Genomic DNA, 72089 nt, shown 5'->3' on the forward strand with positions numbered 1-72089 from the left:
TCACTCACTTGTTGATTACTCACATCTTCGACAAGTCTGAAACCCTTAACCGGGTAGGCCTAGAAAAGCCTTTGTAAATCCTCTAACAAGGTGGTTCACAACTATGAATCTGAAATCCTCTCACAAGGTAGTCTTTAACAGGACTTATCTCCTAATAGAGATCTAGATTCCTAACAGGATCTGTTCTTGTGAAGAACATTGTATGACCTTAACTAGTCTGGTTTCTATTCTGCAGATAGTTACTTGTGAGTTTTTTCTCACCGTGGTTTTTCCCATTTGGGTTTCCGCATCAAAACTTCTTATGTTATGGTGATTGTGCTCTTGTGGGTGAATGCTTTGTTTGCTATTTGGTTTGCATTTATCTTAACCGGTTTATTTATAAATCTATCATACCAGTTATCTGCTAAATTGTTTAAGTGTTTGAGTTATGTGTTTTTTGGTATACTAATTCACCCCCCTCTTAGTATTCATCATTCCCAAGGTGGATAGAATCAATCTTATTCATGTAAGATCCTCAAAAAGATTCTTCACGTGCACAAGGCTGACATGGCAACGTGATCTCATCTTCATTTCAATGCTAACTCATCACAGGATGTCGTCGATCAAATCACATAGACTTAGAATGCATCAACTAGAAACCTCAATACAAACTTTTCATATACTTGTTCACATACCGGTTCACTTTCTGCATATACCGGTTCATTCCATCATACCGGTTCACCTTTTCACATAGACCGGTTCACATCATCATATCGGTTCACTTCATACCATCATACCGGTTCTCTTGCTAGTTTGCTTACTTCAATATACCAGTTCATACTTCAGCATATTGACATCAATGACAACATACATTATCATCATGTCATCAAACTCTGCACATATGCCAACAATCTCCCCCTTTGGCATTGATGGCAATATACAAAGATATCTTTCCGCTTCACATCTTCTCCCAATCTCTTCCATATTATGTGTAGCCAATACTGTAGATATCTTTTCCACTTCACATCTTCTCCCTGTTTGATAACAATGCCAAAGTGGAGGCATAAACATCCATGATCTACTATGCTACTCCCCCTAAGGTGTAGCATCCTTCAACATATCAATCCTAAAAAGATTTGTCAATGCAATACCTGACTGATGTGGAGCACATACCTTTAGTTCATCTGTTGAAGGGGCCACACCCCTAATTCACCTCTTAAATAGGTAAATGTAGCCTTCGGCAAAGGCTTGGTGAATATGTCTGCTAATCGCTCCTTACTGAAAACATGTTCCAATAAAACCTCTTTGTTTTGAACTTTCTCCCTCAAGAAATGATACTTGAGCTTGAAGTGCTTGGTTTTAGCATGCAATACCAGATTCTTGGAAATATTAATTGCACTGGTGTTGTCACAAAATATGCTCACCGATTCAGATACAGGGACTTTGAAACCACTTAATACATGCTTCATCCAAATTGTCTGAGTGTAGTTCATAAATGCTGCTACATATTCTGCTTCTGCTATAGACTGAGAGATACAACTTTGCTTCTTACTCATCCATGAGACTAGTCTACCACCAAGAAAGAATGAACCACCAGTTGTGCTCTTCTGGTCATCCACATTACCAACCCAATCAGCATCTGTAAACACTTTGAGATTGAACTCAATACTGTATGGATACCATAATCTATAATCTATAGTTTTAGGATTCCCAAAGATACTGAGAGGCAGGGGTGAATCAATATCTGACCACTATAAGAGTTTTCTTAACTTATAACATGAAAACCATATTAAAACTCTGTACCGGTAAACCATAAATAATGAAACAAATAAGAATGACAACCACAACATGAAAAGAACACCATAACACAATATTTTAATGAGGAAACCCGGTGTGGGAAAAACCTCAGTGGGATTTGTGACCCACAATATTCACTTACTGGCCAATAAGAGAATATTACTGCTTACAATAGGGGCCTGCACATGTAGGAAGGCCAAGTGCCTAGAGCTCGCTGCTCAGTTACAAAGGAAGTCACACTGACTTACAAAAATGGATTATACTAATCCAATGTCTTGTACTACTTCAGATTAGCATCTGCTATGCTAGATTCAGTATCGGTTTAAGCTCTGCTACATACATAAACCCTTAACCTAATAATTTGCATATTAGGTTTGCTACCTTCTATTCATATTTCGCAATGCATCCTATCCTAAATGATCTACAATGATCTCATACATATATGAGTCATATTACAATCTGCCATGTCGGCTTACAAAAGATTTTACAATTAATTACAAAATACATTTATACAAAATTGTTGTCAGCTAAGATGCCGGTAATCTTCCTTTTCGGTACCGGTGTTCTGTATGCTAGTGTAGAGTCTGCCGGTGCCGGTGCCTGCCAATATCACATGATTGTAAGGTTTCCATCAATGACAATACCTTCAATCACCTACAATTTCTCATTGGAGTGTGCATTTGCCAACTATCTCCCCCTTTGGCATTGATGGCAACACTCATGAGAAAAATCCAAAAAGAATATATCCAACAATGGTTTGCCAAAAGTGTCTTGCCAAAATTGTCTTACCAAAACTGTATGCTCCCCCTGAGCTGATGATGTCCTGTTCAGATCATTTTTCTCATCATGCTACTCCCCCTTTGACATCAATGACAAAGGTTGTCATTCGCTGTCAGTGGAGTGTGGTTCCTGCCTAGATTTTTGTAACCGGTGGGTTACAATCTGGAATATATCTGCCAAAACTAGATTTAAACTGTCACTGAATCTTTTGCTTTCCTGTAATGCCTCTTGTGTTCTCTGAACTGTATTGGTGAGTATGTGCATTTTCTCTTCCGGTGTCTTAAGTCTAGGAACCAGAGCCTCAAAATTTTCTTTTCTCAAAGAAGTGAGGTAGTCTAGTTTTGGACCAAGTTTAAATTTCAAGCTCTTTGCCTTATCCTTAATTTTCTCTTTGTCCTTCTCTAACTTCTCAATTTTCTCTTCTAGATCTGCGATTTTCTTCTCTATCTCCAAAAATGAATCGGATGAGCCTATCAGATTGTCAGCAATATTGTTAATCTCATCTTGTGCTTTGTTGATTTCCTTGTCTAGGTCTTCTGTCAGAATATTTATTTTACAAGTATCTCTATACAGTTTCTTAAAATCCAAAATTGTTTTTCCTAGATCCGGTAATAGGGTGTCCATTTTCTCCTTGCTTTTGTTCACAATTTCCTCAAAGAATTTCTCTTTTTCTTTAAGCATTTTCTCCTTAAATGTGTCCTCATTTATTTGATCAACTGTCAAAATGTTGCCGGTGATGAACTTAGACAATGTGTCTAGTTGACCTAAAGAATCCTTATTATCCACAATGCATTTAGGTGCTATCAATTTAAGAATAGGGATCGTATCATCTATAGCCTTATAGGCTTGTGCATTGCACTCTGTGATCTTCTTTATTGAATCCAATTAGACCTCTGTTACATTTCTAGGTCAGAATTCTACTATTGAAGTATCAGATGTCTGTCCAACTGTTTTCACAATATCCATGCTGCCGGTTGTAGTAATTACCTTGCTTGATTTGACCTCTGGTAGGTCAGTTTGTGTTTGCATTTCTACTAGCAAAGGTTTAGACTTTTCACTTTTAGCTGGTGGCAGTCTTTGTCTGAACTTGTGTCTCAACCCGTTTCTGTTCTGGTTTCTCCATCTGTGTCTCTGCATGCACTTCCGGTTTCTCAGTTTGTACCTCTGCACTGTTCATTGCTGGTTCTCCTGACTATTTTCCAGTTTTATCTACCGGTTCTTCTAATGGTTTACTAGTAGTATCCTCTGCCGATTGCTCTATCTGAGTGGGTTTTTCTGTGCTTATGTTTATAGTATCATTAACATTAACCTCAACATTTGCAGCTGGTGACTTAGTAGTCACTTCTTCCTTCTTATTCTCAGTGGTTTCTCTATCAACAACAACATTTACTTCCCGTGTTTCTATATTTACAGTGTATAAAATTTCAGAGTCAGGATTAGTATCCTCAAGTGGAGTCTCCATACTCTCAGTGGCTGGTTGACTATCTGTAGTATCTACTGGTGGAGTATCCGAAGGAGGTGGGAGCACATTATCAGTTATTTTAAGGCTTGGAGGTCCATCTACCTTACCTTTTCCCTTATCCCTGTCCTTTTGGTATACTCTCATAGTCTTGGGTCTTAGTAACTCTTCCTATTTCTCTTTTTCTACAAAGAATATGTCCCATGCATCTGTTGTTTCCTCAGAGACTTCATTCACTCTACTAGCCATAAGTGCTACATGCCGGTGAGCGGTTGAAAATACTGTCTCGTTAGCTTCACTAATTAATTTGTCAATTTAATCAGGTGAGTTAACTAGATATACTGCAATTAGTTTTTCAATTTTTATTTTCTTGTCCAGCTCAACAATGGCTACCCTTTTGGCTTCTAATCTTCTATACAAATCGTTTGGTATTTCATCAACAATTTCCATCAAGAATTTTTTGTAGATGTCTAAGTGTAAAATTACACTGTTCTCTATGCTTTCTTTGTCATCAACAAATAGTGTCTTGTATAGTTTGCTAATGTTTTTCAACTTTCCATCTTCGGTTATTTCACTTAAGAGTTTATCCAGTGGAGAAATATCTTGTTTGACCTTCTTCTTCTTCTTAGGAGTTAACTTCTTTATTGGAGGCCTTGCTGCCTGTTGCTTTTGCCTTGTTTTCTTAGGAGTGGGTGAGGGTACCGGTGAGGGTTTTCTTTTCCTTTCTACCCTTTTGAATACCGCCAGTATATCACTTTCAGAGGAGGTTCCAACCGGTGAAAGATGAGTTTTCGGTTGAAGTCCTTCCAACTCACTTTCCTTTATACCAATTTGTTTCAAAATATCTTCCTTAATTGCCTTTGCCTGTCGGGTTCCTTTCCTTACTATTTCTTCAACCTTCTTAACCATTTTTCTTGACTGAATTCCACTCTCAATTGTTTCCGCATTTCCAATGACTTTCTCAATGGGTTCCTTTGGTGCTTCAAGGCGGGCTTTTGCATAAGTTTCTATTATGTTATCATCTGTCTCATAGCCCATTTCAGTTAGATAGTTCTAGGGACAACTGCCTCCATCCAGATTTCATCCTTTTTAATTACAAAGCAAATTTCCTTTTGATATTTATCTACAATAGCTTGTGACATTCTTATTCTTGTTTTCATTCGAGCCTTTAATGCTTGAAAATGTTCATTTAAGTTTTTCTCCCTATTTTCTTCCATGTTGTTCAATAGATCCAATAGTTGCTTTCCTACCGATATATCAAAGCCAAAATCTCTTCTACCAATACTGGGTACTTGTTTAGTAATATACAACATTAAACAAACAAGAAAATTTCCAAATCTAAAGGTTCCTTTCTTATCTCCTTTAATATTCTTTAGATTGTCTATCAGTTCATCTTTGAGCCATTCGCACACATCTATTCTAGCATTATCATTTACCATGTCATATGCACTTTTAATACATAGGCTAGAAACTGAGTTCAACCTATTTGCATGTGTGGCTTTGTAACCTAAGATCATACTAATAAATTTGACATTGAGGTCCTTTACATCATTTACCCTTAGAGACCTTTTGTCAAAAGTTGCACCGGTTAGTTTCATCACTGTGTCATTCGAGACCTTCTTTGTTCTGTCAAGTCTGCTATCGGTGGAAGGTAACCCTGTTACTGCTTTTACTGCTTCTTTTGTGATTTTATGAATCGAATCCAACCAGAAGAATTCACCATTGACTCTACTTAGCACAATTCTTATAATATCCTCAGGAAAATCAGGAATACTAAGAATATCCAGAAAACCTAGGGTTTCTACTACCTTGTGTTCCGGGTTGACATTGCCATTTTCATCACAAATCACAGTGCTATACATTTTCTTGATTTCATCATCTCCTAATTCCTCTATATGATAGTGTATGTATATTCTAGGATCTTCATCATATACTACTCTCTTAGGAATTTGAGAAAATGCACCTATTCTATCATCTTTCTTCGCAATTTTGAGAACCAGTTTGAATACGGGTCTAGGGCATTTAATAATCACAATCACAGTAGGGTTTGCAATAAATTCAGGAGTGGAGGAGGATGCCATAGTTATAAATACCTCAATCTTCCTTAGGGATGAGTGCTTTGATGAACTGCTTCACTTCTTCGCTAAGGATGCCTTCGCTCGGGAATTTTTGCACTCTTCGAAGATTTGAATGCCCGGTGAATGAAAAAGGAGCCAAAACACTTGCTTTATAATGTTATTTTCTCCAACTACCATATTTAATGCTTTCCGATTAAGTCACAAATTAACTCATCTGCCGGTATAGAAGTAATTTCAACTTCTCACCATCAACCAAGGGAATAATAACATGTTTTTCATTTTGTTGCTAAACCCCCAAGGATTTTCCTTCAGTTAGATGAAGAGTCTCCTGCTAGTGGAGTGTTACTCTGTTCTGCCGGTGGAGGAGTATTCCCATCAACATTATGATCTGACTTCCTGATCCATTGCTTTGAGAATTCTTGCTTTACCTCTTCAACCTTTTCTTTACCTTTCAAGCTAGGACCTTTTTAATTTGCCGGTGGGGACTTACTTCTACAAAATTTTGCAATATGTCCAATTTTGTTAAAGCATAACAAGTCACATTGTTTTTCTGAATAGCTTTCCCATATCCTATGCCAGTATGTGTTCTGCATTGTTTAGATAGGTGTCCAAATCTTCCACAAACATAAAATCTTACATTCATTCTGCAATTTTTTGAAATATGACCAACTTTGTTGCATTTGGAACATTGACCGGTGGGTGTATTAGCGTTCTGATAATTTATATATCTACATTGATTTTCTCTATGACCATACTTGTTATAGTTAAAGCATTTCCCATTGAATTTGTAAGCATTAGGTTGTCTTACCGGTTTACTATGATCATGATTGTTTGCAGTACCAGAGCTTTCACCAGTTTCAAAGCCAATGGCATTTGTATCACCATTTGGTTTCTGATTTTTCAGCATGTCAACAAGTTCTTTTGAACTTTTCTTGAATTTCTCTTTGTGTTGATTTGTAGCAGTCAGTTCATTCTCCAAGATTCCTTTCTGTCTCTTGAGTTCAATTTTATCATTTTGTGTATGCATCAGACCTGTCTTCAACATATCATTTTCATAACTGAGTCTTGTGTTTTCATTTCCAGCATCATTTAGTCTTCTAGCCAAGTCATCTTCATTCTTCTTTCTATCTTCAATTTCTTTACAAAATCTCATAGTCATATCTTGCATCTCATTCTTCATTGTACAATTATCTTGTCTCAGTTGGTTCACCGGATCATTAAGAGTTTCCTTTTCATCATCCTCTTTCTGCATCTTTTCACAAAGTTCTCTTCTTTTATTTCTTGCTATGGTGAAATTTTCTTGAAGTCCTTGAATAATATCTTGAGCAGCCTTCAGATCATCCTCAAGTTTGATATTCTTCACTTTTTCTGCATCATAGTTTGAAAGAGCTATTTCCAATTGCTTTATCAAGTTTTCAATCTCTACCGGTGACAAGATCTTCCTCAAGCTGTTAGGCTTTTGAAAATAGAGGACTAAGCTCTGATACTAATTGTTAGGATTCCCCAAGATACTGAGAGGGGGGGGGGGTGAATCTGTATCTGACTGGTGTAAGAGCTTTCTTAACTTATAACATGAAAAACATATTAAAACTGTGTACTGGTAAACCAGAAATAATGCAACAAATAAGAATAACAACCACAACACAAAAATAACACCATAACACAATATTTTAACGAGAAAACCCGGTGTGGGAAAAACCTCAGTGGGATTTGTGACCCACAATATTCACTTACTGGCCAATAAGAGAATATTACTGCTTACAAAAGGGGCCTGCACATGCAAGAAGGCCAAGTGCCTAGAGTTCACTGCTCAGTTACAAAGGAAGTCACACTGACTTACAAAAATGGATTATATTAATCCAATATCTTGTACTGCTTCAGATTAGCATGTGGTATGCCAGATTCAATACCAGTTTAAGCTCTGCTACATACATAAACCCTTAACCTAATAATTCGCACATTAGGTCTACTACCTTCTATTCATATTTCGCAATGCATCCTATCCTAAATGATCTACAATGATCTCATACATATATGAGTCATATTACAATCCGCCATGTCAGCTTACAAAAGATTTTACAATTAATTACAAAATACATTTATACAAAATGCTATCGACCAAGATGCCGGTAATCTTCCTTTTTGGTTCCAGTGTTCTGTATGCCGGTGTAGAGTCTGCCGGTGCCGATGCCTGCTGGTATCATATGATTGTAAGGTTTCCATCAATGACAACACCTTCAATCACCTACAATTTCTCATTGGAGTGTGCATTTGCCAACATATAGTTCCCTTCATATATCTAAGAATCCGCTTGACTGCTACCAAGTGGGATTCTCTTGGACTTTTTTGAAAATGTGCAGCAATGCCCACTGCAAGTGCAATGTTGGGTCTGCTGTGTACTACATAGTGCAACTTACCAATCATTGACCGGTAATATTTCTCATTCACCAACACTAAGTCATCTTCTTTTGACAATTTACAACCAATCATCATCGGTGTACCAACCAATTTGCTTTCTTCCATGCCAAAGGTCTTCAATACCTCTTTGACATACTTGGATTGAGTGATAAAGATACCATCTTTCATTTGTTGAATTTGAATTCCAATGAAGAAATTAATCTCTTCGATTAGTGACATCTCAAATTCCTTCTTCATCTCATCTGCAAACGCATGGCTCATCTTGTCATTTCCACCAAAAATTATGTCATCAACAAACACTTCACAAATCAGAATCTGATCTCCTTCTGATTTCAGATAGATATTGCTGTCTTCACTTGTTCTTTCAAATCCAATCTTCACAAGATGGAAGTGTAAACATTCATACCATGCCCTAGGTGTAATCTTCTGATAGGGAAAACCCACCTGGTTTCTCTATATACACTTCCTCTTCAAGTATTTCATTCAAGGAATGCAGATTTCACATGCATTTGATACACTTTGAATCCCTTAAAGGCTGCATATGCAAGTAGCATTCAAACTCCTTCCAATCTAGCTAATGGAGCAAAGGTTTCTCTATAGTCTTCTCCTTCTTCTTGAGCATATCCCTTACATACTAGTCTTGCTTTGTTTCTTACCACTGTGCCATCTTCATTCAACTTGTTTCTAAAAACCCATTTGGTACCAATAACATTTTTGTCCTCAGGTCTGGGTACCAAAGACCATGTACCATTCTTTTTTATCTGGTCAAGTTCCTCTTCCATAGTCTTAATCCAGTCTTCATCTTTGTGTGCCTCTTTAAATGTTTTAGGCTCAAATTTAGAAATCATGCAAGAATTTTCTCTGATCTTTCTTCTTGTAAGAATTCCTGCATCATTATCCCCTATGATCTGCTTTGGATCATGATGCAACTTTACATACCTAGGAATGATCTTGGCTGATTCCTCTTGCTTTTCCTCTTCATCCTCATCTTCATCTACATCAGCATCTACCGGTGTAGGAATACTATTGCTTGTACTTGGTTGTTTTGCAACCAGTTCCCAGAAGGTTACAACTGGTTCATCTATCGATTGCTCACTGCCGGTTTCCTCAATTTTCTCAGAAGTTTCTGTAGCGTCGTAAATTGTACGCACTTGCTAGGGTGGTACAATTTCACACCTAGTTTAGCACCCGCCTTGGCGCATTTTGCATTTTGCATTGCATTTTCCCTTTAGCACTTAATTAATTAAATTAATTAGGTCTAAGGTTCTATTTTATCATCTCCCATATCATAAAGTTGGGCCCTTTTCATTAATTGTGCCCCTTTCATTTTATTCCTCTAATACATCATTTAATCAAAAACCCTAATTAGGTCCTATTTTGAACTTGGGGGCTTGATTTCGGGGGTCAAAACATCTCGAAATCAGCTGTAGCTTCGGGATTCTCTCTAAAATCATCATATTCGACGGCCCTGAAAATTTGGTGAAAAGTTGTCGGGACCATGGCGCTCGGCGTGCACACGGTCTCGGACATTTTTCCTGAAATTTTAGGAGTGCAATCCAATCATAAAATAAAGCTTAACCCCAAGAAATTGGTGAGAGATTCAATCTCTAGGTCGGCCAAAAGTTGAAATTAAGACCTAGGGTTTCATATATAAGAGCTCTCTTTCTTCATTTGAAAGGATCACGAATTTTGGTTTTCAAGGACCTTCTATGCAGCGAAAGAGCAGATCTTTGAAGACTTCAACAACATTCAACATCCATTCATCAAGCATTCATCAATTTCATTCATCCATTTAGGGTTTTGAAGGCATTGAAGAACAATAAGGGATCACCGACTGAAGATTGGCTTGTACCCCTCCCTTGGGGTTGGGTATGATTTCATGTTGTTTTCATGTCTTTGCATAAGCTTCATTATATCATTTGTATTCATGCTTTAGATCACTTTGCATCTTGATTTAGAGCATTTACATTATCATTTACAAGCAATTAGGGTTTACTTTCTAGGTTGCTCTAGTTTGCTTACTTGCATTTTAGGATCTTGCACACACACAAGGTCTGCACACACACTACTTTTACAATACAACTTGGCTATTCGTGGAGGTGGAAATCACCAAAGAGGGGGTTTGACTAAGGCAAAACCCTATATAGCCGCCCAAAACACCTTTTCAGATATAAGTGTAGGTTTCGGGATTCAGACGACGCCGCAAGTTGCAGATTCGACGGAAGCAGACAGAGACTGAACTTCACACCAAATTGCAGAGCGAAAGACCAGGACAGGGGCGTGGTGTGCCCTGGTCCTGCCAGGACAGGGGTGCTAGGTGCCCTGGTCCCTGGGACAGGGGCACTGGGCGCCCTGGTCCTTCTGTTAGACAACAACTTTTAGCAACTTTCTGACAGCTTTTCAGGTTGCAAAACAACAGTTTCAGGGGCAGAATCAGGATAGTGGCGCTCGCGCCCCCGTCTCAAACATTTTCACTCAGATTTTAACACCAGGTACACATTTACATTCTTGTCTTGTCCTTGTGTTTACAACTTTCCATTATTTAAGTTCAATTATGCAATCTTGTTATTAGTTCATACTTGCACTTTGGGGTTAGGAATTGAACTTGCATCATTTTATCTTCCAATTACAACAAAGGAATAGAAATCCTAATAGGTAGCCCATGGCTCTCTCTTCCACAAAAAGAAGTAGCCAATTGTGTGATACCTCTAGGCTCTTTCGTATTCCACAAGTGTGTGATTGAAAGTGAGATTAGGGCATGTTTGCCTAGTGTCACTTTTTCCCCCACACATTTTGGTGAACCCGACGTGATTTCCAATCTTCTCTAATTCTGATTTATGTTTTCAAATTTGAGTGTTTATGCTATTTCAAATTCAAATTTGCATTTACAAGTTTTAATTTCTTGCAAGATTCAAAAATTTAGAGGAAATTTTTTGCTAAAACCCTAATTTTTCAATTCAAAGTTGAACTTGTGGATAGCTTAATTGGGATCAATAATTTCAAATATGATTTAGGAACTCATTTGAATCATAAATCTGATTTTCTAAATCTACATTCTAAGTGCTTTCATTGGTTAAAATTAAACATTTCCTTCTATTTTGTATGTGTTATCATTTGAAAAAGGAAAATTGTTGTCATGATGCATTCATTTCATAGATGTTATAATGGGTTATCTTCCCTTGCTTCAATTTTTCCTTCTCCTAAAGAACCTCTCCCCATCTATAACAACATTTTAGTGCCTAAAAGAGTTGCTACCGATCCCTTTGAGACTCTCCCATGCTCTAAGGATGAAGACTTTAAGAGTGATCTTGACAATTCTCCTAAAATGTGCCCTTCCTATTTAGCTATCCTAGAGGAAGAGAATGATATCATAAACACATTTCTTAATGTTACTTCACCTTCCCTACATGATGCTTCTCTAAGTGAAAAGGTATTGATGGACATTGACTTATTTTCTCCTAAAGTTGGTCCTTCCAATGGGGGCATGTTAGTGCAACAAGAGGTTATGAACACTTCTTTCAAAGATCTCCTTCCTAAGCATGAATCTTTGGAGACATATGTTCATGTTCCTCCTAAAAAACACTCCCTTCATGAGGATCCTTTTGTGCAAGAAGATGACATGATCCCTACATTCCCTAGTGATGGCATTTCCTTTTCCAACAAAATTCCCACTAGAGATGATGAATTAATGATAAATTCTTACCCTTCTCCTAAAGTTTGTCTTACCTATAAGCATCCCTTAGAGAAAAAAGATGAAATAATAAGAAATTTCCTTAATTATCTCTCCCCTAAATATCACATTGAACATATTTTGAGGAAAGAGGATGAGTTTAACACATCTATTGATGCTCTCCCTCCTAAGGATGAGGAATTAATAAACAATGTTATCTCCTCTCCCGAAATTGACAATACTTCAAACATTCCTTTCAACAACTTTGCTATTTGGGATGAACCATTAGAAGAAGGTGTAGATTATTCTCTACCCCATGAGAGAACCCTAGCCAAAGGGGATGTTATCAAGATTGAAAACTCCCTTGATAGTTTCTCACTTTCCTTGAATCTCAATTATTCTCCCTCTCCTCAACTTGGTTCTACTCATAAGGATACCCTAGTTCAAAGCAAGATGGTTAACATCTCTTTCAAAGATCTCCTTCTCAAAAGTGAGACTTTAGAGAGAAATGTTGATCCTTCTCCTAGAGAGTTTATTCCCCATGTAGATCCTTTGATGATAGAGGATGATATGACCCTTCCTAGTAGAACATCAATGCCTACCCCTTGTCTCTCTCCTAAAATTGATTTAATCCATGATAAGATTTTAGTGCAAGAGAAGACTATCAATAATTTTTCCAACACTTTTGTTCATTACTCTAAACCATCCTCAATTAATTTGATACATGTGAATGAAACACCTAACAAACCTCTCTTCACTGTCCAAGGTGCTTGTCCTTCTCAAAATTCTCAACCTTTAAATAAGCCTATCTTAGTGGTTCAAGGTGGTTATGCTAATGATTATTTTTGCACTCCTAACAAACCTATTATTACTGTGCAAGGAGGTTATTCTACTAAGAGCCCTTATGAGTATGCTAAGCAACTGACTAGAGAGAGTTATCATGCGGTTGCCCATACTTATAATACTAGAAATAATAGGCAGCCTAATCCTCCTCCAGTTATCCCAACTTCACTTCCTCCTTCCCAACCAATTCTTCCTCAAGCTCCACGTATTTCACAAGTTCTTGGTAAGGAATATGATCTCATAGAACAACTTAAAGCTACCCCTGCTAAGATATCCCTTTGGGATTTGATCCAAACTTCTTCCGCTCATCAGGAATGTTACAAGATGCCTTGAAAGATTTGAATGTTCCTCCGCCTAATACATCTAGTAATATAGTGTCTTTGGTTAACTCTGTGATGAATCCTAAAGCTCAAATTGTGTTTACTCAAGATGAGTTGCCTACTAGTGAAATTCAACATCAATATGATCCCTTGATGATTGTGGTTATCATAAATGACACTGCTATAAGACAAACACTGGTAGATAATGGCTCTGGCCTTAATGTGTGTAGCATTAATCTATTGCATAAGATGAATGTGGATACATCCCTTATTGAGCCTGACTCTTGTCCCATTCGAGGCTTTGATAATGTGGCTAAGTCTTCATTAGGTATTATCACCTTACCCATCACAGTGGGACCTGTTACTTTGCCTACTCCTATCCATGTTATGTCGGGAAATCTAACATACAACTTGTTATTAGGGAGACCTTGGATTCACAGTATGCAAGCTGTCCCCTCTACATTGCATAGACAAGTTAAATTTATTTATAATAATAAGACATATACCTTGATAGGTGATACTAATTTTCAAGCTTGTTTGCAAACATCTACTTCCAAAGGGAGTTCTTCTAATCCTTCCTCTTCTAGTGATGACTCTTTAAACAAGATACCTATGGACGGATCACCACCCTCTGATAATCAAAATTCTTTGGATGAGCCTAAAGTTCCTGAAGAAAATTCTTCTCAACTCGAATCTACACATGAGAGGGCTTTTGATCCTGAGAAGGTTCTCACAGAAGACGATTGGGGATCTCTTGATTTTAATCCCACCTTTGTAGGTGAGTATAGGGTTCCTCCTAGAGAGCTTAAAGTTAAAAAGAAGGAAGAAAATAGAGATCAATCAGTCTTACTTGAACCTATGAGCAATAATTTTGTGGCTACTTCTCAAACTTCTTCTCCTCACACCTCTAATTCTAAAGAATTTGATTCTTTGTGTTATGAAAAACATCCTTCTCTTTCTAAAATGGCTAATCGTTATGGTCGTGGTTTCCATATTTTGGCTAAGAGTGGCTATAGTGGAAATGGTTGTGGCGCAAATGAACAAGGAATTAAAGTTCCTTTAGAACATAACATGCATGAATATTCATTTGGACTTGGATATAATCTTTCTAAGACCACCAAAGCATCTAAAAGACCATCTCTCAATGTGAATGCTATATTTAGTAGTGATGATGATCTCACTTCAACTAAATCATCTTCTACTTCTATCAACTCTCATTCCCCTCATAAGGAAATCTTGGCGATGAACAAATTTCTTTATGACTCCCCTCAAATTTCTAAATCCACTTATGAATCTTTATCTCCTACTCATCATAAAGTCCTTTCCTCCAGGGATAAGGCTCTAATAAATTACATTCATCCCTCTTCTAAGATTTCTCATAACTTTCCTTCTTCAATTTTTATCATTTTATACATGTTTTTGATCTCACTTATAGTTGAACATTTGGCATGTCATATTCAAATACCTCATCCAATCTATCATGTCTTTAAATAACACTAATGGCTATTATGTTGCTCATCATTATGTGACATTGGTAGCTCATTTACTGGGGGCTCATTGTCATTCATGATAGTACAATTTCAAGTGCAATCATATTTTTGAAGCAACATAATAGCCTAATTTTTCTATGTTATCTGTTGGGGTAATAGTGTGGAAATATAGATCATCTTTTCTTTAGAATTCTCTTTTCCTAGATATGGGAGAAGATGTGTATTCTCTTTCTTATCCTACCCACTTCTTATGAGGAGCATTTTACATACACTAATGTCTTTCTTGCATGAACTCATGTGAGTATGTAGTACATTTTGTTTATGTCTAAATCTCTCCTTGGAAGATTGTGTAAGTCCTTCTCATTGTCCTTATCCTTGGGAGGCAATGATCTTTCCTTATTTTTATTTAAGGATCCACTTTTTCCTATTTTGTGGATGGTGTGAACTTTATTACTTGATGTTATTCCTTGTATGCATTTGTTGTCGTTTGTTCAAGGATTCTCTCTTACAAGAGGTGTAAGTCCCTGACTACAACCTCTTTTGCACTTGGTAAAATACATCCATAATGAATTCACTCTCCCAATTGGGTTAAAAAGAGCGTCATCCTTCATTAAGAATCACTTACACCTCGCAAAAGAAGGAAGTATTGCATTCTTATTCTCTTCTTTGTCTTATTCTAGAAGATGTTATATTTGTCTAAGACAATTCCTCTCGAGGATAGGTGTCTTTTGTACAAAGATCTCTTCTCCTCTAAGGATCTCCTTTACACATACTACAAGATATCCCTTTTCAACTATCTTATCCTTGCTTAAAGAGTGCAAAACTCTCTTGCATGGATCTATGACATTGTTGCATTTTTGGGGTATCTTCTTTTGTGATGAAAGTAGGTATCCTTGTTCTACTTTGCTTATGACATAAACATTACATTTTTTGAGCAATGGGTCATTCTCGGAACCAGAGCACAGACTCTTAGAGCGAGATGTCTCCATTTTTCTTTTATGCAAGGTGATTATTCTCGGAACCAGAGCACAGACTCTTAGAGCAAGATGTCACGCTTTTGTACTATACATATACAGGTTGTAGCATACTCGGGCATAGACTCCTATGAGGTGCTTCTAACCTTCCTTACACACACATGCACAAGGTTGAGTGGAACTAGCGGCATAAGGCTAGACTTTCTCACTCTCCTCCCTTACATGGATCACCTAGACAGACTCTAGGGGATAGTTTTCCATGTCCTTTTTCCCATGGATCACCTAGACAAGATCTAGGGGCGAGAAGTCCATGTTTTCTCTCTCACTATTCTTCTCATGGATCACCAATGTGTGTATTCATGCTTTTTTTCCTTTCTTTTCTTCTCTTTGAATTCTATTTCCATTTACATCCTTCATCTTGTGTTAGAGAACTCTCAAATCCTCACACTCTTTGTTGTGTTGGAATTGAGATTTAGTCCTCTTTCTTACCAAGTGATTCTCCATTAGTTTTTGATCTCATATCAAATCTTCTTGTGAGCATTTGTCATCAATATTCTTTAACAATTTGAAGTGGTAAACATGATACCCTGTTTCAACTCACTAAAATTAGCAAGCCAAAACAGGGGGGGCATATAGCTACCCTCGAATTCTCATCACCTTCCTTAGTAAGCATTAGGTGATTTTGTGATCTAACGTGTGTTTTGTAGGGTGCGGTTCCTAACTGTGTACTGCAGATACCGCTGGGGGCTTCGTTCGACAGACTTATGGATATATCCTTTTTCAAATAATGTTTACTTTTCTGTACTTTAGCTTGCATATGCACGTAGTGTTCATATGACTGCTAAAGTGGGGGCTAAATGTAGCATCATAAATTGTACGCACTTGCTAGGGTGGTACAATTTCACACCTAGTTTAGCACCCGCCTTGGCGCATTTTGCATTTTGCATTGCATTTTCCCTTTAGCACTTAATTAATTAAATTAATTAGGTCTAAGGTTCTATTTTATCATCTCCCATATCATAAAGTTGGGCCCTTTTCATTAAAGTGTGCCCCTTTCATTTTATTCCTCTAATACATCATTTAATCAAAAACCCTAATTAGGTCCTATTTTGAACTTGGGGGCTTGATTTCAGGGGTCAAAACATCTCGAAATCAGCTGTAACTTCGGGATTCTCTCTAAAATCATCATATCTGATGGCCCTGAAAATTTGGTGAAAAGTTGTCAGGACCATGGCGCCCGGCGTGCACACGGTCCCGGACATTTTTCCCGAAATTTTAGGAGTGCAATCCAATCATAAAATAAAGCTTAACCCCAAGAAATTGGTGGGAGATTCAATCTCTAGGTCGGCCAAAAGTTGAAATTAAGACCTAGGGTTTCATATATAAGAGCTCTCTTTCTTCATTTGAAAGGATCACAAATTTTGGTTTTCAAGGACCTTCTATGCAGCGAAAGAGCAGATCTTTGAAGACTTCAACAACATTCAACATCCATTCATCAAGCATTCATCAATTTCATTCATCCATTTAGGGTTTTGAAGGCATTGAAGAACAATAAGGGATCACCGACTGAATATTGGCTTGTACCCCTCCCTTGGGGTTGGGTATGATTTCATGTTGTTTTCATGTCTTTGCATAAGCTTCATTATATCATTTGTATTCATGCTTTAGATCACTTTGCATCTTGATTTAGAGCATTTACATTATCATTTACAAGCAATTAGGGTTTACTTTCTAGGTTGCTCTAGTTTGCTTACTTGCATTTTAGGATCTTGCACACACACAAGGTCTGCACACACACTACTTTTACAATACAACTTGGCTATTCGTGGAGGTGGAAATCACCAAAGCGGGGGTTTGACTAAGGCAAAACCCTATATAGCCGCCCAAAACACCTTTTCAGATATAAGTGCAGGTTTTAGGATTCAGACGACGCCGCAAGTTGTAGATCCGACGGAAGCAGACAGAGACTGAACTTCACACCAAATTGCAGAGCGAAAGACCAAGACAGGGGCGTGGTGTGCCCTGGTCCTGCCAGGAAAGGGGCGCTGGCCGCCCTGGTCCCTGGGACAGGGGCACTGGGTGCCCTGGTCCTTCTGTCAGACAACAACTTTCAGCAACTTTCTGACAGCTTTTCAGGTTGCAAAACAACAGTTTCAGGGGCAGAATCAGGACAGTGGCGCCTGCACCCCCGTCTTGAACATTTTCACTCAGATTTTAACACCAGGTATGCATTTACATTCTTGTCTTGTCCTTGTGTTTATAGCTTTCCATTATTTAAGTTCAATTATGCAATCTTGTTATTAGTTCATACTTGCACTTTGGGGTTAGGAATAGAACTTGCATCATTTTATCTTCCAATTACAACAAAGGAATAGAAATCCTAATAGGTAGCTCGTGGCTCTCTCTTCCACAAAAAGAAGTAGCCAATTGTGTGATACCTCTAGGCTCTTTCGTATTCCAGAAGTGTGTGATTGAAAGTGAGATTAGGGCATGTTTGCCTAGTGTCACTTTTTCCCCCACACAGTTTCATCAACTATTACATTGATACTTTCAACAATTCTCTGAGTCCTATTGTTAAAACACTTGAGAGCTTTTCTCTTGGTGGAATACCCTAGGAATATTCCCTCATCACATTTTGCATCAAAATTGCTATGGTATTCACTTCTCTTGATATAACACTTGCTACCAAACACTCTAAAGTAGCTTACTACTAGAGTTTTACCAGTCCAATACTCATAAGGAGTTTTATCCTTACCTTTCTTAATGAGTACCCGGTTTGTAGTGTAAACTACAACGCTCACCGCTTCTCTCCAAAATGTGTGAGCATCCTTCCCTTGAATCAACATTGTTCTAGCTGCTTCAACTACAGTCCGGTTGTTCCTTTCTGCTAGGCCATTCTGCTGTGGAGTTCGAGGGGCAGACAGTTGCCTCTTGATGCGATTCTTTTTAGAGTACTTATTGAATTCTCTAGAGGTGAACTCACCTACTTGATCGGTTCTAAGGCATTTGATCCTTTTACCACTTTCCCTTTCAACTAGTGCTCTGAAGGCTTTGAACTTTCCAAAAGCTTCAGACTTGTCTTTCAGGAATGTGACCCACATCATTCTTGAGTAATCATCAGTAAGAATCATAAAGCACCTATCTTCTTGAACACTCCTAGTTTTCATAGGACCACACAAATTAGTATGCACAAGATCAAGTAAATTATCTGTTGTGAAAGATTTACCTTCGAAGGTTGAGGAAGACATTTTCCCCAGTTTACATTCTCTGCAAAAAGGATTCTCCAGTTTGTTCAACACAGGCAATCCTCTAACTGCCTTGATCTTACTGGCTTTCACAATATTATCAAAATTTACATGGCAGAGTCTCCTATGCCATATCCAACTATCATGAAACTTAGCCATTAGACATTGACTAATATTTGTATTCAACTGAAATAAGTTACCTTTGGTCTCCATACCAGTGGCCATCAGTTCACCACTCTTTCTTTTTATTTTGCAAACTCCATCTTTGAATTCCAGAGTGAGTCCTTTATCATTTAGCTGGGCAACACTCAAAAGGTTATGCCTGAGACCTTCTACCCAATACACATTATCAACACTGCTTTTTCTATTTAGAGAGATGGACCCTTTGCCTTTTACCATACAAGGTGCATCATTACCAAATTGGACTACACCTCCATCATACTCTTCCAGAGACAAAAACTTTCTCCGGTCACCAATCATGTGGTGAGAACAACCACTGTCAATAATCCACTCATTAGAATTATCAAAGTGAGAGACAAGAGCCTTCTTGTCTGACACATCTTCCTTAATGGCTACAAACACCATGTCTTCACTTTCTTCATCTTCTGATTCATCATCAGTGACACCTTCATCAACTTCAACAAGACAGTTTCTCCTATTTCCTCCTTTGAACTTTTTAAACCTCTCCAGTTTGTCCTTATTATCACTATTAGGACAATTTACAATAATATGTCCTATCCTATTGCAAGAAAAGTATTTCAAAGGGAGCTTACCTCGGTATTTTTCAGTTCCCTTAGGAAGTCTCTTGGCAGGAAGAGCTTCAAATTCCATCAGGATCTCCTCATCATCGATATCTATGCTTTGTCTTGGTTCACAATTGGTACCGGCTTCTTTTCCCTTTCTAGATAGTGCAACAGATGCTTTAAAGGCTAAATCAGTCTTTTGAACACTGCCATCATAACTTTTTAGCTCATATGTGGTCAATTTAGCAATGATAGAATCAAGGGACACTTTTGTCTTGTCAATAGATCTCAACTCCTGAATAGCGGCAACCCTTATTTCATAGACTGGTAATAACATTCTCAAAACTTTGCTAACAATGATGGAATCATCCATTGTACCTCCTACACTCTTGATGTCTCCAACAATAATTTTAATCCTTATCCCATATTGTTGAATGGTCTCTCCTTCAACCATCCGCATGTCTTCAAACTTTCCTCTAAGGCTTTCTTCCTTAGCTTGCTTCACATGCTCATCATCACCATAGATAGACTCCAGAGTATCCCATACATCTTTGGGATTGTCTTTTTCCTGAACATCTAAAACTCAACATCAGATAGACTGCTGATAAGAACTTCCATGACTTGCCCATTCTCCTGAATTTCTCTTCTTTGATCATCGATGAGAGTACTGGTAGGGACAACATAAGTATTCTCAACGTATCTCCAGTATTGAGCACCCATGCTTTTAATGTATATCTTCATTATGTCCTTCCATATCTTAAAATTATCTCTGTTGAACTTAGGACCTTCCCTCTTCATCATTAGAATAGGATCTTTTCCTCAAGCAGTTAAGATTATAACACAAAGGACCTGGAGAATGCTCTGATACCAATTGATGAATAATGATGAACAACAAATACTCAACATATATTGAAGGAGGGGGGTGAATCAATATAGACAAAAAATTCCTTAAACCACTTTGACTGCAAAGATTGCACTAACTGGTAAATAGTATCACCGATCTAAAACAGAGCACTACTGGTAAAACACAGTGGGTCTGTGAAAGACATAAACCGGTAACACTTAGATCTTCACAAAACCTAACAACTCATTTCCACTTCACCCATATGCATTGTTAGGTCCCGGAGACAACTGAGAGGGGGGGGGGGTGAATCAGTTATCTAATAAAGTCAAACAAAAAATAACTTATCCAAACTTGATGCTTAATACCGGTAAACAAAACTTCATGCCGGTAGATAGTTTATCAGTTAATTGCAGTACCGGTAAAGATTAATGCATGAAACAGAAAGACAATAACATCCACAACACATAACACCAATATTTGTACGTGGAAACCCTGTAAGGGGAAAAACCACAGTGGGAAACCTTACCCACAATCAGATGATACTACTACAGATAGTATGTGTATACAAATGGGGTCTGCACATGCAGAAAGGCCAAGCACCTAGAGCTCACTACTCAAACACAAATAGGAGTCACACTGACTACAATTGGATGGTTAAATCCAATAATGATGTACTACTCAAAATATCATCTTCATATGCTGGATTTAGTACCAGTGTAGTTCTGATATGCCTTCACAAAAACCTTACTCCACCTTCAAATGATGTCTGCGTGTATAGCTCTGCTTATTCTCGCATATACCTTCTTACAATTCCTTTTCCAATTGCATATCGATCTTACAAATAAGATCTTACATATATACCATAACCTAAGACCAATTTTAGTAGGTCGACTCTAAAAGATATTACAATAAAAACAATTTACAAGTAAATCTATAACCAATGCAGTATCCAATTCAACATGTCGGCTTAATGCATTTACAACATTGATAAATCATCTCCAAAGTGTGTTGTGCTGGTCTGGAATAGATAATCCTGCTGGTGCTTATTCTGGACCTATTTGCCGGTAACAACAAATATGCAAACACGAATATACCAATGAACAAATCTCCAAGACAAAGTGTCCAAATGATGTCTTCAACTTAACCAAGTGTTTTCCATGTCATTCCAAGTGCCGGTGAACAATATATCCTGCCGGTGTACCAGATACTGATGACTGTGCATAAGTCACTTGCTTGCCAGTGAACATTTCCAATTCACCAAAGTGCCAGAGTTGATAAGTGTTAATGGGTGTTGACATCAATGACAAAACCATATCAACATATCAAAAATACCAACAATCTCCCCCTTTGGCATTGATGGCAACACAAGATGGAAAAACCATCAAAGTGCCAAAACAGAATGCCAAATACCAAAAACCAACAATCTCCCAAAAGAGATCATAACCAGAAATCAAAATTTAGATACAAAGAGTAATCAATCTCTCCCAAAGTAACAATCTCTCCCCCTAGGAGTAACATGTGTTTTCCTTGGGTTCTTCCATATCGATCTCTCCCCCTTTGACATCAAATGCCAAAGCCAATACAAAAACCAGGTTCAAATACAAAATACCAACTTATTTAGTATACCAACTACTCCTTTAAGAATTTGAGAGATTGCACCTAGGGTATCATCTTTCTTCGTTATTTCGGGAACAAGTTTGAATATGGGTCTAGGGCACTTGATAACCTCAATCACAGTAGGATTTTCTATAAATTCAGGAGTGGATGAGGAAGCCATAGTTATAAATACCTCAATCTGCCTCAGGGATGAGTGCTTGGATGAACTGCTTCACTTTTTTGCTAAGGATGCCTTCACTCGGGAATTTTCATGCTCTCGAAGATTTGAATGCTCGGTGAATGAAAAAGGAGCCAAAACACTTACTTTATAATGTTATTTTCTCCAACTACCACATTTAATGCTTGCCGGTTAAGTGACAACTTAACTCATCTACCGATAAAGAAGTAATTCAACTTCTCACCATCAACCACGAGCATATTAACATGTTTTTCAGTTTGTTGCTAAACCCCCAAAGGATTTTCCTTCAATTAGATGAAGGGTCTCCGGCCGGTGGAGTGTTACTCTACTCTGCCGGTGGAGGAGTATTCCCATCAACATTTTGATCTGACTTTCTGATCCATTGTTTTGAGAATTCTTGCTTTACCTCTTCAACCTTTTCTTTACCTTTCAAGTTGGGTCCTTTGTTATTTGCCGGTGATGCCTTCTACAAAATTTAGCAATATGTCCAATCTCGTTACAAGCATAACAAGTCACATTGTTTTTCTGAATAGCTTTCCCATATCCTATGTCGGTATGTATTCTTTATTGATTAGATAAGTGTCCAAATCTTCCACAAACATAACATCTTACATTTATTATGCAATTTTCTAAATTATGACCAACTTTGTTGCATTTAGAACATTGACCAGTGGGTGTATTAGTGTTCTGATAATTTCTAGATCTATAATGATCAGAAGAAAGACATCATCAGCTCAGGGGGAGCACACAGTTTTGGTAAGACAATTTTGGCAAATTCTTTTTGGACACTTTTTTTGATTTTTCTCATGAGTGTTGCCATCAATGCCAAAGGGGGAGATTGTTGGCAAATGCACACTCCAATGAGAAATTGTAGGTGATTGAAGGTATTGTCATTGATGGCAACCTTGCAATCCTATGATACCGGTAGGCACTGACACCAACAGAATCAACATCGGCACATAGATCACTGGCATCGAAAAGATTGATCACCGACACCATGGCCGATAGGAATTTTTTTTAAATGTATTTTGTATTTAATTGTAAAATATTTTGTAAGACGACTTGGCAGATTGTAATATGACTCATATAAGTATGAGATCATTGTAGATAAATTAGATGTGATAGATGGAAGGATTAATGCAGATCTAATATGCGAATTGTTAGGCAGATATTGGATAAGGGTTTATGTATATTGCAGAGCTTAAACTGGTACTGAATCTAGCATAGTAGATGCTGATCTAAAGCAGTACAAGACATTGGATTTGTACTATCCATTTTTGTAAGTCAATGAGACTTCTTTTGTAACTGAGCAGTGAGCTCTAGGCACTTGGCCTTCCTGCATGTGTAGGCCCCTATTATAAACAGTAATATTCCCTTATTGGCCAGTAAGCGAATATTGTGGGTCACAAATCCCACCGATGTTTTTACCACACCAGGTTTCCTCATTAAAAATACTGTGTTATGGTGTGTCTCTTATGTTGTGGTTATTGCTCTTATTTATTGCATTATTTTTGGTTTACCGATACACAATTTTGATATGCTTTTCATGTTATAATTCAACTAAATTCTTATAACGGCGAGATACTGATTCACCCCCCCCTCTCAGTATCTTTGGGAATCCTAACATGCAAAAGCAAATAATACATCAGAAATATAAATACCACTAGATCAACATGCTTTTCCACTTAACATAAAACACTAAGACATCACATGAAAAAGCATCACACATAACACACTAATTTTTCACGTGGAAACCCAATTGGGAAAAACCACGGTGGGGATGAATACCCACAAGCTATTCTTTGAACTCTTCTGAAGTCTGCTATGTTAGGAGCCTCGTTTGGTTAAAGACTTTACAACAAGTTCTGGTAGGAACCAATCCTGCTAGGGATCACCCGGTTAAGGGATGACTAAGTACCTGGTTAAAGGGTAGAACCCCGTTAAAGGTTACCTCACAAGAGGATTTGAAGAACTCAATGATTTTGAGTCACCCTGTTAAAGGATTTACAAAGAGCCTGTTAAAGCTACCCAGTTAAGGGATTTTCCAATTGTTGAAATGATTAGAAGTCAATAGGTAATACACTGATCTGATAACAACACTCAATGCTAAGGCAGATCCACTTCAGTTCTTATACTTCTACAATCACACTCTGCAGATCTCTACTCACTGCACTGGTCTGGCAAGAATCAAGTATCTCTTCACTTGGATACACACACAACCATTTTCCAACAACTTCACAATGCAAATCATCATCGACCTTATAGACAATAATTAGGTCGGTAGCCAAAACCTAAAACCCTAAGCATCTAGGTTATCAATACAGTCGGTCCAATCCTGATCGTTTAATCACATTGCATAGAGTAAAACAATCTTGAGCAAATCTTAAAATGTTCTCCATTGTCCGTTCTTCACCGCTTCTGGAAGCTGATAACCCATCACGTACTCTCCACCATTTATTGAGATTTTGCACATTCCCGAGGTGGATAGAATCAATCTTCTTCATGCAAGATCCTTAAGAATATTCTTCATGTGCACAAGGCTGATGTGGAAATGCGATCTCATCTTCATTTCAATGCTAACTCATCACAGGATGTCATTGGTTGAATTATATAGACTTAGAATGCATCAACCAAAATTCTTGATACAAACTTTCCATATACTTGTTCACATATCGGTTCATTCCATCAAACCGGTTCACCTTTTCACATATACCGGTTCACATCATCATACCAGTTCACTTCATACCATCATATCAGTTCTCTTGCCAGTTTTCTTACTTCAATATATCGGTTCATACTTCAGCATATTGACATCAATGACAAAATACAATATCATCATGTCATCAAACTCTACACATATGCCAACACCTTCATTCCAATCTTCAAACTTGATGAACTTCTTTTTGTCTTCGGTCATGTGATTTGAACATCCACTGTCTACAACCCATAGATTTATTATTTCTGCATGTAGGGTGGTCTGTACAATCATACTTGATTATGCTTTATTCTTATCCTTCTCAACCCAAACCTGGTTGGCTTCCTTCTTCTTGTCAGCTGTAATTTTCTGCTCTGGTTTTGGTAATGGTCTATGATCCGACACTGAATTCTTTTGCTTAGATGTCCTGAGTTTGCAATGCTTTGTAATGTGGCCACTTTTTTGGCAATGATATAATTTCACATTGACATTGAATGATGAATTTGAGAATTTATTGTAGGACACCGACATACTTCTCCTACACTCATAACTCCCATGACCAAACCCCTTACATTGATAACAAATAACAGTCATCTCTCGAAGTGCAACAAACGGGTTTCTACTTGAGGGGGCTTACACATCAAACTACACTCAGAAAATCTATGTCCAAACTTATTACACTGGTAACAGTAACCATGGAATTTGGGTAAATACCAATCTTGTCTCTTTGGATTGGCTAGCCGTTTGTGTCACCGGGTGTCTTCTTTTCTTGTTATTGACATTAGTGAACCCTTCATTATCAACTTTGGGCTTGCCTTTATGATCAACATTCCAGTACAATGAATGAGCCTTCCGGTTCAAAGTTTGAGCATTCCAGTTGGTCTCAGTAGCTTTACTGACTGTAAAGGTTTGTTTTTCTTTACTTTCACTTGAAGAAGTAAACTGTATCTCCTTGTTGGATGTGTCTTTGTTGTTGGAACTTTGTCCTTCTTCAAATCCTATACCTCTGGTATCTTTTGAGTGCTTTTGATTACTCAACATCTTATTTAAGGCTTCAGTGCTACTCTCATATTTGCTCCTCATCTTTAATTCATTCCTTCTCTTTTCAAGCTCCTTTCTAAGCATTACAATCTCTTCTTCTAGATTCTGATGCTCCTTCTTGTTCTTTATCAAATCGGAGGATGTAATTTCACATATCCTTTTAGCTTCTTCCAACTAGAGTTTCAGGTCAGAAATTGTTTTCTTGGTCTCCTTCAGTGATTGCTTCAAATGATCTTGTTCTTCAACAACGACATACTTAACCCTTTTGAGTTCCCTTCTTGTTTTAGTCAACTCCTCAAGAGAACTTATGAGCTCACCTTCCAATTCCACTTCAACTTCAATTTCTTCATCAATTGGTTCATCTAGTGCCATAAAGAGATTAATTTCTCTTTCATCCTCACAACAATCATCTTCTGAGGCACTTTCTTCATTTGTAGCATCATCTTCAAAATTATACAGGTTGTTCTACTTCTGGTAGCTTCTTCTTTCTTGTCGGTAGGCTTTCTTATTTTTATCCTTACCCAAAGGTCTGCTGGTGCTTTGTTGCTCCTCTCCAGCATTATCATGATAAGGACATTTTGAAGCAAAGTGTCCTATTTTACCACAGTTAAATAATTTTAAGGGTAATTTTCCTTTGTACTTACTAGATCCTCTTTTAAGCTTCCTTACAAAGTCTCCTATCACTGTATCTGAGTCTTCATTAGATTCTCCATAAGTAATTTCTTCCTTACCCTTTTTGATGGAGTTGAAAGCAACCTCTTTCTTTGAAGTTCCTTCACCGGTTGTTCTCATCTCATAAGCAGTTAGGGATCCAAATAACTCATCCATTGAAATGGTTTTTCAGATCCTTGGCTTCTTCTATTGCAAAGACCTTTGTATCATACTTAGATGTTAGGGATCTAAGTACCTTTTTGATAGCAACTTCATCAGATATATCCTCTCCAAGTCCTCTAATAGTGTTCACCGTTTCATCAACTCTTTGAAGATAATCATTGATCTTTTCTTCATCTTTCATCTTCAAGCCTTCAAGATGACCTCTTAGTGTTTGTAGTTTAGCCTCCTTGGCCTTGACATCTCCTTCAAACAATCTCTTCAACTTATCCCAAGTTTACTTGGTGGATGAGCAATGCAGAACCTTAACAAACTCATTGTCAGACAATCCACTTAGAATAGCATGCTTGACCTTGGCATTGTTTTCATACTCCTTCTTAGCATCCAGATTTGTAGGAGGAGCATTAGGGACAATATACCCATTCTTCATAGACATCCAAACATCAAAACCTAGGGAGGACATATAAGTTTCCATTCTTTTGATCCAGAAGGAATAGTTGGTACCATCAAACATGGGAACTTTGCAGGAGGAGAATTCATTCCTTTCTATTGTGTTCTTAAACCAGAATCTACCCAAGCTAGAGAAATATTTGACCAATAGGGAACTTAATGCTTTGATACCAATTGTAGAACACAATATATCATGGAGAGGGGGGTGAATAATTGATTATAAATAATTTCAAACAGTGTGTGCAATCAGTATAATAATGAAAATACTAACAAGCAATCACACACAAGAGCACATCACATAACACTGGATATACAAGGAAAACCGAATGTGGGAAAAATCTTGGTGATAAATGCTACTGGAGATCTACTGCTCCAATCCAACCTCAAAATGAAAAAACAATTTTACACTATTTAGGGCACCAACCCAAGGAGTACCAACCCCTAACAGCTTATGGGCACCTACCCAAAAGAGCACCAACCCCTGATCTATTATGAGCACCAACTCAAGGAGCACCAACCCCTACACTGAGCACCCACCCAATGAAATAAAATGAGATATTAAATCAATACAATGATAAGCACCTTGTTACAAATAAGTTTTGTAACCTTTGCAAACTATTCACTTTGTTGGTTGAACTATTTTCTGTCACACTGCTTCTTCTTTACCGAATTTCAGTTCTCTCTGTCTGAATCCTCTTCAACTCAGCTTCTGCCTTGTCAGATCTCCTCTCACACTCTCTACTCTCCTTCACTCTCAGTGGCTACCTTGCCACTTCAATCTCTGCTGGTTTGATAGACTGTTATGCTTTGTAATAGTTTACTAGTTAACTTAAACCTTTCCGATTAAACCCTTCTTGCCGGTTCTTCTTCTATCACTCATTCACTTCAATATTTTTCTATCAACACTCAGACTGATCAAATCTCCTCTAGAATGATCACACTTTCTCATCACACATCCAACTTTCTTAAGTATTTGATCTACACATTTATACACATTCTTTTGTTGGCCATTTGGTGGAATTGATTATGTGTTGCATTGATGTTTTGTCATTGATGCCTACACTAGTTGTTTGGATGCTTTACCGACACCCTTCTGGTCCTGGTAGGTTGAGTGGTTTCTGGTTAACTTGGATTTGGCATGATCCAGTAGGCTTCAATATATTCTGGTGATGGAATTGACTTGTTCATGATGCTTATACTCATACTTGGTTAGTTGGTTTTGGTCTGGAGATCGGATGCTATCCTGCTTGCTTAGAAGATTGGTTTCTGGTTTCGGTGAGGGTTTCACCGATAGAGCTTCTGATAGAGATATTTGATGAATTACATAAGTGGTGTTGGTGCAGCTTCTGGTGGAGTTTCAGGATGCTGTGGTGATCATGTTTGAGACTTGGCGGTTGGAGATCATTGCTGAAGTGTACGGACCTACACTTGGTCCCGGTTGATCTAGGTTATGGACCGACTTTAATGTAACATGTGGATAGGACCTATGGATGTATTTCTAGGATGTCTTATGTGTTGATATTATTTGTTTGGTCTAAGGCTGACATGGTTTGTAATTATGTAATCGATTTATTATTTGGTGGCCAACCTGATTGTTTATGGTCGAGGGTTTGTATATATAGATGTAAGCTCTTATTGTAGATCATCATGGTTAATGTAAGAGGCCATGGTCAAGGAATGTAATGTGCAAATAATGTAATATCATTCAGGAAGAGGAATTGGTTGATAATTGGAGATCGAATTGGGTTTATTAAGAGAATTTAATCCTCCGGTATTGAGCTTTACCAGAACTGTACTCAGGCATAAGAGATGCTATCTTTTGTAGTTCAACACTTCTCCAAATTGTAGTCTAGATTTGTATGTAGTCAGTGAGGCTCCTTTTGTGATGAGCAGTGCACTCTAGGTTGTTGACCTTCCTGCAAGTGCTTCCCCCTTCATTGTAATTCATATACTTACTGCATAAGTATTATCTAACAGTGGGTAGGCTTCCCACTATGGTTTTTCCGTTTACTGGGTTTTCCACGTACAAATCTTGGTGTTATGTGCATGAATTTTGTTATGTGATTATTGTTTATTCTTAATTGGTTTATTTGCTATTTTGGTATTAATGTTTTGTGTTCCAATATTTAAGTTTAAATTGCTAATGGTTCTAGTAATATGTGAACTGATTCACCCCCCCTCTTAGTTGTCTTCTGATTATCTGAACTGTCTAACAACTTTACGCACCTAGGTTTTCTTCACCGACCATGATCCGTATCAAATTGGATCTCATCTTCTTGAATTGACAACCTGCAACAGTTCAACAACAATCCCTGTCCTTATTTATTCTTCCAATGAATGTTTACTATATTTAGCAAACTGGATCTTGTTCATTGACCTTGATTTTGTCGATTACAATAAATGATCTAGCTGTTTCCTTCTCCAGATCAACAAGACGATTACATATCCTGCTTCGATCATGATATCAAAAAGTAAAATCTTTGCCTTTTGATCTGCTTTGAGCCACAATTCTTGTTGGGATCCAAGAACACTGAGAGGGAGGGTGAATCAATGTTTTGCCAGTAAGATAAGATTTTATCCTTTTATACCATACACATATAAACCGGTAAACAAATAAACATATAAATTGAAGCAAATAAACCATCCACATGAATGAACACCATAAAACATAGAATTTATACGTGAAAAATCTCAAAGAGGAGAAACCACGGTGGGATTTGTGACCCATAATATCATTTCACTGGCCATATGAAATGATATTACATATAATGGGGGCTTGCACATGCAGGAAGGCACACTGCCTAGAGCACACTGCTCATCACTAAAGAGTCTCACTGACTACAAGCCTTTTCTAAAGTAAAACAATGAAAATGAACTCACAAAATGCATCTGCTATGCCAAATAGAGTTTTGGTTCTAGCTCTTCTCTGTATCGATTCATAAAATTTGCATACAAATGATCTACATACATATTCTTTGCATCAACAGTTTTTCTATTACTCTCCTATGTCACACTATCCAAAATGACCTAGTAGACTGACCTATATACCCATTATAAACTATATGCTTTATGTCAGCTTACAATACATTACAAAAGATATTCAATGTCGACCTTGACAATAATTACAAAATGATTTTGTAAATAAATCTTCCTTGATGTCGGCTTCCTTGAAGTACTTGATGTCGGTGCTGGTGTAAGTGTAACCCTAGATACTCCAATGCCAGTGTCTGTCGGTAAATGCCTCCTAATGCCAGTATATGAATTCCATCTAATCTTGTTTCCATCAATGACAACAAAATGAATCCAATGAGTGCCAATTGTCAATGATTCTCTACAATCGATCTGTGATTTCCATGGTCTTCATTTAATACCATCCTAGTTGACAACTACCTCACCGATGCACTATTCACCTACCACTACATGTTCGCCACCTATAGTCCATGTGGCATCTCTGTCAGCATCCAACTCACTTGATTGTGTTGGTTCAATCTTAGTCATCGACTGAACATGCTATCGATATACACTAACCAGTTAACCTTCATATAGTGCAATTCTCTGTTCGGCTGGTTAGGACAATTTAACATTCATCTGTGACAGTCCTCAACCATTTTGCCAAAGTGGCAAACACTTCACATCCTTTCATCTTCTTATCCAAGTCCTTCAATTTCAATTTGTCACTTAACTTGCTTACCGGTTGACATCAACATGCCAACAATCTACAATACTCCTACTTGCATACCGATAACATCAACTTGCATACCGGTTGACATCAATGACAATACAATGCTAACAGAAGGATCATTCAATGATGTCCTTTGTGTGCCCTCATTGTCAACAAATATACTTTCTATCTATTAGATCACACATAGTGGGGAGGGAAAAAGTGCCGAGTTAACTCCAGATTCTGTGATTATTTGGGATTTACATAGTAGAGATATTGTTGTAGCGGGGAAGGTAGATCATGAATCTTGAGTATAAACCTTCTCACATTATTCCTCTGTTGTTCCTTCTATGAACATACACACTTAGGCACCTAGTGTGGATACTTTTGAGGATATTTAATATGGTGAAGTGAATCTTGGTATTCTTTCAACTGACCTTCAAGAGACATGTGTTGATACTTCATCTCCTACATCAACTATTATTTCTGATGATATTGGTACTGCTACATCCATGGCTCCTATTGATTCAGTGCAAGACATTCATTATCTTCCAGACAATGCTACCAAGGATTATTACTTGATAGGCCTTGCAGGTTTGTTTTGTGAGTCCTATGTAGCAGATTTGAAGGACACTATTGAGTACATACATCTTCTCTTTGATGAAGTCACTTCATCTTCTTCATATGTTGAGGGGGAACCTTCTGCACCTCTTTTTATTTACCCACATGATCATTCATCATAGTTTGAGATGACTGTGGCCACTATTAAGTAGCCTTTGGAGGAGGAACCTTTGTCTTCGGAGGAGATACCTTTGTGATGCAGGAGAATCCCCGGTTCTTGGCAATCTTGCATCAACCAAAAATATTTCCTTTATGTTTTTCTTTCTGTTTTGCAGTTTCAGCATTTCATTCTACATTTTCTAGCATTGGCTCACCAAATATTGAGGAGTGGGATTTTTCTTGAGGACTTGATCATCTACCTTATTCCAAATGCAGAGCATTTGGATCATTTTCTGACAAGATATCGCTAATGATTTCTGAGACAGTTTTTTGGTACTGGTTGCTTGGACCTATTTGCATTTGTGATCTACTGGATCTCTTCCATATCTTGCAGAGCCCTAAGTGTTGATTCCGATGTTCCTTGGTGTGTGGCTGACCTTCCCTTTGATCTACACTTCATCCTTTGGATTTTTTGGAGGAATTTATTTGGCAGGGCTTGACCTTGTTGGTTTTACACATTAAGTCTTGTTATTTGGCATTTGATCCCTTTTTGGGCTGACCGGATCCTTGGATAGTATAATTCATTGTAATTAAGCATTAGAATGCAATCGAAGGTTGTAGACAGAACATAGAAGCTAGATCTTAATATTTGAGGTCCAGGTTGTGACTTGTTCTATAATTGAGCATGTTTTAGTAGGTCAGTGAGCCGGTTTCTATAACCCGGTTGTTTTCGTTTGATTGTAATAAGTTTTCATGATATAATTCATTCTTTTCTACATTGCCTCCATCATATCCTCATGTTTACATTGTGTTTACTCTTGGTGGTCAGTCCGGATTGATCTCTTTGAGGCCCCTCCTAACCGATGACTACACCACTTTGTCTAGATTTTGTTCCACATCCATCTCCACTAGGTTCTGGATTGTCATCTTCTATAGTGTGGCCTAGAACACCTGATTTGATGGTGACAACTTTTGACATCAATACGGGGACACCTGAGCAGAGTTTAGAGACATCATACATCATTCTTCCTACATATTCCTTTCAGGAATGAGAAGATGTCCTACATTCTTCCTTGGTTTTGTTTCTTCCTAAGGGGAGGAATATTGTTCAGAGATCTCAGACCATCTTTAGCATCTTGTGTCAAGCATTCACCAACAATGCATAAGATTTTACATTGGGGGACTGCATGGTCTCTCTTCTTCTATTCTCTTGGGGAGGAGTTTTGTCCTATAGGTTTTCTCTTTCTCATTTTTTGAGAGGTTTCATTATTGTACATGGGTACCTAACATGGCCTTGTAGTCGGGACCCATATTTGCATCTTTGCATCTTTTCACCTACCTAAGATATGCTTAAGGGGGAGTGTTAGTGTAGGTTTTTTATATTTATTTTTCCTACACATTATTAGGCATACTAAAGGTTATATTAGGATGGTTTATATGAGGACATGTGGCATAGTCTTACATTTACATGTGTCATTCACACCCACATTTGGGCAGTTGAATGTCACACCCTCTTTTGGACTCATTTGCCACCTCCCCATAACCATTTGTTTGTCCCTATTTGAGTTGGTTTGCCACATGTTTTTCATTTTCCAAGTAGGAACAACTTCCACCTAATTTGGTTATTTGGGAGTTATTATTCCTCTTGGAATTACGTGCCCACATTTTCCTATATAATCAGAACTCACCTCTCCCTTATGATCTAATTCAAAGTTAAATCAGATGAGTTAATATCAACTTAGTCAGTACAAAGGAGTGTTGATCCATATTGTATCTTTTGAAGTGTGATAATATCATTATTTTGTTATTGCGCCATATTCCAACATTTTATTCTCTTTGTTGCTCTCGTGTAGAAGGTTGATCTTGGTTTTACAGGTGATCCTAGGAGATTGAGTCCATCAGTGACTCTAACACAAATTCATCCAAGAAGAGAAAACAAAAAACAAAAGAAATTCTTAATCACTCACATTTGAAGGCCAAAAAGAAAAGAATAAACTGTAAACCAATATATAATAGCTAGAAGCTAGACACAATCCAAATAAAAACTGAATCCTACCACATCAAGTCTATAAATCAAACCCTATATCAATAATTATAATTATTATGTATAAGACAACATATAGAAAGAAAAATATTCAAGCAAAGAGAAACCCAAAAACTTTGAGCCCCAAAATTCTCAAAGAACCTCAAACCAAAATGTGAGAAATTTTTGACAAATCATATATTTTTTTGAAAAATAACACCTCAAAATGAAACTATATAATTTTTTGAATATCAATAGAAAACAACCCAAACATTCCCAAACCTGACCAACACAAAATTTTAAAAAATAGAAATATCAAGGACTAATCTTAAACTCTTAGCCCCATCATTTCCTACCTTCTAGTTGAGAAGATAGGAAGGCAATGTATGTTGGATTATTGGGGAGATTGTTGGATTTAGTTGATCATTGCTTCTACTAGGATATGTTGTTGTCATTGATGTCAACATATTCCTGTGATCTATTCCAGTGAGTTTGGGAAGATTTTCTGATTTGGTTTTATAGTTTGGTTTTGCTAATCACTATTTTGTAGAATCAGGTATTTCCTTCGGTATATTCCGGTGTGATTAGATCTTGTGTTGAGACTTTGGGATATTGTCTTGGATGATCTTGTGAATCTTCATTTCAGATGGTTTGTGATTAGGTGCTCCACAAGTTATCTTTCCTCATGATAGTTTCTGATTGGTTGTCTTCTTGAGCTTCTAGATGTTGATCGATGAGGATTTAAAAAAGTGGTGTTGGTGCAGTTGTTACAGATGATTCTAATGTGTTTGCTGGTGTTTCCTAGTCATTTCCTATTTGTTTTGGCAATCTGCATTGATTGTTGTGCGATTTTTGGTGATTTTTATGAACCGGTGATGATTTTCGTGATGCAATATTTCTAGTGGTGAAGCATGTTGCAGTTGGTCTTAGCAGGATTTCCGGTGGAAGTGATCATTTGGGAATTTGAATTAGGTCCATGCTATGTAATGTAAATCGTAATATTGGTCCGGTGGTTGATCATTGTATCATGCAATATAATTTTTGTAATTGTAAGTTGAGGTTTAAGGGTTTAGCCGACCTTGTTATCAAGGTTGATGATTTGTATATATAGGTGAGATGCTTATGTAATTTGTGTTTTGGTATTGTGTCTGCATTATCAGAGAGAGATGAATATGTGAACAAGGATATATCATTCAATGAGGTGTTGAGGTGAGTTTGGTGTTGTAGAGAAAATAATTATGCTTAACCAGAACTGCCATCAGGCATTTGTAGATGCTATCATTGAAGTTCATTCTTTCCGGATTGTAGTCCGAATCATATTATAAGTCAGTGAGACTTCCCTGAGGGTTGTAGTTTTTCAGGCAAATATATTTTGAGCAGTGAGATCTAGGCAGTGTGCTTGAATGCATGTGCAGCCCCCATTGCAATATTTTCACATACTATTGTAGAGTATCATCTTACTGTGGGTAGGTTCCCATCGTGGTTTTTCCCTTAACTAGGTTTTCCACATCATAAATCTTGGTGTTGTGTGTTGTGTTGTTAATTTTGTTATCTAAGTATTGCTGTAGTTTATCAGTTCTTGTTTTGAAGTTTAATTTTCTAGATTTGGTGGATTGATTCACCACCCCCTCTCAGTCTTCCTCCTTGATTGATGCTAACAATGTAAACCTTGACTACTTCGTACTAAATTATCAACATGAGAATGTCATATTTTGGACCTTACTGAGTTGCTCTTTATGATAAATGCCCCAGTTTTATAGAATATTGTTAAAATCCAGAAAAGTTGTCCCTGTAGATAAAATACAACTAGAGATATGTTTAAGTAATATAAGGTTTGAACCTTGTGAATCTGGGTAAAACATCAGGTAAATTTTTCACATTATTCTTTAATTTTTTTAAAATTAATCTTATTTATCAGGACTACCTTGTTACACGGTCAAAAATAAGATATACCAGTTCTAATGGTTTTCGAAAGAATACAAAACAATGGAAGAATATTTTTATATTTTCAATTTTATTTATCTGCCTTGATTATCAAAATTGAAGTGTAAGGATGTTTTAAAAATATTTCGAAAGGCATATATGGTAAATCAATTTAACCTCATTTTCTAAATTATAGACAAACATTCAAATTTGCTTCTGTTTCTATTTAGATTAATATTTGTTTGGCTAAAACTTACAGGATAGTCAAATAAAAATAACATATATGCATTTAGGAAATTTAGAATTTAATATTTCAGATTTGTATGATGGTTCTGAAATTTTTTATTCTTATCCCAAACCCTTATGGGTTGTTTTGTAAAGTTGGAAATACTGTAACTGTGTTTTATCTATTTGTAATTTTTTGTTATATTATTTCAATATTTAAAAAAAATGGTTTGCACATTTTAATGAAAACAAAGAGATTTAGTATATATTTATATTGTAATAAAAATATTGACAAATAAATAGAAAATATAAAATATTAAGGTGATAGATAGTATACTCATTGATTACATCACCTACAAAAATTTAACCATTGAATAATCATGATAGATTAGTTCTCCCTACTAATAAGAACTTAATAAAATTAACATGGATATTTATAAAATCTAATTATTGTGATCTATTAAAAATTAATTCATAAAAAAATTGAACAATCACTTATTAATAAAATTTATAACATTCTTGATCTTGTTTAATTAGTTTTTTCTCTTGATGGCTTTCGTGCGGGGGCGTGCAGGAGGCCGAGCTAGGGTTTCGCAACCCTAGCTCGTAGGTGGTTCTGGTGTGGTTTTGTGTGGGGGTGGGAAGTGTAGGGTGTCAGGGGAAGACGGTGGCGGAAGGGGCTGGTAAGGCTCGACTGTGGGTGTGGGGGTGGTCGTAGGGAGGTGGGGAGATTGCGCGGGGGTGCGGTTTTAGCCTGCTGCGGCCGAAGCTATCCCGGGTGACAGGGTATTTTGGCAGGCCTTTCTTCGACGGTGCTAGTGGGGGGAGGTGCCTTGGGTGCCGAGCCTCTGTGGGGTGCGTTTTGGGGTGTGGGCCCTTGGCCATTTTGTCTTTGTTATTTTTTAATTTTTTTGTGCCTCGATGGCGAGTTTGGGTGGGGAAGCCTCGTAGGTTGCTCCAGCCATGGATTTCCATGCTATGGTGGGCTCAAAACCCCCACTTCAAAATGTGAAAACGTTTAACAATAATCTCTTCTCTTCTGATTCGGGATCTGGGAGTGCTGGTAACTCTTGCATGGTGAAGATTAATGGTTGCCTGGAGAGATGCAGTGAGAGGTCGAAATTGATCATCCCTCCTGAGATAGTAGCTGAATACATTGAATTATTTTCAAATCACTCGCTATACTGCAAGTTTTTGGGAATGAGGGTTTCCCTGCAGTTTTTGGAAAACTGGGCGCAGTGGACTTGGGCACCGGAAGGGGAAATGGAGATTATGCTTCTGGCAAATAACTACTTCATGGTTACTTTCAATTGCATGGAGGATCGCAATAGGGTCTTTGAAGGAGGCCCGTATTTTTACAACCAGGTGGTATTATTCATCAAACCTTGGCATGCGAGGTTTAATCCTTCAGAGGAGCTCCCAAATAGGGTTCCAGTGTGGGTTCGGTTACCACGTCTTCCAATGGAATGCTGTCGGGAGGATATGCTACGGATGCTCGCCGCTCTGCTTGGGAGGCCAGTGGGATCCTCATCGCAAACTCTGGGGAGAAAGGTAATGACCTTTGCACATATCTATGTTGAAATAGATCTTAGTAAACCCTTGCCAGATGCTATAGATATGTGTGCAGGCTCTTATTCTTGGGTTCAACGGTTAGATTACGAAACTTTACCATTTCGCTGCCGTCTGTGTCATGAGTATGGTCATTTACAACGTAAGTGTCCTAGATACAAACCGGTGGTGTGACAACCTTAGTAGTCAGAACAAAGCCTTGATAGGGTTGAGAAAGGGAAAGCGGCCATGTCGGCTGTGGTAGAGGGTGCTGATGGTTTTGTCTCATTTAAGACAAAGAACAGGAATAGAGGACAAAAGAGGCCCTTACAAGAGAGACATGAGGAGGATAACTTTAATAGATTTGAGGCCTTGGATGACCTGAGCCATCAGGAAATAAATCCAGGGTTAACCCCTCTAGATCAGGGTGCATCGGGAGGGGTTCCAGAAAGTGTAATGGAGGAATCTACCCAGGCCCTGCTAGTGGCTGGAAGCCAGCAGATGGAGATGGACCAGACAATAAGGGTTCAATTGGGCCTGGCTCCTGGTATTGAGGTGAATTTGGCTGAGGGGGAGGGTTCTCCGATCGCTTTGAAATTGGAACCGGCTGGGGTTAAAAGTAATAAGTCCTTCGTTCACCCGGGTCTACATCAAAAAGATATTAAGAAAAGTGCTTAAGAGAAGAGCTCAAAGGTTGGCAAAAAAAAGGATCTGGATAAGATCAAATTGATGGGGGAGAATCTGGTTGAGTCAAGATCAGTGAAGACTTTGGATTTGCACTTTTCCAACCCTCCTAAATGATTGTGCTCTCATGGAATGTAAGGGGCTTGAACAACAGCCCTAGACAAAAAGCTGTTACGGATTTGATTAGGAATCATTCACCTGATGTCCTTTTCATGCAAGAAACTAAACTTTCAATGGAGAGTATGATGGGTTTCGTGCCAAAGCTATGGGGGCAGGGCGAGTGTCAGTGTGTTGGGGTAGCTGGTTCCTCGGGAGGGGTGGCCTATCTTTGGAACCCTTTAAGGTTCCGCCCTGTCTGGTGGGTTGCCTCCAGATTCTCGTTATCCGAGGTGCTATCTAGTCTTGGGACAGGGGAACTCATCTTATTTTTGAATATATATGCTCCCTTTGATCTTCAGGGTAAGCAAAAATTATGGTCTCATGTTTCTGGTATGCGAAGGTTGGCCCCTTTTCATCCTTGGATTATGGCAGGAGATTTCAATGCCATCCTGGAGTTGAGTGAAAAGAAGGGGGCTATAATGCGGTTGTAACCTTCTTCTTTCCTTTTCCAGGATAATATATCCTTGCTGCAGTTAGTTGATATCAAGCCTAGTAGTGAATTGTTCACTTGGAACAACAGGAGGGTGGGAGAGAATTGGATTGCTAAACGGTTGGATCATTTTCTGGTTTCTTGCTTTTGGATTGGTGGGGGGTGGTCCACAAGTTCTGATATTCTTGAATGGAGAGGGTCATATCACTGGCCCATCAAGCTGTTTTCATCTTCAGCTTGGGTAGCCCATTCGCCCTCCTTCAAATTCCAACTTATGTGGCTTCAGGACCCTTTCTTGCAGGTTTTGGTTGCGGACTGGTGGAGGAAAGGGAGGCTGGCCTTTGGCATTGCCATGTACTCTTTTGCCATTGCCATGTACTCTTTTGCCAAGAAGCTGCAATTTGTTAAGCTTCAGCTTAAACTGTGGAACCAACAAGGTTTTAGGAACATCTTTCATGAGAAGAAAGTTGCACAAATTGTGCTGAATGAGATCACCAGTGAAATTAGAGAGCATGGGTTTTCTGAGGAATTTCTTAGAGAGGAGGACAAGGCTGTCAAGGTGGTAGAGGAATGGGAGCTTAGGGAAGAAATATATTGGAAGCAAAGAGCTCATATTGATTGGCTAAAGGAGGGGGACAAGAACACTACTTTCTTCTTCAACTCTGTGAAGGCAAGGAGACACAGAAATTCCATTCCTGTTCTGGTTAATGATAGAGGTGAGCAGTGCTTATCCTTGCAGGAGATGTCTAGGGAGTCTCTTCAATTTTTCTAGTCCCTCTTTAGGGAGGACTCTCAGGGGGAAACATTGGAGGAGAATCTAGTTCTGGCTTGCATCCCTTCTATGGTCTCGAGGGAGATGAATGAACAACTTTTGTGTCCCATTTTGATGGAAGAACTTGAGAGGATTGTCTTCCACATGAGGAAAGGAAAGGCTCCTGGACCAGATGGGTTCTAGGTTGAATTCTTTCAAGAGTTCTAGGATATTATTAAGCTAGATTTATTGGAAGTGGTCCAGGAGTCCCAGAGGAATAAGAAGATGCTTAGGGCATTAAATGCGACCTTCATTTATCTAATCCCCAAGTGTGAAGGGGCTGATCGGTTAGGCCAGTTCTGCCCTATCTCTCTCTGCAATGTGATTTATAAGATCATCTCTAAGCTGATAGAGGATAGATTGAAGAAGTGCCCGGGGAATGTTATTTCTGAGGAGCAGAGTGGGTTTTTGGAAGGGCGCCAAATTCTGGATGGGGTGGTCATTGCTACAGAGACCATTCATTCTATGTCAACCTCTAAGGAAAAAGCTATGTTTATCAAGCTAGATATGGCTAAGGCGTACGATAGAGTTAGGTGGTCCTTTCTTCAAAAGATCCTTAGGGCTTTTGGCTTTACTGATGAGTGGATCCACTGGGTTATGAGTTGTGTTACGTCCACCTCTTTCTTTGTGCTTATCAATGGGGACCATACTGAGCTATTTGGTGCTTCTAGGGGTCTCCGGTAGGGGGATCCCCTCTCCCCTTATTTATTCATTCTTCTTGCTGAGGGTCTGGGGAGGCTGATTAAGCATAATGTGGGCCTGGGTACTATTCAAGGTTGGAGAAGGGGTAATGACTTGCAGTTTGTGGATGATACAACCCTTATGGGGCTAGCTTGGATCAACAAAGCTACTAATTTTCATAAGGTCCTGGATGTTTATCTTGTGACTTCTGACTAGTTGATCAATGAGGATAAATCTTATATCCTCTTTTTCAACACTCCTGATTCTATTCAAAGGAGGATTGCTCTTATCTTGAGATTCCAAGTTGGCTCCCTGCCCTTGACTTATTTGGGTATTCCTATTTCTCCTAGCAACCCTCCTAGGGAGTCGTGGCAGGGGATCTTGGATAAATTCTACTCGAAGGTTTATCACTAGACTCATAGATGGTTATCCTTTGTGGGGAGGGTTCAACTGATCCAACCGGTGGTTCAGGCTCTTCCGATCTATCGATGTATGCTTCAGGTGGCTCCTAAGTGGTTCTTGAAGGGTTTGGACATTCTGGCTAGGCAATTCTTATGGGCAGGTAATCTCTCCTCTTCCAAATGGAGTCTATTCAATTAGGACCTGGTGTGTAGCCCGAAGCAGTCAGGGGGGCTTGGGTTAAGGCAATCTATTCTTTTTGGGGAAGCACTTGTAGCTGAATTGTACTGGAGGTGGTGTGTTGAGCAGGATCGAGGTTGGGCCAGGATTTTGGCCAATAAATATATGCAGAGGATCTCAATGGAGGAAATCCCTAGATATCCACTTGAAGGAAAGGGCTCATCGATCTGGTACACTCTCAAGAGGGGGGCTTCTCTCATTATGGCAGAGATTTTTTGGATTTGCAGAAGGGGGGAAGAGGTCCTTTTTTGGAATGATTCTTGGGATGGATACCCTCCCATCCTTGATTAGTTTCCTAACCTTGGAAACCTAGGCCAGATGTTTTTGGAAGCGGGATGGTCAAGGGTTTGTGACTTCAAGGTTGTCTATAGGTGCGGTCGATTGGATTTAGAGTGGTGGAAAACTCCTAATGAATGACCGGTTTTTGGAATGGAGGAAGAGTGTGCTGAGTTGCAGGGAATTTTGGCGAATAGACATTGTAGCTCCCTTAAGGGTAGGGATGGGCTTGCTTGGTCTCCAAATCCTAAGGGCATTTTTTCTGTGGCTAGTGGTTACTGGGAATTGTTGAGCCGAAGACTTGAGGGAAGAGAAGTGAACTGGTGGAAAGAAGTGTGGAATAATTCTTCTTGGCCGAAGTGTAATTGCTTTGCTTGGACTTTGGCTTGGAATAGATGCCTAACTTGGGACAATATCTGCAAGCGGGGATTCTTGGGGCCTTCTATTTGTGTTTTGTGTGGTAATGAAGAGGAAGATTCCTCACACCTGTTCTTCAGATGCCCCTTCTCTATGCTTATCTAGCACTATTGGTGGGGGGTGTGGAAGCTGTTGTTCACCAAAAGTGATAACCCAAGTATACCTGCAATTAATCTATGAAGTAGCCAATTCAATTTGCGAAGAACCTCAGGGCTTGGACAACATGACAAGGATATGAATCCTTCTACTCTTCAGGCTCTGCAAAACCTAGGTGGGTATACCTTTGATGCATTTAATCAGATCTATTGCACACAAGACTGCATCAATCAAAAGCAGATGGATCATTTCACAAGCTCACCAAATCTAGAAACACACTACAAATTGGCTAGATATGTATAAATCATAAATGAAAATAGAGCTTGGAATGAGAAGAACACACCCCTAAACATAAAGGGAAATAGATTTGTCTTTTAAAATATATATCTGAAACCATCCCCAAATCTGTCAAAGACTAGTGCCTTGTTCATTGGGCAACAGAGTCACACACACAGAACTACAAAATGTCAATCACAGCTCCAAATTGGTTTTCCTTACAAAATATCCCTGCACTAATACCTTATACTAATGCATTACTCAATCCATTCATAAAATTATCAGATCTGGGACACATTCCATTGTTTATAACTGATTATAGAATTTAAATTCTTCATTGAAGAATGCCTACACACAATCATACAATCTCCTTGAGATGACAAATTATAAGCCTCCTTGAGGATTCAATTCATAACAATGAAATGCATACACAGAGACAATATCATGAGAAATTTACTCATGCCTCACACAAGTAAGACCTGCAAATGGAAAATAATCTGTCATTCTGCAATGTAGCCTCTATAGATTGAACAAATTCATAGAACTTTACAGGTTTGGGTCAAGAAATTCAGAAAATGGAAGCCATGAAAGTTGGAGCACTTCCTCCAAAATTTTGGAACACTTACAAAATGAGAAGAATTGGGAACAAGAAGGAGAGGGAACCAAATCAAATTTGCAACTGAATTTGCCAAGTATCTTTTGGCTAATTGAATTTCACTCCCGTGGAAATTGCTCTTGAAATATCCCACATTTGTCAAAATTAACTACTTGACCGGATTCCTCATTCTGAGAGCTTTCCGATGATATATAACACTTCATATTTTGGCCAAAAATGAGACCCTAGGCGAATTAATCCTCAACATGTGCACATCATTTAAATTTTTTGAATTTTAATATAGTTTAAACTATATCTTTTACTGATTTTAATTTTGATTTTTGCTCCCATTTGGTCCTGACACCTTGCCACGTGGCGGGATCTGATTGGTTGATGGGGTCTACTAGGTGCCACCTGGGATGACACCTCGTCACTCTGCCACGTGTCCGCTTGCTTGTCGTCCACGTCATCGCCACCTCATCGGGACCCACCTGCTGGACCTACCACTTGTGCGCCACCTGGCTTTCGCCATTTCGCAGGGATTTATTGAGCATGCATCTTCACTCCAAGAAACCGCGTAGGCCGTCGATCTCCATCAAACTTGCCCACTCTTTAACCTTCTGCATTTTTGCCATTTTCGCCATTTCGCGTTTCGTTGGGCTTAACTGGCGAGAAACTTTTCTTTGTGAAACTGCGCGGACCGTCCGATCTCCCAAAACATGCATGACCTTTACCTTTTTCACCATTTTGCAGGGTGTAACTTGCATGCATCTTCGGCCCGCGAAATCACACGCTTCGTCGGATCATCTCGGACCGGCTCACCGATTAAGCCGACCTTTCTCTGCAAAATTCACCTGTTTGCCTCGAGATCTGTACGTGTGTGGGGTCCACCTAGTCACCGCTCAGTCACCTCCTCTATCGCCTTGGGATTGGTGCCTGTGCATGGGCCCACCTTGGGCACCCAAAGACACCGTCCGTCAAAAGCCTAGAGGCTTTGACATATTAGATGAGTGTGTTCTTGCATATAAATATCAAAATGGTCCACTCCCCAGCCAATGTGGGATATATGCATTTTCCTTGGAATAGACATCTGAAGGTATTACCTGAGTGTTTTATGAGAGCTTTGTAATTGCTGGAGTTTATAATGCACCTTGCTTCATACCAAATGCAGAGAGATTGCCACCAGGGTCAAGTTTGTATTTTCCATATACATTAATTTGTTATCAGACTTCTTTCTAATCTGGCCAACAGAGGGGCTCAGAGCCACATGTGTTGTCTGTTCTCTTAAACCTTTCGAAGTCTAGTCCCACCCTGCCTGCAGCCTTTTCTAACATAGCTATAAGGCTAGAAAGAAAAACTAGAGTCTGTGTGTAAATAAAAGAACCTCCATATCCTTCCCAGGCATCATTTCGGCCTCGATAGTATACAAATATGTAATCATCTGGTTTATTTTCTATCTTGGATGAAAGTATGTACCAGTCATCCTGATAATGAAGGTACTCGTTATCATGATTATAGAGCACTCTAGGCTGAGACGGATCTTGCACAAATCTCTGAACAATAGAATGAGTGAAGAAACCACCATCAGGGGTCGATATTCGCCATGACAACTTTCCAGTGAGGTTATTCGATGCTGGATAAAATTCATGAACTTGGCAATCAAATGTATCAAATGTTGGATTCAAACCACTACTAATGTACCACTTGCCACTCAAATCTTTTCCGGGATAATGCACATTCATCGAATTGATCTACTACACTATTCTAAAATAGATTTCCACTGTGAATCTTGTATTCTGTCTCAATTGGATGATTGTTACATGTTTGGAGGCAAGCAACATTTGCTGCACGTGTAGGGTCTGCAACGCACCTGGCCAATTCCACCCTGCACTCTTTCAACAAACACGTACATGTCTTCAATGCATCAGTAACATAAGCAGGCGGATTAAACAAAAGAATCCATGAAAGCAAGATTGTTGCCACTGTGGTTTGTGGACTGGTATTACAATCCACATCATTCCATAGATCTAACAACCATTGCTTTTGCGTGAGAATTTCAACCCCCTTTTCACTTGCCACGTGGGGGAGGGAGTTACTTTCGAACGCATTATGCTTGAAATCTTCACTTTGAAATGCCCCTTTTCAATAGACCTGCCAAAACACAGGGTAGCACTCTAAAATGTAGAATTGAAGAATCCGCAATGATTACCACTGTAATATGGATAAAGTGAAAGTGACTCTTGTCAATGCTGTAGGCCCTAGACTTTTCAAACGTCTCTTTGCTCACCACTCCATGTATTTGGCTGCAATCGGTCATAACTATGTGGCAATGGAGTTGTAAAGGCCATCAAAGATGGAAGATGATGGAAGACACCAGCCATAAACTCTGTTCTTGCCATCCTTCCATCAACTTAAATGTACCTGGCAACCAGAACCAATATCCATCGGGAAATAGTTGGGAAAGAAAGTTGCACATAGAGACTTTTTGGTTGCCATTGCCCTTACAGATTCTCATAGGAAGACTAAAATGTCAGGAAAACATACACAGGAAGAATGCCCCAATTCTACTTCAAATTGACCATCTCCTGCCTCTGCGTGTAGCTTCTCTACAGAAATATGCATGCTTTGAAGAGCTTTAAGAACTTCTAACAAAACAAGTGATGCACCATCAAAGGCTGCAGCTGAGCAGTACAATGTGGAATCAATTGCAATCCAATTGTTATTATCTTCCCTTCTTAGGAGATAATATTCGCTCTCAAAATCAGTACTTACAACCAAACCAAATTCTTCTTCCAATTTAGTTGCAATTCTTCTCAAAGTTGTCCTTGGACAACAGTCCCAAGGTTGGTCGGGTGTTGAATGCATATCGACCAATACCATTTTCTTTTGGTCGGACCAGGGGATACAACACAGTGTTGATATACCAGGCGTTAGTCGGATCTCACCCATAGTAGTCAGATGGGAACCTTGAGCAGTGCTATCTGTAAATGAAGTCATATACTAAGAACAATTTTGCTATAAAAATAATGCATGGGCCTGAGCCAGGTCGGGTCCCAAAGTGGGCTCGACTAATTTTTTTTTCGTTTTCAGACAACTGACCACTAAAATGCTTCAGGAGCCTTACCCATACCTCTGGAAATGATCGACATCATTTTTGGATCATGAGAATGCATTTTACAACTTTCATGCACTTACGTCACATATTCACATTTAATTGCGAAGACGTATTTGTCAAGCCGGTTAAAACACCTTTCTGGAGCTCGCCATCTGACAGGCATGTACTCTGATATGCAAGCATGAAATCTACCAAACGATTTCTCAAGATGAGTCTCGAGCGAAGAGATATTAATCGGCAAAAATGACAAACTGGCTTTGTCGACACTGCGGACCTGATGAAGTCAATGTCCTGACAACACATGACGCCTTTCTCAAAAATATCAAACGACATCCGTAGGCCCTCAAATTTGAAACATAGGGACCTTGAAGTACATATTAAAACTTGGAAATCTCAGTTCAATCACAAGACTGATAGGATGCAAATGGTGCACTCACAAAAATGGCTACATTAACTGATACGGCACTGAAAGTACAGATAACTGAAAATGATAGCTAAATGAACCCTTTTGAAAACCAATCAAACGGATTGACAGAGGCGTGAAATTTGAAACGTAGCTCATCATTTATACTAACATTATCCTGGAACAAAAATTATGGCATGACGCTTACTGAGGCAACTTTTACACTTATGCGAAACAGGGCTCCGACTAGCTGTCAAAACAGGGACTTGCCAAAACACACAAACTACAAATGGATTTGGCTATGAAAATTGAGCAAATGGATTTGTTAGGACTTGAAATTTTGCAGACTGACTCACATTTATGCATAGAATTGAATCCACTTTTAATTTTTTCATGACGATCGACAGGGCAAAAGATGTAATCGCTCAAATTAGGCTACTCAATAAAATCTGCATTTGTGCCTAAAATGCACTTTCAGCTCACCCCTCAAAATGGGTACCTCATAAACTTATCCAAATTGAATTTTGAAAGTTGTACATCACTGAATAGGCCAAATGAAAGGTGTGGGACATGAATCCTGAGCCTTACCCTCTTAAAATCAACTGGCTCCATTTTACCCCCTTGCTAACTAGGCCATTCAAATTGACTTATTCGGAGATGTAAAGCAAAAATTTGAAGTGGGCCTCAAAACTTGACTCAATTTTAATGATTCCCAACAGTGGCTCTGACTGGGGATGGTTGATTGCAAGATCAACACAAGAACATAGAATCGATGGTTAAGCAAACCACCCAAAAATGGATCACTTTTCTCTTCTCATCTCATTTCAAAAAATAGGGCTTCCTTATTCTACGCAAACAGCAGGGCACTTTATTTGAAAACCACACAATTGAAGCAAAGCAACTATACAAAAGATACAAACAAACTTATAACTGATCATAAGCTGCTTAAACAATCTTAACATTTACCTCTGTAAAAAATCTGATTCTCATCACTTGATACCATAATCCAAACAAAGGCACCTTCCAATAACAACTGAGCATAATCATTATAATCAGACCTTACCGTCATACTACTGAAACAGCTAGTGTGCATACCTTTGGTCTGATTTTGAACTTTGTGATCACACACTACTTCAACAAAACTAAAACCATGAGACAACTCACCATAAAGGCTTTCCCACAAGCTGCCATACACTTCACGATCCCACTCAGCTCTATCATTTGCAAGGACATCATCATGCTGAACTTGAAAAATAAAACACTCATTTTCAACATTGCAATTCCTATCAACACATACCTTATTATCATTTAAATCAATAGAATGAGGGGCATTACTAATCAACTGATGCAAACAAGGAACATGAACATTACAATCTGGATGTGATACTTCACTATGCTGATCACACCTCATACTATCCTTGCTTATCAAACTCAAAACCTCCGGATTCTCAACATCCCAATCGTGGAAAAGAATGCATACCTCAAGCTGAAGCAAATCCTCAGCTAACTCTTTCTCTTTCAGGCTTACATCCACCTGAAACACATTCATTTGTGGTTTTAAATGATCATCACACAACCCATGCCTCTTACCTGCATCATGAAATAATTTTTCACAACCTATGCTATTGCTGTTCGGAATTTCATCAGTATTATGGACTGGTTTACCATTTACAACATTTGGCTGATCTGTTATTTCTTCATACAAAGGGTTAGAAACAAAATGAATAATCCCCTTATGAACATTATGACACTGAAGTGGCTGGTCTGTATCTACATCAACATTGAATAAAGCATTAGTAAAATTGCTAAAGACACCATCCATCTGATCATCATAATCATCTTCATCAAGCAAAAGAAGAAATTGACACTTGGCTGGAACAATCCTCAGTGTTCCATGTTTCACATTCATGAAATTTTATCCTATGACCATCATTCTGAAAATCAAGATAATCATACTTATATTGCCACAACTGATCTTCTTTACCAATAGAACACTTGTCATCAGCCAAAGAACAAAGATGAATATCGCTGCTATCTACTTCATCTGATAAGTTTTCAACATGTTCACTAAAATTTTCTGTCATAAAACCATCTGTTAGATCAACATGTTGTTCATCAAGTATACAAGCATTCAATTCACAGTCCTTTTCTGAAGAATCCTCTTTACCATATTACAGAAGGTCTTCATTAACAGCTCTAAGGCTCTCCAACATTTGAACCTTCTTTTCCACAACTTCAAGAGCTTTCCTAAGTTCAACAATCTTTTGAAATTGTATTACACTTTGCTGTTCCATGTGAGATTCCGTAGAAATTTGTCCATTCGTGTGTGCTATATTTTCATTGCAATCATGTGTACCATTGAGATTTTCTAAATTAACCTCATGCATAACTTTCAAGATAGAAAGATCATCAACATGATTACAATAAGTGAAATCTGAAAATACATTTACTTCATCCTCAACACAAGTGACATTATCAATGTTTGAATGAGGATTAACTATTGTTTGTACTAAACAATTCTGATTTTCATCATATTGCACACTTTCACTTGCACAAACAACAACACTTGGTAATCCCTCTGTATTTGGTATTTCAACATCAAATACATCAACAACATGTAAAGATTGATGGTCATCACCATCATTATTTTCATTAATGTTATCCTAGAGAAATGCATGATTCACTTGGTAATTGGTAGTCACATAGTCAGCATAACCGACATACAAATCAAATGGTACATACCCCTTGTATATATCTATCTCTGTGTCAACATTTTCACAACACTTCCCATTGATTATTCCATCATTACTGTGAGAGACAACCGACATTAACAACAGAGGTTCTTGACTCTCATTTAAATCTAAAACACATGCATCAATAAAACCATTTGGAACTGCAAAGCTTGATGCACCTAGACACATAATGATTTGCTGAGTCTCACATGGTATTTCACCATTGAAGGTGCTTTGATAAGAAACAACAACAGACATGAATCTCTTCGAGATTCCAAACTTCAAGTTATTTTCCATGTCCCTAGCTGTGTTAAAAGCTTCATACAAGGTTTTGGGTTCTTTGTTTCTCAATAGGAAACCCATCTTCTCATCAAATGCACTCATGTAAACATCCAGACATACTTTATCATCAAGTTTATACTTTCTGGAAATTTTGGACAAAGCTTGTGAAAATCTGATATTAAATGTTGGTACCAATTCATCTTCCCTGATTTGTATATAAGTGAACTCTTTCAGCAAGTCGGAATCACTCACCTTCTCATCGAATTGATCCATGAAATCTGAAACCAATTCTTCCCATGAAGTAATAGAATTCACTGGCAAGAAAGAGAACCAATCTCTTGCATCCTCTTTCAATGACTGAATAAACAATTTCATGCATACATCTTCTTGGCAAATTTTGAATTCTCCTACCAAATCTGAAAATCTTTTAACATGTTGACATGCTGATTCTAATTTCTTCCCACTGAAAATTGGCAAATACTTTCTAATTTCTGTGAGTATGGGATTTGGGTAACCCAGAATATCTCTAAAATTCAGAGCAGCATAATGGTTCATGATGAAACTTCTCCTATTATACGGTTGTGACACTTCACCAAGCATGGCTCTATGTGGAAATACACAAGGTTGAAAAACTTCACTATTCATTTCTTCCTACTTCCACAAATAATTATACAACCTTGTGTTGAATGATAAAACACTTCAAGCACATATCCTTATCTGAATCTATTCATAACATTTCTTGACACAGATCTTTTCCTAAATTTGCATACTATGGAAATCATAAACACTGGATATTTCAGCAGAATAGATATGCAAACTAGTTTATGATTCCTATCTTTCCCTCTTTACTAGTGCTATTCACTAAATGGGAAAATGACATTGCACATTCTAATTTTCAGAACAAATATCTTTGCATTTGAAACCTCTGAAAAATACCTGGAGATTTGCAGCTGTAAAACTTGTAGACTTGGAGATTTACTTCACACTTTAGCACTGTCTTTTACATCAGAGTCACCACCTCTTGCATAGAGGATATTTTGAACAATAGAACCATTCAATCACAAATTTAAATCTCTTTACTCCTTTGATCTCGCTGCAATCAACACTCTTCCAGGCTATTTAACACTGGTATGAACCACAGAGTCGCCACCCAATAAAGAATTTGGAAAAAATTCACACATAGCTGAAAGAACTTCTTACAAATTTTCAACAATGCATTCACTGTTACTCCTTCATAAAATATGATATGAAATACATATCATTCTACAAATCTAGAACAAGGAGCATTTTATTCACCATAAAACCACTTTCAAAACTCTGTGCATACCCAATGGATAGACTAACTGGATGAATTTTGGCAATTTCCATTCTCATTCTCCAACAGAGTTGCCATTTTTGTTGTTCACCAAAAGTGATAACCCAAGTACACCTGCAATTAATCTATGAAGTAGCCAATTCAATTTGTGAAGAACCTCAGGGCCTGGACAACATGACAAGGATATGAATCCTTCTACTCTTCAGGCTCTGCAAAACCTAGGTGGGTATACCTTTGATGCATTTAATCAGATCTATTACACACAAGACTGCATCAATCACAAGCAGATGGATCATTTCACAAGCTCACCAAATCTAGAAACACACTACGGATTGGTTAGATCTATATAAATCATAAATGAAAACAGAGCTTGGAATGAGAAGAACACACCCCTAAACATAAAGGGAAATAGATTTGTCTTTTAAAATATATATTTGAAACCATCCCCTAATCTGTCAAAGACTAGTGCCTTGTTCATTGGGCAACAAAGTCACACACATAGAACTACAAAATGTTAATCACAGCTGCAAATTGGTTTTCCTTACAAAATATCCCTGCACTAACACCTTATACTAATGCATTACTCAATCCATTCATAAAATTATTAGATCTGGGACACATTCCATTGTTTATAACTAATTATAGAATTTAAATTCTTCATTGAAGAATGCCTACAAACAATCATACAATCTCCTTGAGATGACAAATTACAAGCCTCCTTGAGGATTCAATTAATAACAATGAAATGCATACACAGAGACAATATCATGGGAAATTTACTCATGCCTCACACAAGTAAGACCTGCAAATGGAAAACAATCTGTCATCCTGCAATGTAGCCTCTATACCCTGAACAAATTCATAGAACTTTACAGGTTTGGGTCAAGAAATTCAAAAAATGGAAGCCATGAAAGTTGGAGCACTTCTTCCAAAATTTTGGAACACTTACAAAATGAGAAGAATTGGGAACAAGAAGGAGAGGGAACCAAATCAAATCTGCAACTGAATTTGCCAAGTATCTCCTCTCTAAATGAATTTCACTCCCATGGAAACTGCTCTTGAAATATCCTACATTTGTCAAAATTAACTGCCTGACCAGATTCCTCATTCCGAGAGCTTTCGAGCGATATATAACACTTCATATTTTGGCAAAAAATGAGACCTTGGGCAAATTAATCATCAACATGTGCACATCATTTAAATTTTTTGAATTTTAATATAGTTTAAACTATATCTTTTGCTGATTTTAATTTTGATTTTTGCTCCCATTTGGTCCTGACGCCTTGCCACGTGGCGGGATCTGATTGGTCGATGGGGTCTACTAGGCACCACCTGGGATGACACCTTGTCACTCTGCCACGTGTCCACTTGCTTGTCATCCACATCATCGCCACCTCATCGGAACCCACCTACCGGACCGCTGACTGGACTTGCCACTTGTGTGCCACCTGGCTTTCGCCATTTTGCAGGGCTTTATCCGGCATGCATATTCACTCCACGAAACCGTGCAGGCCATCGATCTCCATAAAACTTGTTCACTCTTTAACCTGCTGCATTTTTGCCATTTTCACCATTTCGCGTTTTTTGGGCTTAACTGGCGAGCAACTTTCCTTCGCGAAACCACATGGATCGTTTGATCTCCCAAAACATGCACGACCTTTACCTTTTTCGCCATTTTGCAGGGTGTAACTCGCATGCATCTTTGGCCCGCGAAATCACGCGCTTCGTCGGATCATCTCAGACCTGCTCACCGGTTAAGCCGACCTTTCTCTGCAAAATTCACTTGTTTGCCTCAGGATCCGTGCCTGCATGGGGTCCACCTGGTCACCGCTCAGTCACCTCCTCCATTGCTTTGGGATCTATGCCCACACGTGGGCCCACCTTGGGCACCCAATGGCACCGTCCGTCAAAAGCCCAAAGGCTTTGACATATTAGATGAGTGTGTTCTTGCATATAAATATCAAAATTGTCCACTCCCCAGCCAATGTGGGATATATGCATTTTCCTTGGAATAGACATCTGAAGGTTTTACCTGAGTGTTTTATGTGAGCTTTGCATTTGCTAGAGTTTATAATGCACCTTGCTTCATACCAAACACGGAGAGATTGCCACCAGGGTCAAGTTTGTATTTTCCATATACATTAATTTGTTATCAGACTTCTTTCTAATCTGGCCAACAGAGGGGCTCAGGGCCACATGTGTTGTCTGTTCTCTTAAACCTTTCGAAGTCCAGTCCCACCCTTCCTACAACCTTTTCTAACTTAGGTATAAGGCTGGAAAGAAAAACTGGAGTCCGCGTGTAAATAACAGAACCTCCATATCCTTCCCAGGCATCATTTCGGCCTCGATAGTATACAAATATGTAATCATCTGGTTTATTTTCTATCTTGGATGAAAGTATGTACCAGTCATCCTGATAATGAAGGTACTCATTATCATGATTATAGAGCACTCCAGGCTGAGACAGATCTTGCACAAATCTCTGAACAATAGAATGAGTGAAGAAACCACCATCAGGGGTCGATATTCGCCATGACAACTTTCTAGTGAGGTTATTAGATGCCGGATAAAATTCATGAACTTGGCAATCAAATGTATCAAATGTTGGATTCAAACCACTACCAATGTACCACTTGCCACTGAAATCTTTTCCGGGATAATGCACATTCATCGAATTGATCTACTACACTATTCTAAAATAGATTTCCACTGTGAATCTGGCATTCTGTCTCAATTGGATGATTGTTACACGTTTGGAGGCAAGCAACATTTGCTGCATGTGTAGGGTCTGCAACGCACCTGGCCAATTCCAGCTTGTACTCTTTCAACAAACATGTACATGTCTTCAATGCATCAGTAACATAAGCAGGTGGATTAAACAAAAGAATCCATTAAAGGAAGATCGTTGCCACTGTGGTTTGTGGACTGGTATTACAATCCACATCATTCCATAGATCTAACAGCCATTGCTTTTACGTGAGAATTTCAACCCCCTTTTCACTTGCCACGTGGGGGAGGGAGTTACTTTCGAACGCATTATGCTTGAAATCTTCACTTTGAAATGCCCCTTTTCAATAGACCTGCCAAAACACAGGGTAGCACTCTAAAACGTAGAATTGAAGAATCCGCAATGATTACCACTGTAATATGGATAAAGTGAAAGTGACTCTTGTCAATGCTGTAGGCCCTAGACTTTTCAAACGTCTCTTTGCTCACCACTCCATGTATTTGGCTGCAATCGGTCATAACTATGTGGCAATGGAGTTGTAAAGGCCATCAAAGATGGAAGATGATGGAAGACACCAGCCATAAACTCTGTTCTTGCCATCCTTTTATAAACTTAAATGTACCTGGCAATCAGGAAATACTTTGGAAATAAAGCTGCACATAGAGACCTTTTGGTTGCCATTGCCCTTACAGATTCTCGTAGGAAGACTAAAATGTCAGCAACACATACACAAGAAGAATACCCCAATACTACTTCAAATTGACCATCTCCTGCCTCTGTGTGTAGCTTCTCTACAAAAATATGCATGCTTTGAAGAGCTTTAAGAACTTCTAACAAAACAAGTGATGCACCATCAAAGGCTGCAGCTGAGCAGTACAATGTGGAATCAATTGCAATCCAATTGTTATTATCTTCCCTTCTTAGGAGATAATATTCTCTCTCAAAATCAGTACTTACAACCAAACCAAATTCTTCTTCCAATTTAGTTGCAATTCTTCTCAAAGTTGTCCTTGGATAATAGTCCCAAGGTTGGTCGGGTGTTGAATGCATATCAACCAATACCATTTTCTCTTGGTTAGACCAGGGGATACAACAGAGTGTTGATATACCAGGCATTAGTCAGATCTCACCCATAGTAGTCAGATGGGAACCTTGAGGAGGGCTATCTGTAAATGAAGTCATTTACTAAGAACAATTTTGCTGTAAAAATAATGCACAGGCCTGAGCCAGGTTGGGCCCCAAAGTGGGCTCGACTAAATTTTTTTTTGTTTTCATACAACTGACCACTAAAATGCTTCAGGAACCTTACCTTTACCTCTGGAAATGATCGGCATCATTTTTGGATCATCAGACTGCATTTTACAACTTTCATGCACTTACGTCACATATTCGCATTTAATCGCGAAGACGTATTTTTCAAGCCGGTTAAAACACCTTTTTGGAGCTCGCCATCTGACAGGCGTGTACTCTGATATGAAAGCATGAAATCTACCAAATGGTTTCTCAAGACGAGTCCTGAGCAAAGAGATATTAATTGGCGAAAATGACAAACTGGCTTTGTCGACACTGCGGACCTGATGAAGTCAATGTCCTGGCAACACATGACACCTTTCTCAAAAATATCAAACGACATCCATAGGCCCTCAAATTTGAAACATAGGTACCTTGAAGTACATATTAAAACTTGGAAATCTCAGTTTGATCACAAGACTGATAGGATGCAAATGGTGCACTCACAAAAATGGCTACATTAACTGATACGACACTGAAAGTACGGATAACTGGAAATGATAGCTAAATGAACCTGTTTGAAAACCAATCAAATGGATTGACAGAGGCTTGAAATTTGAAATGTAGCTCATAATTTATACTAACATTATCCTCGAACAAACATCATGGCACGTTGCTTATCGAGGCAACTTTTACACTTATGCGAAACGGGGCTCCGACTAGCTGTCTAAACAGGGACTTGCCAAAACACACAAACTGCAAACGGATTTGGCTATGAAAACTAAGAAAATGGATTTGTTAGGACTTGAAATTTTTCAAACTGACTCACATTTATGCATATTATTGAATCCACTTTGAATTTTTTCATGACAATCAATAGGGCAAAAGATGTAATCGCTCAAAATAGGCTACTTAGTGAAATCTTCATTTGTGCCTAAAATGCACTTTCAGCTCACCCATCAAAATGGGTACCTCATAAACTTATCCAAATTGAATTCTAAAAGTTGCACATCCTTGAATAGGCCAAATGAAAGGTGTGGGACATGAATCCCGAGCCTTAGCCTCTGAAAATCAACTGGCTCCATTTTACCCCCTTGCTAACTAGGCCATTCAAACTGACTTATTCGGAGATGCAAAGCAAAAATTTGAAGTGGGCCTCAAAACTTGACTCAATTTTAATGAGTCCCAACAGAAGCATCCTTGTGTCCATGCGGATTCTCTGGTGGAGTTTTGGAGCAGTTTGGGTAGACCTCCTATCCCGTCCTCCTTCCTCCAGATTGTTTGGTATATTGGACCCATATTCATTGTATGGTAGATCTGGCTCGAAAGGAACAGGAGGATCTTTCGTGAGACCAAACTATTTGTTCAACAAGTTTGGAATAGGATCACTGCTATGATTTAGGAGACAGTGGAAGCTAAATGTGAGGTGAATTTCCCGCTGGGTATAGATGAGGCATATATTGTGAGTAGGCTTGGCTTGCAGGAGCTGTCTCCTGCCTCTACTTGTGTCAGGAGAGGTAGGCAGGCTATGAAGAAGGTTCAAAGGGTGGGAAGGTGGATACCCCCTCAGGATGAGTTTATCAAGATTAACACTGATGGCTCATCTAGGGGTAACCCAAGCCCTGCTGGAGTAGGTGGTGTTGGTAGGAATAGCAGGGGGAGGTTGTTTTCTTCTTTTCAGTCCATAAAGGGTGGCAGTCTAATAATTTTATGGATGGGTTTGCGATTCTTTATGCACTTGAGTGGGCTTTGGTGTTAGGTTGTAGGAAGGTGATTTGTGAATTGGATTCACAAATTGTTGTTAACTTGTTGTCTGAGCAGAAGGTGAGTGGGATTCAGTGGTAGTTGGTAGGGATTGTTCAGCAGATCCTCCAACTTAGCTCTTTAATGGAGTAGGTATCCTTCATCCAAATTCCTCAAGAATGGAATGGAGTGGCTGACTGTTTGGCCAAGTGGGCCTTAGAACATGATAGTGATTGGAAAGTTGAAGGTTGGGAGCATCTCTTTGGGGAATACTGTCAGGAACTGCAGAAGTTTTTCGCTGAGGACATGGATGGTTTTGAGGCTGGTTGATCTGTGGCGGGGTTGGTAGTTCTTCTCTGGGGCCTCGGGGCTCTGGTTCTCTTTGTAATGCTTGTGTCTAATTTTCAATAAAGTTTTTACCCTTTTAGTCCAAAAAAAATAAAAATAAATTTATAACATTCTTTTGAATAATATTATTTTATCAAAAATACTATTTTTTGGAAGAGCTCTTTCCAGATCAGATTGTGTGGTAGTTTTTGCATCAACATTTTGTATTCAACTATTTAATCTCTGATATCATTCAATCATCCCAATGATAGATCACAGAGTGTGATCTGAAACATTGATGCCAAACTACCACAAAATCTGATCCAGAAACATCTCTTCCAAATCTCATAGATTGTAGAAACTTAATGTCTTTAATTGACACTATTTTTTTATTCAATTCATACTAACACTAAAGCTCATTAACATTTTACTTAAAAAAAACTTAAATAAGATTTGATACCACAATCAAATGTGGATAGAGAATGAAACCTCCATTTTAAAAATCAAATCAAAATTTAAACGAAAGAAAAAAGTAAAAACTAGCTGCAATTTTCCATTATCTCCAACTACTTCAAAAACTCCATTCCAATAACAAAATCTGATTTTATTTACTACATATAATAAAAACCAAAGCCTTCAGAAACTATACTTCAAGGATTTTCTATGAGGGAAAGCTGGGAGACAATAGAAATGACATTGGTCATAGATTTGATGAGGTTATGAGATCTATCCTTAACAAGGGTGACAATGTGGGATGGATCTGTCTTCAACCAGCTTTCTGGATCAACTAACACTGCAGTCACCAGTTCATCTAAACACATTTATGGATTGTTGTATGCCTCCTTCAATAATCTCCAAACATTAGATGCATTCTTCTCTAATGAAGAATTTGACATTGCCTTCAATTTTACCATTGCACTTTGAAGCTGAGATACTGTATCTTCCAAAAAATGGACACATTCCCTCAGAGTATGAGAAGTTGTTCTTTTGGGCTTTTCTTCTTCCTTGAGTTGCACAATATAGTCTGAAACACCATGGGATTCTCTAAGAAAAGAAATCACTCCACCCATTGCAAGATCTTTCAGGTTTTCCCTTGAAGGAATGGGGACTGGAGAGACTTCAACAAACCCAACACTAAGAAACATAAGTACAACAACTAATATAGCTTTGAAAGCCATTGTTAACTCAGAATAACTTTGCAGAATACAATAATACAATGGCCCACCACCATATTTATAGGAGAAGTTTTAAGATTTTTCTTTTCAGAATCAAGCAAGAGTGCCCTTGGGATTTTGAGAAAAGTTTTTTTATGTGGGTTTTAGTAGATAGATCCTAGGGGATGCTTCCCATATTTGAAGGGATGATCCTTCTCGGGCATCCATTGGGCTGATAACAAACAATTTTCTTTTATTGGGATTTGAACACAACACCTTAATGTTACACTGCATTCAATTAGTTGAAGTGGTGAGGCACTTGATAAGTAGCCTAGAAAAATGAAGAGTACGCAAATAATTTTTTAAATAAAGTGTGATTGTTTTTCAAGGTTTGTAATTTTGGCCATTTTATTATTTTTATAGTTTGTTGTAGTGAATTTGTAGGCTTTTTTGTTTTTATTCATTATGTTGTTTTGAGGATTAGAATGGTTAACTATCTCTTAGATAAATGACAAGAAATAAAATAATTTTTCAAATAAAGTGTGTGATTCATTTTAGCTGTTTTATTATTTTGATAGTTTGTTGTAGTGAATTTGTAGGATTTATTGTTTTTGGTCCTGTTGACGACTGTTTTGACACACCTGCCAACAGTTAGGTAGCCAATGTGAACACTCACCACCTCTCTTGAAAAGCAATAAGTTTAGAAAAACTCACTACTCCAAGGTCTCTATAGTCAGGTCATGACGGTGATGGGCATCCCAATGGTTGATGTGGTAGTACCTGTTAAGGGGCCTACTAGTTGAAACTAAATCTCGTTGATCGTTAATGGCTTAACTTCCTCCCTTTTTTTTTGTATTTTATGATTTAAGATTCTGTGGAAAGTAAACTCCGAAGAGTAAAGGAAACAAGAAAATAACAATGAAACCAATTCAATAACAACTTAACAAGCTACTCAATTAACTCCCTGCAATCTAAAAAATTATTAGATAATATCCAGATTAGCATTCAACAATAGACCTCCAGTAAACCTGCAAAATCGTCAACTTCATAGACTTATGGAAATAAAATCACCAATAATATCGTCTACCATAATAATTATCATACACCACTTACGTGCGCAATATGATTCATAAAGCAATAAATGGAAGATCAAACCACATTGCTAATTCCAAATAACATACATTACAAGATTACACAAAATAATTTCCTAGAACATAGACGTAGATAAGACAATCTACAAGCTGCTTCTTGTATTAATTTCAAAGAATGTGTAACAAAAATAACTCAAGTTCATAACAATCTATCATCTAAAATTTCTAAGTGGGCCACAAATAATCAATTTGGGGACCCTTAGAAATGAATCCAAAATCTTAATTTATAGAGTTTTCTGCCCTACTATCTAGGAAATAAATCTAACCTAAATTAAGAACTCAAAACTAGGAGTCGTAGTTAACTTGCAAGTTTTTGCCTTTATACTCTAGTTAACTACTACGAAATGGAGTTTGCATGAGCACTATGGAGACCATGTTGTATGAGCCAAGCTTTCGTAGTCATGGAAAATTTTGCTCAAAACTAGAATGTGAGTTGGAGCTGCAGCTGAAATACAAAATTGGGAGTCATGTAAGAAGTCCTGCTATCTTTAGCAGCTATGTGTTTATCTTTCACTTCTTAATATAATATTTATAATTGTTAATAATGCATGCAACTGCTTAAATAGGAGGGTCATCTACATGTTTAATTCTAAATTTGTATTTCTTCGAAACTTCCTCTGAAGGCTTCCTTCCCTTCTCTAACTCCCCTATTGTTTTTGCCACTTCTTGGCATTGGGTAATTAGGTATGTGTATCTGTCCATCAGTGTGACATCAAACTGAGATGGAGGTTCTAAATGCTGGGCCTCATATGTGTCCCACTGATTCAATACTTTCTCTTCCTCCATAACCATTTTACTGGTTAACCCCAACCCAAAAGCTTCGAGCAAATGCTTTACAAAATTCTCATATTTTAAAATTTCCCTAAGGAGAGGGACTCAGATCCCTGCCACATCCTTCACATACTTCTAAAACATTTCAATCTTTAGTTCCAAAATGTATGCGTAAGATTGCAAGTTCTTACAGCTATCTCCTCTTAAGAGGTCCTTCTCCATTATTACCTCTTCTCCTAAATGCAAAATTTTATTCAAAATTCAAAACTGTTTATTAAAAATGTTTAGTTTCCGTTCCCATTGCGTAGAACAAGAAGCTAATGTTTCGCCTGCCTATACTTCCTCTTGGTATACCCTCATGGTATCCTGCAAAAATAACCTAATCTTTGCAACATTTATTTGAGCCCATGATTCAGTTGCAACAACCACTTGTCTCACCTCCATTAATGCTTTTACTTCTCCCTCTGGCAGTGATGAGTTTGAAGGTAGGTTGTCAGTCCTACAAGATTCTAGAGGTTTACTCATCTCTACTAGAAACTTCTTATACTGCCCCAGTTGTGCTTTAAGCTCTATGTTGGCGGTATGCTCCTTTTCCACGCGCCCCCTGACAACACTGGTGGCTAGTTCTAAAGTGTCTAACTCTCCCCACTTTGTTTTCTTACCCAAGTTTACTTGGGATACTTGGTTTTTGGGAGAGGCTTGACCTTCAGTCTAGAGTGGAACTACCACATCTGAAACCGCTTCATTGGAACCCGTTCTTGACAAATGATGTACAATCTTTGGTTTCTTGACCTTTTGAGGCTCCTGTGTGATTACCTACTGCAATGTCACCTTAGGTAGCTCTACCTTTCTCTTCTTCTTCTCAAAAGTAAATTCAAGCCATTGTGGTATATATTTATCTTTGTCACCTTGATGTGATACTATGTCAGCAGTTACAATCCACCCGTTCCTCTGCTTCATCCCTCTCTTCCACATTTGTCTGTTTAGGACTTTGAGGTGAAGCAACTTGGTGAGCCAGATTAGTTTGGAGAGCAATATTAACATTCAGCTATTGTTGCTTGTGCAACTGTCCCAACTTATCACTAACCTCTTCGTTGCATGTCCTCTCTTCCTCATCTTCTTCTGTCCCACCTTGCGCGACAACTTTGTCCTTAAGGAGGTCTTCTTGATCCTGAGGGGTTAAGACTAATCTTTGATTTAGCAAATCTTCTGCCTCATCTCGTTCTTTCTCCCCTCCAAGTGACTACTGTTCCTTGGGCTATTCCTCTTCCTGGTCTGAGTCTGATTCAACAATTCTAATAATTACCTCCTCAGTGGTAGACCTAAATCCCTATATCCCAAGATGCCCTATGGTTGTATCAACTGATGGTGGTATGGGGGTGTTGGTAACTGGAACTTGTGCTGCAGCTGTTGGAGGAGGTTGAGTGGGCACATCTTCATCTATTTTTATTCCTTCTTTTTCCTCTTGAGCACATTCTCCTACAACTTTCCCTATAGCTATCCTTGGTGGAAGGACTTCAGCGAGTGGCACCACTCCTAATCCATCTGTTACCCCTAGGTTTGCAGCCTTCTTCAACAATTTAGACATCCTCATCTTTTCCTTAAGCTTTCTCATTATATCTTCGGTGCTATCTTGGGGCCCCACTTCTTCATTGGGGTCAGGAGACGTATTCTTTCTTGAGCTCGATCTTGTTTTCTGAGCATACTCCTTATAACCCCTTGACTGGGGTACCCCTAAGGTAGACTCTTTTTGCTTCCCCTTTGAGGTACTTGGCCTAACCCTTTGACTTAGCCACTGTTTAGTCCTTTGGATAACTACTTGGGAGAATTTTTGTATATTTACATCCTCATTTGTAGACCACCTTATTGGGGAGAGGGCCCTTTTATCAATTTCTTTCTCTTTGTATGCTGCATCCAGCAAGTCTCCATCATCCCTCAGGTCTTTAGGGAGATTGGTTTCAATTTCAAAATCCCTTATTTGGGGTACTGATAACGTGTTGTATTTTTTTTCTCTCACTTCAAAACTGTCTTGGAGGTTTGCCCAAAAATCCTCCAGTCTAGGCTTATTCCCCTCATATGCCTTAGGCATAATTTGCTTGAGTTTCCCGTAGGGATCATAGAATTCCCTAGCATAATCAAATTCTTTAAGATTCAAATCTTGGAGCTCTGTCTCTTCCAACTTTTCCACTTGTATCTTTGAGCAAGAGAGATACCCAATACATATTGAAAAAGTCAATCCCTATTTTGTGCTTGGATGACATGAGGGATTGGAGGCCTAGCAGCTGCTTGACATATTCTAGTAAGATGATCCGATCATTACAGTACCTTGCCAACAACATTGAGTTTCCTGTAAAGCCAATGACCCTTATGTAGGTGGAGCGTGGGTTTTGGATAAACAAACACACCCACTCTTGAATGATAGCCATGACCTCTGAGCTAATCTTGTATCTTGTAACCCCTGTCAGTTTAATAGTTATAGGAAAAAGGAAGGCATCATTGATCCTTTTAAAATGGGCCTTTGCATTGATGAGGGGGAGTTGGGAATAATATTCCCATACCTTCTTCTGACATTCTTCATCCCCTAGTTGACCTTCAACCTGTAGGCCTGGAAATTTGCCAACTCTTGCGGCCACCCATATGACATAAGAGATAAAGAAGAACTTCTTTGTCTGGTGGACCTCTTTCATCTGTCTCCATATGTTGTCTGAAAGGATTTGAGGCTAGTCAAAATAATGCTTTCCTACTAGGATGGTTTTCATGAATTGGAATATCCATGGGTGAAAGTGTTTGTAGTCGGGATTGCCAAAGGCCTTGCTTAACAGGATGATCAGGTCTCTCTGAGGCTCTTTAAAGTCTGCCCTCAGTATCTCTGTGGCCTTTAGACATGTTTTCCTCTCTTCTTCCAACCAATTTTCATTCATGTGCCTCTTGTTTGAGGTCACATTGTCATTCATACCTTCAAGGCTTCCTCTTCAATTGAGAGGAATACCTCATCTCTAGTTGGGATGCCGAACACAAATCCCAGCATATCAGGGGAAAAATCTATCACTGTTTTATCCTGTGCATCTGTTCATTTCCTAGTGCCAAGGTCATAGAATTAGGCAATTGTCATTATAAACTTCAGAGCCTGCACCAAATGTGGGAAGATGGTAGCCTCTACTAGGCCTAATCTCCTTATCCTCCTCTGTAGGGATTCCAACCTTGGTTTGTCCAACTGGGTTTTAATGTCTTCAATTTTGATGTGCCCAATCTCAGTATCAGTAACCCATTTAATTTGATCATCCAACTTTGAAGCATAAACCTGCCCTTGGTAATAGTACTTCATGGTTTTTGGAAGTCGATCAATGTCCTTGCCTCTCTTGCTGGAAGTTGGGTCCATCTAATTGCTTGAATCTGCAAGAAGGAAACAAGTGTCAATACCTGATAGAAAACATAAAAAACTTGATTTACCTTGGGACTCCAAGGTTCCAGGGTTCCGAGATGGGTAGTTCTCTTTTTAAAAACAAGGACCTCGAAACTCCGGGGTTTCGGGATAGGAAAGCTTAGAAAAAATCTGAAACTCCAGGGTTCCGAGGTTTTGGGGTTGGTAGGCATGAATGAAGTCCCGAACTCCAAGGTTGGGTTGCAAATGGGTTCAGAACCAGAATTCCAGGGTTCCGAGTTTGAGAGTTGAGGCTCAGCTCGGGACTCCGGGGTAGACACAAGACACCCAAAATATTTTAAGGAGGACGAGCTCAGAAGAACAGACCTCAAAACTCTGGGGTTTCGGGGGTGAGTAGTATTACTTCTTTAAATGGGTAATCTGAAACTCTGGGATTTCGGGGTTCCAGGTTCATTGAGTGTTATGCACAAAAATAACCTCGGAACTCTAGGGTTCCAGGGTTCCGGGCTTGGGAAAAGCAACTAACCTAGAACTCTGGGGTAGAACTAGGACATGCGAGAAGGAAAAAATAAAACACAGAAAACAAAAATAAGAAAAGAAAACAAGAAAAACCTGCAACAAGAAGAAGATCTAAACTACAAACGACAAGGAGGGCAAGAAAAATCACCAACTTGGTGAGAAAAAAATTGACCAAGAATGCAAAAGGAGCTTGGAAGGATGTAGGCACAAAGTCAGGAGGCAAGAAAGAAAGAGCTCTGGAAGGTTGAATGCACAAATGAGCTTTAAAAATTTCACTATTCATATTTATACCCCCCCGAACCTCGTCCATATGAATGCCTTAAACAGGACCTCGGGACTTCAGGGTTCCCGAGTTCCATGGTCGACAACAAAAACCAAAGAACAAACACCTCACCTCGGGACTTCGGGGTTTTAGGGTTCCGGGGTGAAGGAGAAAAAAAAAAGCAAACAAGGATCAACCTCAGGAGTTTGGGGTTGACAAACAAAATATAATGTACCTCGGGACTCTGGGGCTCAAGAGTTTCAGGGTAGACAACATCAAACACACCTCGGGACTCCGACACTCCAAAGTTCCAAGGTGTGTAACACAAAACACAAGAAAATGCACTACTTCGGGACTTCGGGGCTCCGAGGTTCCGAGGTAGGTGTACTAACAAGCACAAAGAGACCAACCTCGGGACTCTGGGGTTCCTGGGTGGACATAGCAAAAACCAAAAGAAAAGAGACCTCGGGACTCCGGAACTTCGAGGTTCCGAGGTGAAAGAAGCAAAAACCAAAAGAAACAAAGCAACATAAAGCAAAAAGGGGACCCATATTTTCAACACAAGGAAACTAATGGGGGTTAGGTATGTAGGGCATAACAGGTTCATTATGTTGTTTTGATAGACTAACTATTTAAAAAAGTAATATATTATATTGTATTTTTTATTTAATTATTTAATAGTAAAAAAATATAAATATTTATCATTTTATATTATATTTTCAATAAATTTATTTTTATAAAATAAATTGGGATTGATTGTCAAGTTGTTAAAATCCTATAATTCATATTCCTAATTGAATTATAATCCAAATTCAACTCTAATTCTTATTGAACCCTAACTCAAATTCAACATTTTAAGGAAAAATAATTTTTGTTTTTCATTATTGCACTTAATAAAATAATATTTATAATAGAAATTCATTTAATGTGTTATATGTTGTTGCTACTAGCTTATATATCTTTAATAATTTATCTGTATTAAAATATATAGAGACATTTTATAGAATATACAGTTACCTTATGTAGACTATTAAAAATATATATGTTTTTAATTAAAAAAGTAGTGTTAACTAGGGCGCTGACCCTTTGCATAGCCAAAAGGCTATCAAAAATTAAATAATAGCCCAAAAATGGAAAACAGACCAAGAAGGGGTACAAACCCCAAACAAACAAAGTCAGACATGCCAAAGGAACTTGTCAAACATGCAACAACCCAACCCAACTCAAGAGTGGGGAGAAATACCCAAATCTTGACAAAGGGGGGGGTTGGGAAAGGGAGGCAGATTTTCCCTTCTACCTGTGACAAACAACCATCCAGGCATCACTATCATTAGGAACACTCAAAGAAAAATCAGGCAGGGAGGACCCCATAGAGTCATTGCTAGATTGTTGCTGTAGAACAACATTAGACTGTTGCTGAAGAACAACAACAAGAGAAGAATCGCCAAGAGAAGAGTGAAGATGTGGAGCAGGAGTGAGAGAAGTAGGATCCAAAGGGGTGGAAGAGTCCATGACAATAGTAAAATCAGCAAAGGCTTCATCAACAGTAAGGGGCACCTCATCTCGGGAGGAGACATCAGCCTCCAGAGAGGAGTCGACAGAAGTAGACTCAGAAGCATTAACCATCAAGTGATCTTCAGTAGCATCCTTCCACCAAGTTGCAACACCTCTATGGCGAGAGAGAGAACAAACTAAAGCTAAGTGACCCATTGAGAAGCATCTGCGACAGCAAAAGGAGAGACCCTCATAATCCACCGATTGAGTCCATGGCCTGTCCCCGATCATCAAAACCACATCCCCAGGGAGGGGCAGAGATATGTCAATATCAATTAACGAACAAGCAAAGGTTGAATGACCCATGGAGGTTATGGCATCATCAACCTTCAAGAAGTTGCTAATGGAGTTACCGATGGCCTCAAAACAAGAAGACTCCTAGAAATTGAGGGGAATATTAGGGAGGTGGACCCAAACCAAATGAACAGTAAGAGGTTCAGTAAAGGGGTTGAAGGAAGTTGTCCAGGGGTTGAAAATATATATGTTAGTTTTACAGAATAAATTGTTATTGACTATCTAGTTGTTAAAACCCTGTAAACTTGAGTAATAAGGTATATAGAATATACAATTCAACTAATAAATATAAGAGGAACAATAATCCATTATTAAGGTAGGTATTAGGCTTATAGTGAAGCACCATAAGTTAATGAGGTGTTAAATCCAATCAAGTTTACTAAAGATTTGATAATATTTTGAAAACACAATTTACAATTTAGAAATTTTTATTTGAAAGTATTATGCTAACAGAATAGAAATTTGTTTTTATTTCTTATTTTATTGTAAAAAATGAAATGTTTTTGATATTAATTAGAAGCATAACAAGGGTTTTGTCCTTATAAAAAACAACCCAAAGGGTGTAAAGTTAATAGTGATACCAATAGTAACACATTGACAACACATTAACAACCAACAAACATAAAAAACTAACCATCAAAATCATCACCAAAAAGAAAGTTTTACCTCTAGAACCATTGTCCAATTAGCTATCTAAACCACTTAAAGTCTTAGCAAAAGGACATCTAGGGCCATAAACATCATTAACAATATATAAACTATTAAGACTATCTAAACCATAAATAGTATCTAAATTGATAATTGTCTTAGCATAGGGCCACCTAGGGCCATACAACATTAACATAAAAAAATAAAGGGAGTTTATCCCTAGCGAGCATTTTTGAATTTGTAGCCAGCTTGGTGGAGGACACTAGACCAATCTTTAGTGAGAAACTTAAATAGTTCCTTGTAATTTCTTTCATCTTTCTCATAAGCTCCCAGGATCTTTTTCCGCATCAAGCATAGGGAGGTGGTGGAACTGTGCATTACCCTCAAGCCAAACCAAGAGACACTCCCAAATTTTCTTTCAAGTTCAGTGACCTTGGTTTTGACCTTTTGTAGCTCATTAGCATTAGTATTGCATTCAGAATAGGTCCCATCCTTTTGGGCTTTACAAGTCCCTTCCTCCTTGGTTTATTCATATCCTCTTCTTCTGGCATCATATCATTTGTGAGATCAATTGGTTGCATTTTTATACTCTCTGAAATATGAGTGGAGCTGTCTTCACTCTCAGAGCTTTCCCTCTCCTCCAACTTCTCCCCCCCTTTGTTAGCTTCCTCACTTTTTCTTTCATCCTCATCCTCACTACCCACTCCTCTTCCTTATTATCATAGTCCACCAGGTTCTTCAATTTTTCTTTCTTAGTAGAGCGAGTAGCTAGTCTATGTGACCTCCTAGCGGTATTTTCATTTTTACTATTATCTTCCTCTGCTTCCTCTCCCTCCTCCTCGCTAACAACATCCTGGATGGTCAATTTGGCCTTTTTAGCTGAGGCAGTAGGATTTTTTCCTTTTTTTCTTGCTACTGCTAGAAAGCAATTCTTTGCATTTAAGGTCCATAAGTTGATTTTCTATCACCGAGGCAGTGGGGGTTTCAGGAGTCCCAGGTCAAGAGGCAATTTTGGTAGCACCCAAATATCGTATGCTTTTTTTTTCTTACTAGGGCCATGGGTATCAATAATCATGAGAATTTGACTATAGCAACCAAGATCTAGAGGCCAATGAATAGCACAAAATAAAGAGAGAACAAAATAGACAAGAACAAATTGTATTCTTATCAAGATGCAAAATGCCCAATTGGACAAGATTGATTGGATTACATACAATGTAAATAAGACTACTTATAAAGGAAAGACCATAGGGAAATGAGAGAATACAAGGATGATGTGGCTCAATGAGATACAAAGGTAGGTAGGGGTAGGTAGGAGAAATAATAAAATATTCTACTAAAGTTGGATCATCCACCATAGGTGGACTATGATAACAAGATAACACCACAAAAGGTGAAATTTTTCCTACAACCATATTCCCTAGATATGTAATTCCCTATGTGTCTCATATGCAAACTAAAATGATATGCATTATCCTAAGTCAACTTAAGTAATGTGAAATTAAATGAGACATAAATTACACCAACAATAATGTTGGCTGAGGGAGGAGTAGAAAAATGTTGGGCTTCTTGCACAATGATTTGCCTGCAGGGCACAAAGCAAGGTAGAAATGGTAATGGCCAATGATTGTTGGCATTTTTGATAATTATGTTGTGATTGTTATTGATGGACACAAACTTTCTTTGAGATCACTTTTTGTATGTATAAGTTATGCTCAACCGGTATGTGTTCCAAACCAGTATTATGTATTATAGTCTTTAGACTATCGGTGTTTTGCAGAAAGTGTTTACCGATCCCAAGTGGTATGAAGACCTCAAGTGGTTTGAGGATCTCAAGCAGTACGAAGGAACTAAAGTGGCAGTTATCATTTTCCCAGTCTTCATTTTGGACAACCGGTAATTGGTTTAATATTTGAACTGGTATTACTCTGTGATGAATTACCAACCGGTAATCGATAAAGTTGTATGAGACCGTAATAATCGGTGATGAGTTACCAACCTGTATTTTTGTGATGAGTTACCATCCACTGACACTTTGATGGTGATTTTGTGCCATGTTACCAAATGTGTCTAGATGCAATGAACCTAGGAACTTGCAATGTAATCCTATTGGACTGACATGAAATCAGATTCCTTTTTTAAGGACACCATGTCTACGGTTTTAGATGAGGTAGCTATTAGAGTTTTTGGTGGTTGATGAGTTTTTGTATGTGCAATCTTAGAAGAGGAGATCAAGTCTGTGTGCTGTAACAGAGTGTGGATTTTACTGAAGACTGAAGTAATGCTAAAATTCATTAGCAATGAGCTATCATGGATCTAACCAAGCAGACTGTGCTATTTGCTAGATCATTCACTTGTTGATTACTCACATCTTCAACAAGTCTGAAACCCTTAATCGGGTAGGCCTAGAAAAGCCTTTGTAAATCCTCTAACAAGGTGGTTCACATATGTGGATCGGAAATCCTCTCACAAGGTAGTCTTTAATCAGACTTATCTCCTAATAGAGATTGAGATTCCTAACAGGATCTGTTCTGGTGAAGAACATTGTATTACCTTAACCAGTTTGGTTACTATTCTGCAGATAGTTACTTGTGAGTTTCATCTCACCGTGGTTTTCCCCATTTGGGTTTCCATGTCAAAATCTCTTGTGTTATGGTGATTGTGCTTCTCTGGGTGAATGCCTTATTTTCTGTTTGGTTTGCATTTGTGTTAACCGGTTTGTTAGTAAAACTGTTATACCGGTTTACTGCTAAACTGTTTAAGTATTTGAGTTTAGTATTTTTTGGTATACTAAATCACCCCCCCCTCTTAGTATTCATCAATTGGTATCAGAGCCAACCTTTCTATAAGTTTAACCACTTGGAAAGAGATATGGGGGAATAAACTGTGAGGGAACTTACTCATCAGCTCACTCAGACTGAGAAAGCCTATGATGAACTCAAAGTCAAATATAAGGCCTCTCTGGAAAAAAGAAAAGAGCATGCTGAAAAACTGATGGAACTAACTGAAAATAGTTCCTCTGATGAAGCGGACATGGAAGCCCTAGTTGAAGAAGTTGAAAAACTAAATGAGTCTAATGCCAACCTAAGAAGGGAATTGGAAGGAATGACTATAAGGATGTGTCAAGAGCTTGAGAACCGGAGAAAAGCTGAAGATCTGGTAAAAGACAAAGATCATGAGATCTCCAAGTTGAAGCAAGAAATCAGTGAACTTACCGCTCATCTCCAAGAGAGAAAAGTGGAAAAAGAAGATATGCAAGGTGAACTAAACTTGGCTATTTTTGAGAATGCAACCTTGAAGGAGTCCAATGCTGCTATCACCAAAGAACTCATTGAGTAAAAGGAAATACTTGCCAAATTCAATAAGAGCACTGTTAAGCTAGAACAAAAACTTGAATCAACAAAACCGGTGAAGAATACCACTAGACTTGGTTTTTCTAGTTATGAGGAAGGTGAGACCTCTGGAACAAAAGATGGAGCATCAAAGAAGCAACTGACACCAAAGGATAAAGGTAACAAAAAGTTCAAACCTGTTTGCTTTAATTGTCTCAAGGAAGGACATACTGCTAATGTATGTAGAAACAAGGCTTACAATAACTTTCCTTACTTTCAAAACAATAAGCCTAGATCTAATAGATTCAATGGAAATTGTTATGCATGCAACAAGTTTGGGCATAGAGAATTTGAATGCAGGTCTGTCATGCACAACACCGAAAGGTATCCTCAAAGGAGTCAAGGAGTCTTTCCTGAACCCTCTGGGAACCAGAATCCAAACCAATTTAATACCCATAATCATCAGTCAGGTAGCGGTGGCTATCAAGCAGCAACCAAACACAGAGAAACCTATTTGATCTGTCATGGAAATGGTCACACTACTACAACATGCAGAAGGAATAATGAAAACATGAATAATGGACCTTGGAGAGCACCTGGAATGGTTTGCTATCGTTACAACAAACCGAGTCATACAACAAGGTTCTGCAGGATGAGAAAGAATATATCGGATAATATACCGGTCACTCTGGAAGGAAAGATTGATGTTGAAACTGTTCAAGCGGATATGAAGAAAACCTGGAAAAAGAAGCCAGAAGAAGTGTCTCTAGAAGAACCGGTTTCTGCACCTAGTGTGGAAATCTCTGAGCTGACAAACTAAGCTTCTGGAGAGCTTAGGGGGAAACAAATCGGTAAAATATTTTGAACCCCCAGTTTACACTGGTAAAAGACCTTAACCGGTATGTGATACTTGTCAATTGGCGGAAGACCGAAAAATGGTAAAAGGTAAATTAGGATTTATGCCCTAATGGTGGAGCATTTATTATGGTAGGTGGAGAATTCATTTAAAAGGGATTTTCAAGTCATTTTCACTCATCAATTTTCGAGCGAAGAAGTTTTCAAGTGTAGAGCGACAAAAGGCGATTTGTCTTGCAAATCGAAGAGATTTCAAAATCTTGAAGAAGAATATGAAGATAACATCAATCAGTCAAGTGTAGAACTCAAAGCGGGAATCCAACAATTGAAGTAGTGAGTGGCGAAGTGGAATTTGAAAACCCTAAATCTCAACTTTCAAAGGTATTTTTCGAGTTTCTCTGTTTATAATGGCTTCAACATCGCACTCTAGTTCTAGTGCACCCGTTGATTCAGTAGATTTCATCCAACGAAAGGCAAAATATAATGCACTATCCCAAATACCCACTGGTGTTATAGTTGAGGAAGGTATTTTGGATTACATTGAATGTAAAATTGTAGACCTAGGATCTCTAGTGATCCATTCTCAGTTGAGTTCATTCTGTGGGAAGGACAAAAATATCAAGCCGGAATTTAGCATATTGGAAAAGAAGAAGCTTCACAATATGGTCTATTTCCTTGAAGAATTCATAGATGATCACATCCGCATCATTCTAAGCAGAGTGCACGGTGACAAAATGTATTTGGAGTGGACACATGACATCACACCGAAAGCGATTCATGCCATCATCGATTTCTGTAACATTGGAGAAGTGCCAGCCCTAAGGAAGATCAGTAAGACCGAAATGACCAAGCTCACCAGTTCTGTGAGAGACCAATGGGGAATGACCATCAATACCATCAAGGATGAGTTGGTCAAGTATGCTTGCATGGTGATAGGTTACCAGACATTCTATGATAGCAGGATCAACTCTGTCTTTGCTGCAGTGGTAAATGCAGGCTACAAGATGATCATGGAAGATGCATCGTTTGATTTATGCACCTATATGCAAAGGCAACTTCTGGTGAACCTAAAGTCAATCAAACAAGACAATTCCTTGAGATTTAAATTCGGACAACTATTGGTCGGATTGTTCTTCTACTTCCAAGGCTACTTCCCAGGAGTCGGTGATATTCAGTGGTCTGCTGACCAACCGGTTACAAAGAAAATCAGGGAAAGTCTTCAAGCGGTTGGAACCGGTTATCCTGACATTCTGAATAAATACTTTGATGAGTTTAGACACAAGATGAGACAAATGGTAAGAATATTTGGTGATATAGTCAAGAAGTATGAAGAGGACATCTGCTTTATCATCAAAGTAGATGAGTGCATAATGGAGGCTATTGAGCCTAGAAAGGAAGAAGTGGAGCCTATGGGTTATGAGGTGATGTACGACATGCTAGATGGGTATGCTTCTACCCTACTTGCCTCACCAATTTGATCCTAAAATGAAGAGAACCGACACCTATCTAGAAAGGGTTACACCGGTTGAGGAGCCCTCTATGAAGAAAGGAAAGGCAGTACCATCTGTATCGGCACCAATTACTTCAGCTAGTCCTAAAGTGACCAAGCAGTCACCGACAAAGAAGAAACCGAAAGTTGCACCCGCCAAAGTATTTGAGAGAAAGCAGAAGACAAA

At 38.5% G+C, this 72089-nt stretch overlaps 2 pseudogenes; both read right to left on the reverse strand.

The window, feature by feature from the left end:
- Window positions 1-43851: 43851 nt before the first annotated feature.
- LOC131037341 (violaxanthin de-epoxidase, chloroplastic-like) lies at window positions 43852-47367 on the reverse strand (annotated as a pseudogene).
- A 5237-nt stretch (window positions 47368-52604) lies between these two features.
- On the reverse strand, window positions 52605-54256 carry LOC131037340 (violaxanthin de-epoxidase, chloroplastic-like; annotated as a pseudogene).
- Window positions 54257-72089: the final 17833 nt, after the last annotated feature.

This window comes from Cryptomeria japonica, chromosome 3 (genome assembly GCF_030272615.1).
Source record: "Cryptomeria japonica chromosome 3, Sugi_1.0, whole genome shotgun sequence".
NCBI classification, from domain to species: domain Eukaryota; kingdom Viridiplantae; phylum Streptophyta; class Pinopsida; order Cupressales; family Cupressaceae; genus Cryptomeria; species Cryptomeria japonica.